At 41.7% G+C, this 72,089-nt stretch overlaps 4 protein-coding genes across 4 annotated transcripts in view; 2 read left to right on the forward strand and 2 right to left on the reverse strand.

Annotated features, from left to right (window-relative positions):
• The window catches only part of NR2C2AP (nuclear receptor 2C2 associated protein), an 11,587-nt gene extending 4,117 nt beyond the window's left edge, over positions 1 to 7,470 (forward strand). The window contains exons 4-5 of the mRNA XM_063457294.1: positions 2,999 to 3,066; positions 6,797 to 7,470. Coding sequence (XP_063313364.1) covers positions 2,999 to 3,066; positions 6,797 to 6,910 — 182 coding nt within the window. The 3' untranslated portion in view covers positions 6,911 to 7,470. The remainder of the gene's footprint in view (positions 1 to 2,998; positions 3,067 to 6,796) is intronic.
• A 9,928-nt stretch (positions 7,471 to 17,398) lies between these two features.
• Positions 17,399 to 32,590, reverse strand: RFXANK (regulatory factor X associated ankyrin containing protein). Its single transcript, XM_063455373.1, has 9 exons — positions 32,366 to 32,590; positions 27,217 to 27,354; positions 26,611 to 26,691; positions 25,563 to 25,628; positions 24,293 to 24,393; positions 23,067 to 23,192; positions 21,967 to 22,033; positions 20,403 to 20,483; positions 17,399 to 17,657 (listed from the first exon to the last, which is right to left on the reverse strand). Exons 2-9 carry the CDS (start codon positions 27,350 to 27,352, stop codon positions 17,605 to 17,607), a joined length of 711 nt encoding a protein of 236 aa, XP_063311443.1. The 5' UTR covers positions 27,353 to 27,354; positions 32,366 to 32,590; the 3' UTR covers positions 17,399 to 17,604.
• An 837-nt stretch (positions 32,591 to 33,427) lies between these two features.
• Positions 33,428 to 38,649, forward strand: BORCS8 (BLOC-1 related complex subunit 8). The gene is made up of 4 exons (XM_063455374.1): positions 33,428 to 33,585; positions 35,293 to 35,405; positions 35,723 to 35,787; positions 38,395 to 38,649. Exons 1-4 carry the CDS (start codon positions 33,513 to 33,515, stop codon positions 38,504 to 38,506), a joined length of 363 nt encoding a protein of 120 aa, XP_063311444.1. The 5' UTR covers positions 33,428 to 33,512; the 3' UTR covers positions 38,507 to 38,649.
• A 1,934-nt stretch (positions 38,650 to 40,583) lies between these two features.
• TMEM221 (transmembrane protein 221) lies at positions 40,584 to 47,800 on the reverse strand. The gene is made up of 3 exons (XM_063457295.1): positions 47,237 to 47,800; positions 43,974 to 44,059; positions 40,584 to 41,852 (listed from the first exon to the last, which is right to left on the reverse strand). Exons 1-3 carry the CDS (start codon positions 47,521 to 47,523, stop codon positions 41,230 to 41,232), a joined length of 996 nt encoding a protein of 331 aa, XP_063313365.1. The 5' UTR covers positions 47,524 to 47,800; the 3' UTR covers positions 40,584 to 41,229.
• Between the last annotated feature and the right edge of the window lie 24,289 nt (positions 47,801 to 72,089).

The raw sequence follows: 72,089 nt of genomic DNA on the forward strand, positions 1-72,089 counted from the left end.
AAGATCTCCCTCACCGGCCCACAGGCACTGACATGCGGCCGCCGGCTGGGGAGGGGAGAGGACCGGCGGAGCTCTAGCCAGCAACTCCGCCGGGTCCTCTCGCGGGGTTACTGCGGCAACGCTCAGATCTCGCGAGAGTGAACTCTAGCCTAACTCTCACCACTGGACCACCAGGGAAGGATGGCAGCACGGCCCACCCCTCCCAGGCTAAAGGTAAGAAGGGAGGGGGGGATATAACTTTTTTAAAATTATTAATAAAAAATATATTTAAATTTAAATAAATAAATTCGCACACACGCAGCACTCCCAGACACACACAGCACCCAGACACACACACACACACAGTGCACCCCCAGACACACAAAGCACCCTCACACAGCGCACACACAGAGACACACACACACACACAGCACACCCCCAGACACACACAGCACCCTCAGACAGACAGCACACTCCCACACATATACAGCACACATATATAAAATAACTCTCAGTGAGTTAACAGACAAAGAAAATTAGAAACCTAGAATGTGACGGCAGATAAAAACACCCTCACACACAGCACCCCTCTTACATACACACACACTGCGCCCCTCACACATACAATACGTCCAAATATATATATATATATATATATATACACATATATACACACACACACTACAGCACCCCTCACACTAAACACATTACTCTCCAGACACACGCTAGATCCCTTACCCGATATGCACACAATCTCCTATACACACTCTGGGTCCCTTTACACACTAGATCTCCTACACACACACACACTGCACCACCTACACACACACTACATTCCTTGTCAGCAAACACATACAACATTCTCTAAACACACCCTCTCTACAACCACCACACGCACTACGTCACCTATATACACACACACACACACACACACACTAAAGGCCGTATGCACACACTCGCTACATCCCCTATAACACTATGCCCCTATACACACACTCTCTACAGCCCCTAGCCACACATATTACACCACAAACACAAATTAAATTAACCTATTTACACAATACCACACCACACTCTACACACACGCAATCCCACAAGCAGGCATGCACCATACACTTTCCTGGCCCTTTTGTCCTCTGGTATCCCACTTGTGGAGACACCAGAGACAATTTAAAAGCAAACACAGCACAAGCGTGTTATTTAATTTGCTTGCGCTGCGCAGAACAAATTCAGGGCCTTTTTCTAATGCCAGAGCTCTTCAGCGGGGCTCTGCGCATTGAACCAACATGCTCACTTTGAGAGGGGGCGTGCTTGTCATTAGTGATGACAAAACACACCCTCTCTGGCCCCGCCCCCTTCTTAGGGGGCCGCTCTGATTGTAAAATGCTGGGGCTTAATTGTTTTTCCCAGTCCAGCCCTGGTTACTGTGCAGCTGTTCATCATTCCAAGATCTCTATGCGATGCAATACACCATATGTGACATGCAGTAACATGAACACAGTATAATTATCAGCAAAATCACAATGCATTAAAGCTCTGGATGATGACATAAACTAAACACTGTTCTGTGTATTTTGCACATGCCTCTGGTTTGTTTCTTGTAAATATAAGAATGGGAAATTGAAAAGTGGAGTGACCATTAGACAGAGGCTTCCCTGCACTTTTTTATCGACATCACTTTTTCCACCCACCCATCTATTTCTGTTATTTATTTTATATTGAACGTTCAGCTCATGGGTATAGCTGAGAGTGGGGTATGGAGTGGAAGTTGGCTGTAGATGCAGAGTTGGTAATATATCTGTGTCCGCAGTTACAAATATTCTACATTGGCGTTCAATTATGTTATTCCCATGCAATGAATATGACCGGATTTGTAGTGTTAGTACCTTAGTAGCCTTTCCGGAGTTTTGTGAAATAGTACACAGAAGTGGAAAGTCTAATTTCAGAGAGTGACTGGAAAGGTAAAATAATTTGGTCAGGCATTTTTTTAGCCTAGCATGGCTCTAGATGCAGCTCCACCTCCAGAAGTGTAAAATAGAGAACATCTCATTCACAACGGCTTCATGCCTATGCATTGCCATTAACTGTGAATGTATGTACCAACTGTCCACAGTCCCGGAAGCCAGAATGAAAAGATGACCGGTAGATATGTATAGCTGCAATGGGTCAAAATACCATCTCATTTAAATGCAATTCCATACGATTGTGGAAAAATGCAAGTACTATATATATATATATATATATATATATATATATATATATATATATATACACACCAAAGTAAAGAGCACCCTGCCCATAAGCTGAGATCTAGCAATTAAAGCTCTTTTATTAAAATGACTGTAAAAATTAAAATCCAGCGCACTCACTTATCTACTAAACAGTTATTGTGGCAGGCTTATGCAATGTATGATCATATAATGTAACTAAATCCCCATTATTTTTTGCCTAGGTTAGGTGTTTTTAATAAAACTAACAAAATTGCCCCCAGCAACAACCCATTTAAGTATGTTTAGGTGAGTGCAGCCAAACCCTTGTTTTCTACTTTATTAAAATGACTGAGCTAGATAGCCTGTGAACTTTCTAAAAGTTAATATGGGGATTTAAGACAAGAGGTAGTAGGAGAAATTGGAAGGTGATGGTCAAAGAGAACGGTTATTTGCAGCCACTTGAGATGTCAAGTGAAAGATAAGGAACTGAGAGGCTTGTTCTAAAGTAGGTTTGTGCACAAATGCATTTCAGGAATTTTATTTGTTCGACCCACCTGAAACGCATTTATGCACAAAATAAGGCTGAAAACATGGAGTGGAATAGTGCTTAGTGAAATGTAAGTTTTGCTTTTGGTTGTTTTCTTTTTCCTGTTGGGTGGTTTAGTGACTGGAAGGCCTCTGAATGTTTTCTGGATGAGGTGAAATGAGGTTTCTTTTTTTCTGTTGGGTAGAAGGCCTTTGAACAGAAATAAGTATTATATAGCAAGGATTGGGTTGTTTTGCTAAATCTTGTCTTACTTTTTATGCAGGGTGCCAGAAAGATGAAGAATTGGTGAAAATAGCTGATTTCTACCCAGAGGACACCAATGCCTTGCAGATATCCTTTTGTACACTTTGAAATGTTAATCACATTTAAATATTTTTCTATTTATTCATTTTTTTTAACCAAAGAACTAGTTTGAAGTAGTGTTGAAAAATTGTAGTGTACCTATAATCTTAATTTTAGTAATGACAAGAGGTGAATATTTGCATAACTCTCTTTACTGAAAATCTCCAGCAGCACAGAACATAAACAAATCAGAAGAAAGGAGGATGTTACACAAAAGGCCCTGTGAGCCCCACGCCCTTCCTCTTTCTTTCCAGTAACAATAAACAGGTAACAAATACATAAACCATGAACAACAAACATTTAGCAAAGTACTAAATAATCAATGCTGAATTCCATAGATCCAGAAGGGGAAATAGTCGAAGAAGCTTGAATTGCATCCTTGACTCCAGAAGAGAACCAATTACACTGAAAGAAAAAGAAAAAAGGCATCTGAAATGGCTGAGTGTCTGCATATATTTAACAACTACATTATGCGAAGTCTTATGGACACATCAACAACATAAATTTGAGTACACATCTGATTACCATAGAACCTTGACCCCCCCCATAAATTATCATAGTACAGCACAGAAACCCTAGTACATTCCATACAGAAAAAAGGGAGGAAAGAGAAATACGGGAGGGAAATATTCGCCTCTTGTAATTATTAAAATTAAGATTATAGGTACACTATGTTGGCATAATCTACAATTTTACCACATGACAGGAGGCTTCACATTTTTAAAGCTGATTATTAAGAAGAGCAAAAGAAGCATGAGTAACTTGGCAAAAGTAGAATGCTCTAAAGGTACTCTCACGTGTCCAATCCGCGCAACGCTTGATGTCTTCAAGGGACGCTCCCGCCGAGAGCCTGAGATGCGACCGCCCCTCTGACCAAGTGGGCCCCGAAACAGGATTCAATGCTAGCTAGAGATAAGAGCCAGCGGATCCATCTGGACAATGTCGTAGTCTACACCGGACCATGTGGCTTGACATACAAGATTAAAAGTTGACCCGACACCAAAACCCGGAGGGGAGTGGTGAGGTCTGTATAACACATCAAAGCTCTTAGCATGCACAACCGCAGTTCCGTGAGGAAAAACGGATAAAAAAAAAATCGAGGAGGAATCCGACTTAGTACAACAGGAATCAGCAAAGGTAACTCCTTCAGGAGAGAAAGAGAAACCGTCAACATTGAAGGCCCTAACGTCTGCGACGAAAAGAGATGAGGCACAATAACAGGGTAAGTTTCGGAAAACCGGAAACACAGTACCACTTCTACGTCCCAGAGATGAAAATATTTAGGAGCTGGTGGCCTGGATTGCTTAGCTCCTCGCAACATACCAGAGGGTCTTGGCCCACTGGGGTGCCTTGTATGGGAACCTATGCTGCAGAAATGGCTGAACGTACTACATTATCGCCCTTGGGGAAAAAAGCTGTGATAAATAGTTCAAGATGATTGAGATAGGTGCAGTAAAGGGATCGGAATCCCTTTCCAGACACCAACGACTCCAAGAGTACCATGCCGAGATGTAGCATTTCCAGGGGCCCATGAATCCTATAAGAGGTCCTTAGCCGTTTGTGATAGGCCCAGGATCCCAAGAAATCGTTCAAGCCATTAGGTCTAGCTTCTGTTCCATGATGAGGGGATGAGGTTCTCCCCTCGGTTCTGTCAGAAGTAGAGGGAAGGATGGCAGAAGAAGTGGGTGATCTCTTGACATCTCCAATGAAAGGAGCCAAAGATCGCTTTGTTATTCCAGGCTCTTATGTGCAGCAGCCACCCCCAGAGCTCTGTCCTCACGTCTGCTGAAAGTGGTATCCAGTGGTCGTAGGACTGTCGAACGTAGGCAATTCGCTTTCAGGCACTGCATCGCCCTGTAGTGAAGCGGTCCCGGAACGATCGCCTGAATTGATGACGACAGAAGGCCCACTATGTGGGTAAGCATCTGGAGGGGAATTGTGTCCATACGAAGAACCCTCCTAATCTCTTTCCAGATGGATGTGATCTTTGAGGCTGGAAGTCGTAGTACACAGTTCAGATATTGCTCTCCAGTTCTGTAAGAAAAGAGACAGGTTGCCAGCGGTACAGTTGGGAACAGGTAGGCCAGAAGTATGACTCACCTGTAGGGAAGCGTCCACGACCTCTGCCTTTAGTTCCTCTGACTCTGTCTGAGCCTCTGTAGGATGAGGACTTCTGTGTATTGTTTGGGTAGAAGTTGGATGAAGGATCGGATCTGGCGCCTGTAGACCAGAAGCAACTGGTGCCTCGGCTCCGTTGCTGACCAGCCCTCAAAAAAACACACTTATTCGGTGGGGTGCGGAAAACCTGTTTGAGAGATGTTTGCGTACTATTTAAGGTAGTTAACAGTCCTTAGTAGTACTGAAATGCACAGTTCTGTACAAAGTGCGGCGTTGGCATTGCCTAGCAGGCAGATTGAACGTTGGGCCCATTACCTGATCGTGTTAGGGTCTAGCTGTGTACCTTGGGTGAGAGCCAGATCAGCAAAGTAAAGAATTTTTGCTATAAGGCCGAGGAGATCCAGCAATTTGTCTTTCGTGGTTTTAAGAACCTTTTCATTGCCTTTCCGTGAATCCCGGCCAGATCGAGACATAAAGACCACGACAGTGGTATCAAATTCTGGTGTAATGGCCACTTTGTCAGGCAAGAGTGGTCTCGGGCATTCGGCTCTGAGGCACGCCTGCACCTTTCTCCATTGACTTACGAAGCCAGTAGTAAACGAAGTAAGCCAGATTATTAGGGAGGCTCTATTCCGATGACCTCGGGTGTCAGATGGTGCGAGGATCGAACAGTGGGATCCCTTGCTCATCCAGGAAGAGTCCGTCTTCCGGCCCTGTGGGTTGCCGGGCGGCTCTGGGTGTCCTTGTGGTGTCCCTCTTCCTTCAATACTGTTTCTCTGACATACTTGGACGTGTGAGGCAAATCCTGCCAGTCGTCTTCCTCCGATGCTGAACCCTAGTCCCGCCATTCGTTGAGTACATTTAATGCGTGGGAGGGATAACGATCATCCTCGTCTGAGGAAGGCAGTGGAGGTGGGCTAGGGTAACGGCGTTCAATTTTTGCTTGGCTTTAGATAAGGGCGGTTGGAAACTCGCCGAAACTAAGAGGTATAGTAAGACTAACACTGTAAACTCCCTGCACACCCTAAACACAGTGTCCCCTGATAGAAGGATGAGCACGAACGTGGCGAAAACGGCCGCAATGCGCAAAGATCCCTGAGGCTAGTAAAGCAGAGGATAGGTAGTGACAGTCTGAAGAAATATTGATAGAGGGCAGAGGTAGGAGGAAAAGTCCAAATAATATACTAAACACCAATAAAACCCTAATAGTCATGAAGTTATAGATGAGGGGTGAAGGTAGAAAAAAGTCTGAATAATCAATTTTAAACCGTGAAATCCAAAAGAATAAGAGGACAAAATACTCTGACCTGTGCACTAGCTGGAGCAGCAAAGAAAGAGGAAGGGGGGGGGGGCTGTCATGGAGGAGTTTGTTTTCTAAACTATCTACTCCATTAAACCCCAGTGAGCAGGATCCTGTTAAAATAACAGTGGGAGTAGCAGGATGGTCTGAAAAATCTTTGGATCTTCCTGGCACACACAGAAGCTTCAGATTTCCATCACTTGAGGCTTCTTTGTAGCCATATACATGTTGAGGTTTGTCCGTTGAATAACATGCAGATGTATGTATGCATTTTAATGTTTCCTTAACCCCTTCCTTTACAAATTCAGTTTTGCTGAACAGTCTGTACACAAGATAAGGATCACATTCACAAATGGCACTGATTTCTTTGGAAGAATTATTGTTTACCACCTGGATGTCTTAGGCCAGAAGTAATACGATTTCTACCCAGAAGGTATCTCATTAAATGCGGTTTAACTGCACTATCCATGCTGCAGAGGAACAAAAACAAAGCAAACCAAACAAAAACTGGTTTTGGCGACAAAATAGGTGAACAATCAACTGAAACGTAAAATCATTGGTTCAGTATTTTGTTAAAAACATTAAGTGCTAAGATGCAAGGTGATTTTAAACAACTTGTTGCTGCATATATCTACCTCAAAGCTTCAATAAAGGATTGAAGGTACACCATACCACCATAGCACAAGGGTTGAGGAGCACTACATGCTGATATAAACAGGTGGGGCAACAGTGGCAGCTGGTTGATGGCAGGGACACTGCTCTATTCCTAGAATATGACTGCCCATACAACCCTATGTACTCAACATAACATTTTTTTTTTATTAATTTGATCAGGTATACTTTTATAGTCTTGCTGCCATGGATTAATCAGGAGTAATGACCATATGCTTATTCATAATTTGTCTTGCATAATATAGCAAAATAAACACTTGTACCTTTTTGGATCCAGAAAAAATGTAAATAAGCCAGTTATCACTGTCAAATGGGTATAGATTCAATCTATTTATTGTGCTTGAGAGATCTCTAGCAAATGTCCCTGAGCCATATTGGTGGATCACTAAATGCAATTGTCACAACAATACTATAAATATTTGATATTTATTATGATAATGATCTTTTTCATGGTACACTGTTACTGTCAGGCCCGGACTGGCCATCGGGCATGCCCGGTGGGCAGCGATGGCCGTGGGCTGTGGCCGGCAGGGGAGATCACAGGATCTCCCCAGCCAGCCCCTGCAGGGCCAGCACTATCCGAGCACCGGCCCTGCTGTGTGCCTCCATGGGCCGGTGGGGAGATCAAAGATCTCCCTCACCGGCCCACAGGCACTGACATGCGGCCGCCGGCTGGGGAGGGGAGAGGACCGGCGGAGCTCTAGCCAGCAACTCCGCCGGGTCCTCTCGCGGGGTTACTGCGGCAACGCTCAGATCTCGCGAGAGTGAACTCTAGCCTAACTCTCACCACTGGACCACCAGGGAAGGATGGCAGCACGGCCCACCCCTCCCAGGCTAAAGGTAAGAAGGGAGGGGGGGATATAACTTTTTTAAAATTATTAATAAAAAATATATTTAAATTTAAATAAATAAATTCGCACACACGCAGCACTCCCAGACACACACAGCACCCAGACACACACACACACACAGTGCACCCCCAGACACACAAAGCACCCTCACACAGCGCACACACAGAGACACACACACACACACAGCACACCCCCAGACACACACAGCACCCTCAGACAGACAGCACACTCCCACACATATACAGCACACATATATAAAATAACTCTCAGTGAGTTAACAGACAAAGAAAATTAGAAACCTAGAATGTGACGGCAGATAAAAACACCCTCACACACAGCACCCCTCTTACATACACACACACTGCGCCCCTCACACATACAATACGTCCAAATATATATATATATATATATATATATATACACATATATACACACACACACTACAGCACCCCTCACACTAAACACATTACTCTCCAGACACACGCTAGATCCCTTACCCGATATGCACACAATCTCCTATACACACTCTGGGTCCCTTTACACACTAGATCTCCTACACACACACACACTGCACCACCTACACACACACTACATTCCTTGTCAGCAAACACATACAACATTCTCTAAACACACCCTCTCTACAACCACCACACGCACTACGTCACCTATATACACACACACACACACACACACACTAAAGGCCGTATGCACACACTCGCTACATCCCCTATAACACTATGCCCCTATACACACACTCTCTACAGCCCCTAGCCACACATATTACACCACAAACACAAATTAAATTAACCTATTTACACAATACCACACCACACTCTACACACACGCAATCCCACAAGCAGGCATGCACCATACACTTTCCTGGCCCTTTTGTCCTCTGGTATCCCACTTGTGGAGACACCAGAGACAATTTAAAAGCAAACACAGCACAAGCGTGTTATTTAATTTGCTTGCGCTGCGCAGAACAAATTCAGGGCCTTTTTCTAATGCCAGAGCTCTTCAGCGGGGCTCTGCGCATTGAACCAACATGCTCACTTTGAGAGGGGGCGTGCTTGTCATTAGTGATGACAAAACACACCCTCTCTGGCCCCGCCCCCTTCTTAGGGGGCCGCTCTGATTGTAAAATGCTGGGGCTTAATTGTTTTTCCCAGTCCAGCCCTGGTTACTGTGCAGCTGTTCATCATTCCAAGATCTCTATGCGATGCAATACACCATATGTGACATGCAGTAACATGAACACAGTATAATTATCAGCAAAATCACAATGCATTAAAGCTCTGGATGATGACATAAACTAAACACTGTTCTGTGTATTTTGCACATGCCTCTGGTTTGTTTCTTGTAAATATAAGAATGGGAAATTGAAAAGTGGAGTGACCATTAGACAGAGGCTTCCCTGCACTTTTTTATCGACATCACTTTTTCCACCCACCCATCTATTTCTGTTATTTATTTTATATTGAACGTTCAGCTCATGGGTATAGCTGAGAGTGGGGTATGGAGTGGAAGTTGGCTGTAGATGCAGAGTTGCTAATATATCTGTGTCCGCAGTTACAAATATTCTACATTGGCGTTCAATTATGTTATTCCCATGCAATGAATATGACCGGATTTGTAGTGTTAGTACCTTAGTAGCCTTTCCGGAGTTTTGTGAAATAGTACACAGAAGTGGAAAGTCTAATTTCAGAGAGTGACTGGAAAGGTAAAATAATTTGGTCAGGCATTTTTTTAGCCTAGCATGGCTCTAGATGCAGCTCCACCTCCAGAAGTGTAAAATAGAGAACATCTCATTCACAACGGCTTCATGCCTATGCATTGCCATTAACTGTGAATGTATGTACCAACTGTCCACAGTCCCGGAAGCCAGAATGAAAAGATGACCGGTAGATATGTATAGCTGCAATGGGTCAAAATACCATCTCATTTAAAGGAATACGCCAAATACATAAAGCACTTTATCTTTCTAAGATAAATGAAGTGGTAAAGGTGCAGTGGGCTTGTAATTTTTCGCCCTGCAATGTAAAACATTTTGTCGTTTTGTAGATAAAAATTCTATCGTTGTAGAGATAACACACCTCTAGTGGCTTTCTTCCCAACAGCTACTAGAGGGTGCTTATGCGCAATAAAGTTTGATTCTGTCATGTGATGTTGAACGTCAAAAAATGGTCATAGAGAAGCATTGGATTCAAAGCTCCAATATGAGAAGCATTTGATTCGACAAGCACAGGGATTTTCGCTCATGTGCTTCTCAGCCCAAATGCTTCTCTATGAGAAGGGAGAACCTAACCTTTTTTTTTTTTCTCTCTCATGTGCCGTTTTAGTTTTCCTGAATCATTTAGTCCAAAATATTGCATGGAGGAACTAAAACAAATAAAATGTTACCAAAATTTGTAACAAGCTATTTTAAACTGTAAGAAAGTGACTGTATGATTCAAGAATACATTATAGAGCAGATATTTTTTTCGATCACAGAGAACCTTGCTTGGTCTATTGTAAATGTGCCAAACTGCACTCCTAATGTATACCCTATAGCATTTTAAGCATACTCTTAATTCATCATTAGTGACAAAAACGGATTGTGAGACTTCTGCAAAACACAGTACAGGGTTATTCACTACACTGCAAAGTTTTGCAAATGAATTCCAAAAATCAAATGTAACTAAGCAGACTACAGCAGAATTGGAGAATTGTTTAAGATCAGCTATTTCAACCAGGGTTTTTGCCATTCTGAATTAATTTGTAAAAATTTGGAGTTTTGGCAAACCCTGAACAGTCTTGGCAATTGATTTGGCAAAACTAGTCTAAAGCAGATTATTAAAGTCACTCAAAAAAGGTAGCATATAGACCTTAAAAAGCCAACTTGTAATTTCCATGGATCCAATAGTCTTGTTATGGTGCTCAAACAGATTTTATTTTTTTTACCAACCTGATTCAGTTAACACATAGGAGGGATTGGACTATGCCATTTTTATATTGAGAAGAATGTGAGCATGAGGTAGATAAATGTCTATTGGGTTACAGAGAACATATAAAAACATTAAAAAAAAAAAAAAAAAAGTTTAACCTTGTGAGTGCCGAAGGTGTGTGAACATTGCTATACATAATGTTGGACACACGTCTGGCAGTTGGGTTAAAGGGAAGTCATAGCAATCAGGGTTATAACATAACGGCTTTTAAAGCCTAAAAGGTGTGTGTGTGCATATTATTTACTTTAATAATATTAATGGGCATGGTTAAAATTAGTAAAGCAGATTAAGAGGAGAGCAATGCTTTGGTTTTAACCAAACGTCACGCACAAGCATTCCAAAACACTGACCTTTATACATGATTATTTGTTAAATGTTAATTTATACTACAATAAACTACCTTTTAAATACAGTCAGTGTGTTTTAGTGTATTCTTTATTACGCATTCACTTGCCAGTGCTACCATCATAAATTAGCCAGATAATGCCCATATTACTTAAAGGTATACTCCAAGCTTTTAAAGTACAAGAATAAATCTGATACAACATACAAAAACTTTGCAGGTAATTAAAATCCGTATGTGCCTCAAACTGTTATCGTCATAAGAATAGCTCACATGTCCAATAAAGTCTCAATCACTGCAGTGTGCCTCGTAAAGTTCTATTAAGCATATATACAATCCCCCCCCCCCCCCTTCACATAGTTACAAAGGAATACAGGCTGAAATGATTCAAGTTCATCCTGTCACACATCTGTATTTCTACTGTTGATGATATTTGAGATTACTGAACTTGTATTTATGGGATTCCATACAGGCACCTATACCCAGTAATCCATTAAAGGCGTAAGTTACAGAAGGGGCCAGGTTTGGCTAATAAATCTCTTCCACTCTGGCTGAAGAAAGCATCACTGGAGAAACGTTAAGAGTCTCGGGACAATTTGTTTTTTATTCAATAAACTCCTAGCTGTCAAAACAGCCAAGTTTTCCTGTCAGCTAATTTTCCAGGTCAGCTAATTTTAGTCTAAATTTAGCAAATTTAATTTAAATTCACTACAGTTCTGTGTTTAGTGAATACATCAATACAGGGTCATTCAGTAAACTCCTAACTGAAATCTAAACTTGAGTACAAATCATTTTCACCTGCAACAAATGAATCAAATTCCTGTCAATCTATACCCGAACAAATAGATCTGTTACGTAAATCCCAGACATGGTGGCTTGTTTGGGTATAGATTAACATGAATTGGATTCATTCATCAAAGGTGAAAAAGATTTGTGCACAAGTCTGCAGATACCTAAAGTGGAATCTTAAAAGGGATACTATAGGCACCAAATCAACCTTAGCCTAATGAAGCATAGACCATGTCCACTGCAGTCTCACTGCTCAATTCTATACCATTTAGGAGTTAAATCACTTTGTTTATGCAGACCTAGTCACACCTCCCTGCATGTGACTTGCACAGCCTTCCATAAACACTTCCTGTAAAGAGAGATCTTCTTGGTGGCAGCAAAGCTGACAAAGACTGCAGGTGCACTAATGAAGGGTTTAAAATATCCAGTGTCTGGTTCCTGGGTTTATGGTGGAGCTGTAATCTTTATTTATATGTGTGATGGTAGTCGCCATCACTGGGGATGGAATACAGACACTATGTGTGGGTCCCCAGATTCCATTTTATGTTTTGGTCACCCTGTGCCCAGTATTGGTGCAGGGTATGTCAGTGGCGGATCCAGAAGCTAATCTCGGGAGGGGCACTGGCAGATCATTTTAAGAAACAATCCAGGCACAATAACCACTACAGCTCTCTGTAGTGGTTTTGGTGCCAGGATTTGCTGTGGTGCCCTACCAGAGTAAGTAGTCAAACCATTTAAAAAAAGTTTGATAACTTACCCAGGGTCTGCTGGGATAGTGGCTGTAGTGTGTGTATGTGAGGGTCGCAGTATGTGTTCTCTCGCACTCCCCTGCCGGCCGCCCAGCAATGTGCCTGTGGGCTGGGGAGGGAGATCACTGATCTCCCCTCCGGTCCGTGAAGGCAATCAGCAGGGCTGGTGCTTGGATAGCACCAGCCCTGCATGGGCCGGCAGGGGAGAGCCTCGGGCAGCAATATTTTCTCGGGGGGGAACCGCCAATGGGGTATGTTAAATGTATTGCTTGTATGTGCCTTTCCCCCTACCCTTTTTTATGTCCTATTTTCCCAGCACGGCGTTGTCCCAGGGACACTGCAAGACCAGTTTAAACTAGCTGTTCCTCCTCAATCTTCCATCAGCCCTTGCTATTGTCTGACCCCACCCTTTCTTGTACTATAGTGCTTTATACACCATTGTATGTAAATGAGGCTGGTGGGGGATTAACTATGTGTGCAATGTCTATTAAAGTTAGTTGTTTTAACCTTCACCAAGTGTCGTCTGGTGTTTGGTCCAGGTGGAAAAGGTTTTTCTACACCTTAAAGGGACACTCCAGGCACCTAGACCACTTCTGCTCATTGGAGTGGTCTGGAGTAGTCTGAGTGGTCTGGGTGCCAACTTCCACTACCCTTAACCCTGCAAGACAGCCACTAGAGGACACTTCCGTGTTCATCGAACACTAAAAGTGTATTATAACGACGCTGGACGTCCTCACGCTATGTGAGGACCTCCATCGTCGCCGAAATCCACATAGGAAAGCATTATTCAATGCTTTCCTATGGGGAGGTCTAATGCGTGTGCTTGGCATTGCCGCGTGGGTGGACCCTGACCCAGCGACGAGGGACATCGGCACTGGATACAGGTAAGTCACTGAAAGGGTTTTAAACCCTTCAGCAACTTGGAATGGGGGATAGGAGGGAGAGGGGACCTGCAGTGCCAGGAAAACGGTTTGTTTTCCGGGCACTGGAGAGTCCCTTTAAGTATAGGCTGGGAAAAGACACTACTTTGACCGCGCGCGCATTCAGCCAGTCTCATAGGAAAGCATTCTCAATGCTCAATCTCTCTTTAGGAGCCAACCTTCATCCAGCTGCAGCCCTTCCCTCCCAGTTTTATTTGGGATACTATATTGGCCAAAGTGGCCTTGGTTTCCTCTACTACTGAGTCTGTTCTTTGTCTGGGACATTTTCTCTGATTAGTTTATGCAGCACAACATTTCTTCAGTATATGTTTCATCTAGAGATCTCCTCAGTTTTCTCAAAGATGGGTTCAACAAGGGCGAATCCAAATGTCCAGTCTCTCAGGTTTTCGTTGGCTTTGGAAGCGGACGTCGCTAAGCTCCAGCCAGCAGTTTTACAGATCCATTCAGCTTTGAAATCTATCAGCTTCACATTGTAATCTATTAAAGTCTAGAAAATATTCCCATTATGACCCTTGCTTTAAAACCCGTTTTTAATGGGATAGTTACTTCTAAGATAAGAGTATTGGAACTGGGGGCCTCATCAGTGTAAATACTCTTCATATTTTTTCATCAGGATGAAGTTTTTCTAAGGACTGTACCAACGTTCAGGCCCAAAGTGATATCCAACTTCCACTTAAACCAAGAGATACATTTACCAGCATCCTTTCCATCTCCATCAGAGAAAGAAAGTATTCTGCATTCCCTATGATATTTTCAGGTGTCTACCAACCAAAGAATTGGTGGCTGAAAGAAATACTTAAAAGGAAACTCCATTGCCAGGAAAACAATCAGTTTTCCTGGCACTGCAGGTCCTCAATCCCCGGTTGCTGAAGGGGTGAAAACCCCTTCAGTTACTTACCTGAGGCAGCGACAATGTCCCTCGCCGCTGCCTCCTCCTTTGCGCCGCTCCTCTTACTGACTCCGTCGGCCGGTGGGCGAGACTGATCCTGCCCACCGGCCGGGGAGACCTAATGCGCGCTTTAGCACTCCCCATAGGAAAGCATTGAAAAAGACTTTCAATGCTTTCCTATGGGGAATTGAGAGACGCTGGAGGTCCTCACACAGCGCGAGGACATCCAGCGACGCTCTAGCAAAGAAAATCTTTGCTATAAATCAGGAAGTTCCCTCTAGTGGCTGTCTAGTAGACCGCCACTAGAGGTGGAGTTAACCCTGCAAGGTAATTATTGCAGTTTATAAAAAACTGCAATAATTACACTTGCAGGATTAAGAGTAGTGGGAGTTGGCACCCAGACCACTCCAATGGGTAGAAGTGGTCTGGGTGCCTGGAGTGTCCCTTTAAGATTTGTGTTATTAATTCAAGACAAAACTAAGGCAAAGGGGTTTCCATCATAATCTCCTGCTGGCTCGTTTCATCTATCACAGGGGCATGCAAAGTGAAAGGGATTTCTAACGTTTCGAGAGCACATTTGACTATTGTCTGCATCCTAGGCAGCTGTGGCACACATCCAGTCAGACCAGACTTCCTGGGCAGCTACAATGTCAGTGGAGAACATGTTTATCAGAGATTATCGCCAAGGCCCTAGATGTTAGATCTTTGGCAGAGACTAGCTTTGGAAGAGTGGTCCTTCTAGCCCCTTCACCCTAAGACAGTTTTTGGTTTCATGCCTTTGCATATTAATACATTCTTCAGCAGTTCTTTCTTGTGGTGGGTTTTATGCTCCCATACTTAATTTTAGCTTGAACATAACCCTATCCTAATACTGCCATGATGAATAATTAATTCAGCACTGTCATCTCCGCCTTTGAGTGCGCTTTTTATAAGAAATTGGATCATATCAGGCTAGGGTGGTAATTAGCAATTTTAATTAGTGTCCAAGGGAGTGATGGGAGAAAACTTTACGTTATTGTAAAGCTGCCATACCCCATTACTGAAAAGGAAATCTATATCTATTGGGCTGTCACATATGGAGCTGTAATCAGTTTGGGTTATATTAGTCAGTCACAGAGCAACAGTAAGTGTGGCACTAGTTTCACAAATAACTCTGCATGAGAGACAAAAGTACAAAGCTTAGGGAATGACCAATAGTCGCAAAAGCAGAAGAAAAATGGTCAGGTGCATTATTTTTAAAAAAAAGTATATATAATCTGTAAAAATGGCTAAAAAATTAAATACATTTAAATAAAAATCCAAACAAACACAACCACCAAATACATTTCCATAAGTGGCCGTTAAAGATGAGGCATGGACAGTAACTGGCTACCTTTTTGAATTAACAGGAACTATATAAAACGGTCGACGAGAAGAATTACTTTTGATACTGGCAATCAATACTTCCACAAAATAAAAGCAAAAGTCACAGCCCACCCCCATCTCTCAAAAAAAAAAGGAAATTACGAATGACCAAGAAACCGTGCACTTTGCTGGAAGAAAAAGATAAGACGATGTGGAGTTCCAGAAAAGCAGTAAAATATCTTACAGAGCCTAAGAGCAGAACCCACAAATAATACATGGAATATTAAGGAGGAATCTGGGTTATTCTACTTTGTACTGCACTCCAGTGTACATGTGTACTACATTCCCCTTTCTTCTTTATTGTATTGCTCTTGTTCTATTTAAGTACAATTGGTCTGCATTTCTTTACTAACAGGACTTTAATACACAAGTTGCTAAAGTACCCTTAATAGTAATATTGTAGAGCTCCCGATTTTTATGTGCAGCTTGCTGCTCACGCTCCGGTCTCCTAAGCAAGTGCAAGGTGGTTAAATCAGTTTGATAGAATGCACTCCTCGAGGTGGTGTATCCAAAGGGAGGTGGGAGGAGCACCAGAACAAATGCTCCCTCCACAAAGTCTGAGAACTTATGCCTGGTAGGCAGTAGGTGCTGAGGGAGGTCACCTGAACCGTTTCCAAATGCTTGCATTCACTTCATTTTTCCTTTTTTTTTGCCTCTCAAGACAGTTTTACCCTGCACAGCTGGGTCCACCAGATTTCATGATTATCCAGAATTATGGTACCGTTCTGTCACACTGTGATGTCTTACTCACCAGTATTATCCTATCAAAGAAAATGTTCTAAAATTGTTTTATTCTATCTACAAATGGCACTACTGGAAATGATCCTGGCATTTTCTTTCAAGGTCCTCCAAATGCAGATAGGAAATTTGTCTCCAGTTCCTTTTCATTTTAGCATGTGAGATTTTTACCTCTAAATCCAAAATTAACCCCCTCCTCCCCAGGTTTACAGCCATATTTAAAAATGTTACAGTATATGCCGAGCCTGGTGGTATTTATTTCCAAAAGTATCCAGACTATTTTTTGTGTGTTTGTGTGTCTGTATTTACATTTAAACAGCATGATAAAAAATATTACTAAAATCATAAGGAAGAAAGGTGGTGTAGGGAAAAAATATATATAAATAGGTGTCAATTACCCTTCATATGAAACAATATAATCTATCAATCTAGTTAAGAATGTTCAGATTTCAGTAAGGCTTTTCACAGCAGTCTAAGTCAACGGTCCCCCATCCATGGAATAGTTTAGACATAAAAAGTCAGTGCAATGGCGTATTAACTCCTGCGATTGGAATATTTGTGTTTTAAGAAAATATAAATTTACACTACTTTTCCAGCAGAACTCATTCACTACCATAGAAAGGAACAGCAACATGATTGGCTCTGCTGTTTTATAATACTGTGCAATTACAGCAAGTCTGTCCGCAGCTCCCTGTGACAACTTTCATCTGAAATAGTCCTAGTCATTGCCTGATTTCTGGTTCATCCATCATGCTTTGCTCTTGAAAAGTTTCAGAATATGATTTTCGATGACCTGTTGAACTGGAGAAAAATTGACAATAATTACACACAGAGATAGAATATATTAAAAAAAAAAAAAAAAAAAACCCTGCTAGTGTGCCCCAATTCATTGTTCAATTACTTTGTTTCTTCCCACAGTTGAACAGTTGATATCCTTCCCCATTTCATTCCCCACACTGCGGTGTCATTTTATTAATCTCTCTTCAACAGCACCACAACTGATAATATAATGTTATGGACATATACAAATATTTAGTATAAAAAAAAAAAGTTGTATTTCTTAAACTGCGTACTTTGTCTTTAAGAGATTTTGCAAACTGACAAGTTGTTAGAAAATTGAACATTTCATACAATGTTTCTTTAATAAAGGACCGCTTACCCATATTCCATGAATATGTTGTTCAGACTTTAGGACACCATTTTGTCCTAGGTTAATGTAACAAGTCAGGGAACTTCCTATATCATGCGTACCCTTAGCCAATAGACTGATTAAGTTGTTGCCAGTGGCGTACATACCGCAGTTGCAGCTGCGACTGGGCCCGTCCACCCTGTGGCCCCTTGCAACTGGGTACCTGCCGCGCGGGAATACCACCGGGGCCACCGTCCAAGGTTCCCATCGGGTGGCCTATGCAGTTAGGGCCACCTGATGGAGATGGATTGTCAGGGGGCCTGGTCATCGCTTTAACCCCTTAAGGACACATGACGTGTGTGACATGTCATGATTCCCTTTTATTCCAGAAGTTTGGTCCTTAAGGGGTTAAAGGACCACTCTAGTGCCAGGAAAGCATACTCGTTTTCCTGGCACTAGAAAGTCAGAGGAGGAACTCCGACTCCCATCAACCTGAGCCACCACTGGACCCCAGGGAATGTCACGCTGCTGCACCTAAAAGGTAGGAAACAGGAAGGTGACTTAAACAGTGTGTGTATCTGTCCGGGGGAGCGGGGAGGGCCCACGGATCAGTTTTGCACCGTGGCCCCATGGATTGTGTGTACGCCGCTGGTTGTTCCCATGTGAAATGACCAAGTTATGGTCTTGTATCTTTGCCTAGTTAAGGTAGGTCCCAACATGACCCAATTGAAAATCTTAGGTGTACTTAATATTAGAAGAACAGAGAAGAGAATTTTGTATGTAGAGACACTGCTCCATTTTATCATTACAGAGGTTTACTTGTTCAAGAGGGTACCGTATATACTCGAGTATAAGCCGAGTTTTTCAGCACATTTTTTGTGCTGAAAAACCCCAACTCTGCTTATACTCGAGTCAATAGTCTGTATTATGGCAATTTGCATTGCCATAATACAGACCAGGGCTGTGGGGGCTGGCAGAGCTGTAACTTACCTCTCCTGCAGCTCCTGTCAGCTCTCTCCTCATCCGTTCAGCACCTCGGTCAGCTCCTAGTGTAAGCTGACAGAAGAGCTGACCGGACGGCGCGGAGGAGGAGAGAGCTGACAGGAGCTGCAGGACAGGTAAGTTACAGCTCTGCCAGCCCCCCTCTCCCCCCCACTGAACTGCCAATGCTAGACCACCAGGGAAGGAGAGCCCCCCCTCCCTGCCATGTATCAAGCAGGGAGGGGGGGACGAAAAAAAAAAAAGATAGTAATAATAATAAAAAATAATAATTAAATTAAATAATAAATAATAATAAAAAAAATAATAATTAAATTAAATTAAATTAAATAATAAAAAAAACTAAAATAAAAAAAAAAATGAAAAAAAAAAGATTGCCCACCCCCCCCACCAGGGCTCTGCAACACACACACACACACACACACACAGCATTCATTATACACACACTGTAAATAAATATTCAATCAATATATTTTTTTTAGGATCTAATTTTATTTAGAAATTTACCAGTAGCTGCTGCATTTCCCACCCTAGTCTTATACTCAAGTCAATAAGTTTTCCCAGTTTTTTGGGGTAAAATTAGGGGCCTCGGCCTATACTCTAGTATATACGGTATGTTATTCGATTTTATTGATATTTCAAACCTATACTTAATCTTATAAACCCTGTTATAGAGTGTAATAGATTATGACATTTTTATAGGTCTATATTTAGGTTTAATATTTTAAGACCATCCCTATTTTTATTGTACCCTCAAGTCTTCATATATTCTAAATAGCAAAACTCTTACTAACTATAATATTATAGCTAAGATATGTATGTTTACCCCAGCTAAATTATTTGCTTTAAGATGTTATAGAGATAAATAGGGAAACCAGTAGCCGATATATTTCATTTGACATCACCAATACAATTCTTCAAATTCACTTTCACATTTTCAGATTCACCCAAATTATTTCTGCCAAGCCATATTTCTCGAAATCTAAAACCAGCCAATCCATTAGCCCCATGATCCCAAACCATAGCTATAATCACCTCATCACTGGTGCCAAGATGTTGCTACTGTGCAACTACAACTCCCCTGGTGGCAATAAGGCTGGTAAAGGATCATAAGAGTTGAAATTCTACAATTGCTGGGTCTGTATTTTGTGGACTTATGGTGTTGACAGTAAGGCATTTCCTATGTCCCACATGTCCTATGTTCTCTTACAGAACATGTGTATAAAAATTAACTAGAGGAGTATGGCATGGTGCTGCTCCTAAATCAAACTGTGCCAAGATGTGTACCACATCTAGATGCTGCCAAGACCAAGGATCCCATCGGGACTCCTTATGGATCATCTTTGCTTATGTTAGATTATCACAGTATTCCATGACACCACTAACATTTCCAGGGAGACATGTATTTGATGATGTACCTTTTTTATGACCTAGAGCCACAGCGAGATCCATGGGTGTATATCCTGAATCTGCTTCCATAGTTATATCAGCCCCGTGTTCTGTTTGTATACAAAACCCAGTTAATGCATTTTCAGATATATTACAGACAATATAGTGTAATAGATGTAGACTACTTTAAATATCAATTCACTTCCTGTAAAAAAAAATAAAAAATTATATATATAAAATTATTATATTATAAATAAAAGACACATATACCTCAACATTTCCTATTCTGAAAGGATGTACCAGTACGTGGTTATCTGTGCCTGCCCTGATGTCAGAAATAACAAAGGTTTGTCCAACATATTAAATATTGATAAGCGGTCTATTAAACCAATAATTATAGGAAATAGCAAATATTGGGTCTAAGTAGCCAAGCTGGCAGAATAATGGAGATGAGCAGTTTAACCAGAACTGCTATTTTAGCCTAAATATATCCAATTCCTTGGTCAATGCCTGTTTTAGTGACTAACTGGATGTAGTTATAAGAAGCGCTAGTAGTCAGCTGATGGCTGATTGGGACTTCATATATATTTATGGAACAAGACGTTGCTTTAATATTCCCAGTTACTACAGACAGGGAAGCAATGAATGCTATACGTGCATTTTGGTAGTTAGTTATTCCATTTGATGTTACTACATTTTATCCTTTGCCACACTGTGAATTTTGTTTCTTGGTTTTAGTTTATTAGAAGATACTTGGGAAGGCTACAATATTTATGTGTGAAACACTTAATGAATGGAGCATTATATGCCCTGTATCCTGTGTGTGCACTAGCCATTTTGGGGGAAAAGAACCAGATTTACGAATGTGTCAGGTATCGAGTAATAGTTAGCATTTATTAATACACATTCCTATTCCACCTGCTTTGTGTGTCTATTGCAAAATTATATTATAATTTATTATATTATAGTGCAATAATGGTTCTTGATAGGACCACCTGTACCCCAGACTATCACCTACAGATCTACTCCACCTTAATACCCTCCTGCATAAAGCTGTATTATTTGGGCATAAATGTAACATTACACATTGAAAGGAAAAAGTGTAAGTTGTGGGCTCCCCCCCCTCCCCCTTCTTTAAACTAGGCGGCCTAAAATAATTTGGGGAAAAAAACAAAAATGCATGGCCTAGGAGTAGAGTGTCTCTTTAACAACAGAAGCATGCATCAGATGCTCAGGGTTGATTTGTTGGTTTTACTTAAAACGGCCCCTCACACTGAGATATTGCCAACACTCTACTAATCATATTACACAGACCGATTAAAAACATCCTGAATACAAATCTGTCAAAATAAAAAAAAAAAAAAGAAAAAAAGAAACCTTTACATAGTTGCTTCTTAACAGTTATCAGTGCAGGACAGGTGTTAAGAAATTTCTATTTGAAGCTATAACTTTCTAAAATACCCCATATACTTGTATGCAGAGAACAAATACCTGTATAGCATTTCAATTGGTCACAAGATTAGAATACTGATCAAAAAAAAAATCTCAAGATTAATCATAGATCACAATTAAAAAAAAAAAATGTGTATGTACCTAGCAAAACTTCCACACATTTCACATGATTTCCCCGCACAGCATACAGTAAAGGCGTTCCTCCATTCTGAAAGAGATAAGGACTTGGTTAAGTCACATTATGGATAAAAAGATTGACACCCTATGAAGGGGACAGTCATCAAGGAAGCAACGACTCCAGGATGACATCATGGGAGACAGAACAAGTAGTGACACAGTGGAATTCTTGTCACAGGGAAAATGTAAACAATTTTTTTTTTTTTTTTTTTAAGGGTTAACAGGGGGGTGGGGGTCAAAAATGTCTATTTACACAACACTTTATTAATTATCTAAAGATTGAACACTCTAAAACCAATCCCATAACAGTCAAGATTAGAAAAAGTAGTTTATATGAATAATAGATCACAAGCAGGTGAGATTATTGTACTGTATTATTGCACAATTGGAACCTTTTTTCAGGTCATCTTTTTTGCTTTTGATAATTTTTCCTCATGCAAAATACAGTTCAGTGTTAAACACATTTATAGTAGTGTACTTATCACATTTTGGAGATAATCCAAATTGCAGGATTAAATATGTAACCCCTACATAAATGTTGTCCTAATTCAGTAGAAGAATGAGATGCACTTAGGTCTTTTTTTCCCCTATGGCAATTTTACAATCTGAACTTTTGGTTATGATCCCAGTTACACTTGATAATGTATATGATTATGACTGCCACTTAATACATACATGTGTTTATCTTTAATATGCCTAGTTAAATCTGACAATTCCAATTTATTTGGAACAAAGGTTTCTGGTGAGTGGGGACACAAGCGAGGTATAAAATCTCCAATGTACTAATTGACCCCATAGGTTTTATTTAATTTATTTTTAAATGACTAACAGGGTTTGCTGTCCAGGTTTTGGTATTCTAACCAGTATTTAAGTCAGTCTATACAAACGGTCTCAGAATGTCTAACTAGGTACTGTTAGATTGACATCTGGCCAATGACTGGTGACTTTTACAAAGTTGCTGCTTATGGGACGTTCATACAGACTGGTACATGAACCTTCTGATTGTAACAGTATAATCTTTATATGGGTTGTATTTGTTAGTAATGTGGCTTAGAGTTTCCTACCCAATCATATATATTGATGTCCACCTCCTTTTTAAGCAGCAACGTCACAATATCAGAATACCCTCCGGTACTCGCAAGGGACAAGGCACTTTCTCTTTCCTTTGCCAAAATGTGAGGATCAGCCCCCTAATGGAAAAGGCATCAGTAATTATTAAAAAAAAAAAAAAAAAAAAAAAAAAATTACACATAAAAAGCAACAGCAAGATCACACACACCACTGGTTAGATAATTTAATACATTATATTACAATCTCATTTCAAAAGGTACAGAATAGTCCTTCAGTAGAATGGAGAATTCTCCAACATATCTGGAGCATAAATGAGGGTACACTAGTTAAATAAAGAGAGGATAAAACCTTAAATCTTTGGCCAGTGGGGGCGATGAAGAGCTATCAGTGCAGGCCCAAATTAGTCAGGTCTCTGGCTCTAAGGTGTGGGGTGAGGCTTGTGAAATACATTTCTTTTCTGATTTAGAAACTTTAAAATCAGAGATCACAGTTCAGGTAAGTGGTCATAAATCAGAATTTAATAAATTATGCTGTAGCCTTGCAATCGCAAAAAGACCTTATGTTCTACCCTGCTAAATCCCTTTTTGACTGATGAGCAAACTGGTTGAAAAAGCAGGATTTAACGGTGAACTGTGCCGCACTGTAAGAATTCAGTTTAAGTTTCTGAAGGAATCTGCACAGGAAGTTTGCAGATAAGATCAAAATATCCTACATTAAGTTGATAGTTATTCTAATATCTGAGAATATGAACCACAACGTTAGATTTAACAGTGCAGCAATAAGCCAATATGTGGACACAGGTGATTTTTCTTTTTATGCTAAAAACATTAGTATTATTTCAAATGCTAGCTACCGGTACATACAAACTAGGGACAGTAAGAAGAATTCAGATATGCACTAATGTGTGTCTTAAAAGCTCTGAGACAGCCATTCTGCACATCAGTAAGCACAACCAAGGATTTAATTATGAAATTGTCCAACTAAGATTTTATCTTAAAAACCTTCATTCAATTACCCACCAGTCCCAGATAATCTCACCCACTAATGCTTCTCAAGAGTTTTCTTCCATCTTTAGTAAAAATTTAGCTACAACTCAAATGTTGAATACTTCCTTAGTAACCACCAAATTAGACAACAAAAGGTCCTCCTCAAATTGCAAAATAGTATTCTATGACGTCACTAGGCCATAGTGCCATCGCTGGACACTAATTGATTTTACCATATCCAGTAAGTGTTGGATAGTCTCTATTTCTCCAAAAGCAGCAGCCCACATCAGTGGTGTAAAACCTCGCTCATCTTGTCGATTTAACAAGGTCTCATCTGAAAATAAATTAGTTATAGCAGAATTTGTGCAAAAGTACATTGTTGGCTCAAATTATTTGCACTTTTATATTTAAAAATACAAAATGTATTTAAACCGTATATTTTATTGCTAAATTACTTTGAGCATCCAGGATTCCAGATTCTGATGGGAACAAACAGCTTGGTCACAACACACACACACACACACACACACACACACTTAGGGGAAGCACCCTGACGTGCTTGCAAAGGTCTGCTTCTTGTGGGTGCAATTCCTCTTGTGGGCATGTATTTACTAAATGGTGTTACACTATTGTATTTTTTCCTCCGTTTTCCCATTTGTTTTGGTGTATTTACAAGGTATAGCAGAATAAGACAGAAGATTATAAATCACTGAAACCCACCCTGCATTCATCTCACAATAATGCCATATAATATGGAGGCAGCCTTTCAGATTTTTATTTAATCAAGTATTTTTTCTTTTTTTTTTTTATGGATTTAATTTTGCACCTGGTGGCTCTAGCTTGGAGCCATGTATGTAGACAATAGGAAAGGGCAGTGTGTCTCAGTGTCCAGGTTTTGGGGTAAAGAGCTGGATCTTCACAGTACGGTTTCACACACCAGGGTCAGAGCCTGATTAAGAGCCCATTTGGCCTGGTGCTACCAATTACAATGGGTCTAATTACAGAATCTTATGAACAGAAAATACTAAAGCAGTCATACCTCCCAAATATATGTGGTGCTGGAGAAAACACGCAGGATGCATTTATATCCCCTATGCTAATCTCTCACCCAAACCCATATCCCCAACATTGGTGTCCTGTGAAGCAAGGAGTCAGTGGGCAGGGTATCAGAAGGTGAGCCAGTCACGCAAATGGTTGGACCCTCCCAGAAAGAGTCTGCCAAAATAATTGGGAGGTTCATACAGGCAGGCCAACTAAGGGCCGACTATGCAGTCAGCGGTGTTTCAGCACCATCAGTTTTTCACAAACGCATCAAATGTCTGAGGACATTTGTACTACTGCTGCTAGAAGAATGTTGAGAGACATGAATTTAATCTTACCAATTGAAACTGATAAATGTATTGAGAAGACACTTTCAGATATCACAATACTCTCCTGTACTGTATGGTAACCATGAAAAGAACAGAGAGGGACTATACTGAAAATATGCTCTGGGTACCATACCTTTCTGTAGATAGTCTTTCAACTGGGACAGTTCTCCTTGTGCTGCCAGCTGATGTACAGACAGTGCTAAGAACAAAAATATGGTGCAAAATTTTAGCGCATATATCACTGTATTATAAAGTCTCCATTCACTACATATCTCTAATATGAAACACTTGTCACAATACAACAGCTACTTGAAAGAGAAGAGTTAACTACAACCCCCACTATTATCATTATTTATAAAGCCCAACAGATTCCATTGTGCTGTACAATAGGATGGCGCACAAGGACAGAGGGTGTTGTGGGCCATGCTCAAAAGAACTTACATTTTAGAGGGAGTGGAGTAAAGTGGCACAAGAGGTAAGGGTGATTGCTAGAACAGTAAAAGGATGACACGGTTACAGGAGAGTAAGCAGGGTGGGTTACCAAGGTGCAGGGAGAGAAAGCTATTAATTTAATTGATATTTATTTATTTTTTTTTAAAAGAAGTACGTTTTTAATGATCTTTTGAAGGAATGGAGACTGGGTGATAGTATAACGGAGCAGGGAAGGAAGTCCCGCAGGAACGATGCAGCCCTAGAGAAATCTTGGAGGTGAGCATCAGAGGTGGGAGTACAAACAGGTGATAGACGCAGATCTTCAGCAGAGCGTAGGGCCCTGGAAGGGACATACTTGTGTATTAGGAAGGATAGGTAGCTAGGAGAAGTGCTATGTAGAGATTTGTAAGCAACCACTAGAATTTTTACTTGAGCCCCATATATTACTGGAAGCAAGTGTAAGGATTGACAGGGGTGGAGGCATGAGAGGTGCGGGCAGACAGGAAGATGAGCCTCGCAGCCACATTCATTATAGATTGTAATGGGGCTAGCTGGAAATGTAAAAGACCACTGAGAAGTGGATAGCAATAGTCAAGGTGAGAGGATAGCGGCACGGACCAGCACCGTGGCCACATCCACTACAATCCAAAACAATATTCTAAAAGAGGTGCATTTCACCTACCTGAATGGGGGTTAAAAAGGCAAATATAGAGAGAAGGCAGAAAAAGGTATGGAAACCATGTACTTACAATCCAACGTTGCTGGCAGTACTGATACCATGTTCCCACGCTGCCGATTAGTCAGTGTTGTGGAGTATTTTAACGGACCAACTGTATTAAAAATAGAAAGAGTACCTTAGAATAATGGAGTCATGTTTGGATGTGTTAACTCCTTTATGCCCAAGTGCTAGTATGTAAAAGTATTTATTTTGCTGAAGATGAAACATTGATATATAGATACCAGGTCTTTTGACTCAGTCTACCTACAACTTACACCAAATAGTGGAACATTATCCATATCGCTTTTTATAAATAACGTCTTATACCTACAGAAAAAATAAATAAATAAACTCCCACTATGTGTATGAAATGTTAATAAACAAAAGAGCATGATCAACATAACATGCTAGGCCTTCATCCCTGGGAACTTAATAAGGATACAAAGCTTTGCTTTTAATTCATTCTGCAAGAAGATTGCCTTGGACTCTGAGAGTTCAAGTTAACGGTGACTTGCAGCCATACCCCCTTTCTAGCAGACACATTTCCCCCCTTTGCAATATAGAAGGGTATTTAATGGGAAAAGCGAGAGAAACATTCAACACCCAGAATTACGCTTCATAAACATAAAATGCTCACCGTTTAGTGGAGTCACCTCTTCTTCTGTATCGGATTCACTTTGTGGTACTGGATAAAGGTGCATGATTACGGTCATCTCTCCCTCAGGTATTATACCCTCCATGGGTATTCCATCCTCCGTGCTTTGATCTGCCATAACTGAAATGGATAGATGTTTAATGCAGTTAGTGTAAATGTTTTTCATTTAGATTACACCTTTTACATTCAACGTTATTAACTAAACATCATATTTTTTTTAAGACCTCAATTTAATATTTTTGGAAACCTTTAAAATGATTTAATACGTTAAAATATTTTAATATGATATTTTTTCGATATTGAAATTGTAATAGTAATAGAAATTGTAATTGTAATAAAAAAAAAAATTCAAATTGTAACCAAAAATATTAAATCATTTAAATATAAATGTAAACTTAAAGACAAAAATTACTGATTTGGAGAAATTTCCCAAGGCAAATACACTGATCAGTCGCAATATCAAAGCTACCTAATATCATGTAGGCTCACCCCGTAATGTGTCAAGGCATGGACACCATGCTTGACCTCTGAATGTGTCCTGAAGTATCTGGCACAAATACATTAGCAGCAGATCCTTCAAGTACTTCAAGTTGCAATCTGTGGCCTCCATGGATCAGATTTGTTGTTGCATACCATCCCACAAATGCTCAATCGAATTGAGATCTGGGGAATATAGAGGCCAAGGCAACACCTTGAACTCTTCATCATGTTCCTCAAGCCATTCCTGAACATTTTCTGCAGTGTGTCAGAGTGCATTATTCTAATGAAAAAAAGCCACTGCCAACATAAACACCATCACCATTGAAGGAGGGTACATGGTCTGCAACAACCTCTAGGTAGGTGGTACATGTCAAAGAAACATCCAGATAACTGTCAGGATCCATAGTTTTCCAGCAGAACCTTGCCAGGAGCAGAGCTCTGCCCTTTTGCTGGCCTGCCTTCTTCCCATAATGCATCCTTCTGCCATCTCTTCCCCAGGTATACAGACACAGCATGCTATGCATCCGATCTAAAAGAAAATGTGATTTGAATAGTGTAACGGCACCCCCCAGGCATAACAGGGGGTTAAAAAGCAGTTTAGGAGATATTCCCTTCCAGATATACAGGCAGCTACTGTAGACACCAATTCGTCGAACCGGAGAAGCATATGAATGCCGTAAACAGCTTAACATGAACCATACGAATGCTGTAAACAGCCGAATAGGAAAAACCATACGAATAGGTTTACACTCCTAGCAGTCAAACTGGAACAGCATACAGTAAATCTCCCCAAGAACGAGACAAAGCTCCGCGTTGAGGGTCAAGCAGTGAACAGCCAGAGCTGTGGGTTTATTGTTCTTATATACACATTAGTAACACCCACAGGGTTTTGGAAAACAACCAATAAAACACGTACAATACACTCAGACACTCCCACACAAAATCCTCCCCTCTGCCTGTGATACAATTACCTTACACCAGTGGTAGTCAACCTTTTTCTAACTACCGCCCACTAATGCATCTTTTTGGTTGAAAAAATTTCCTTACCGCCCACCAGTTTTCGCGCAAGTGCGGAATATTTTTTTTCGAAAGGAGGGTGTTTTAAAAAAAATAAATGTACGTACATTTATCTTTTTATTTGCAATTAATGCATGTTTATAATGTTTTTAACTTTATAAAAAATTTAATGAGAAAACAATAAAGTAAATTGAAATTACCTTTACTAGTGATTAATGAGATCCTTGAGGTTGTAAGGAACAAACGAAGGTCTCCTCTTTCGGTGATATTCAGACGACTTCTCTGTTTGCGCATAATATGATTTCTCATCTGTGCGTCAGCTCCCCTCTTCTCCCTCCTCAATTCCCCTCCCCACCTTTTTTCCCCCTTTTTTTAACCTTCCTTATAGCAATGCCCAGTAGGAAGGCTGAGCTAGGTATCCCACTATAACAGACTGGCACACATACATACAGACATACAGACACGCACACACACACACACACAAAGACATACATACAAAGACACATACACATACAGACAGACACACACACACACACACGACACATACATACACACATATATACAGACAGACACACACACACACGACACATATATACAGACAGACACACACACGACACATATATACAGACAGACACACACACACGACACATACATACACACACACACACACACGACACATACAAAGACATACATACAAAGACACACACACACACAAAACATACATACAAAGACACACACAAGACACATACATAAGACACACATACAGACACACACAAGACATACATACAAACACAAGACACATGTATACAGACATACACACAAGACACATACATAAGACACACATACAGACACACACACAAGACATACATACAAACACAAGACACATGTATACAGACATACACACAAGACACATACATAAGACACACACAAGACATACATAAGACACACACAAGACATACATAAGACACACACAAGACATACATAAGACACACACAAGACATACATAAGACACACACAAGACATACAAAGACAAGACACATGTATACATACAGACACACACAAGACACTTACATAAGACACACACAAGACATACATACAGACACACACAAGACATACATACAGACACACAAGACATACATACAAAGACACATACACAAACAAACACATATTATATTTAAGTCACCCTCCTGTTTCCTACCTTTAAGGTGCAGGAGGGTGACTTTCCCTGGGGTCCAGTGGTGGCTCAGGTGCATGGGAGTCAGAGTTCCCACTCTGACTCCCTCCTCCTCCTTCCTCCCGCGCGGCTCTCTGTATGCTGGGAGGAGTGACCGGGGAATCACTTCCTCCCAGCAGATTTGATGTCATCACAGGGGGCCCGGTCGCGCTGTTAAAGCGCCCAGCGCTGACCGGGCCCCCTCACAATCCACATCCATCGGGTGGCCCTGACAGCATGGGCCACCCGATGGACCCCTCCATATGCGGCCCCGGCGGTTTGCCGCCGGGGCCGCAAGTGGTGATGGCGGTACCCAGTCACAGTGGTACCGCCGGCTCGCGCCCGCCCGCCTGCCCAATTTATAAAAAAAAAAATTGAAAATCCCTACCGCCCACCTGGAATCCTGAAACGCCCACTAGTGGGCGGTAGGGACCAGGTTGACGACCCATGCCTTACACAATGGGTAATGTAATTATCACAGACAGAGAAATACAGTTTTTCCACATTATTCATAACTTTAAAAGTATGCATCACATTCACATAAAACTTACATTTTCAGAATCAGCATACTCCAAATACAATCATACAAATTGGTCCAGTGGTTCAAAAGATAGATCGTAGTCCTTTGTGACCAAATGAAGCATGGCTTTTCTGCCCAAAACCCGTTCCACAGAGTCTTCTATCCTGGAGATAATTGGGAAGTAATCCAATTATCTCCAAGGACAGAGGCAAAACTCCATTAAGCACATGGCAGTAAAAAGACAGTAAAATACAATAAAATACACAAGGTTACATTACATAAAATACAGACATGCAACATATCCCCAGATAGCTTAGGTCTGAGCACACATTATTACTGAATGGCGCTCAGACCACACACATACAGTTCAATTGCCATGGAGCCAAAGTCTTTCATTATACGAATGGGCTCCATGGCATAGCTATCTGGGGTATCACCGCTCAAACAGGGCAAGCACCGAATGACCTGGCTTTCATGTCTTTGCAGGGGAAAATTAAGTGTTTCAACATGGGGCCATAGTCTAAAGGCAGCAGGCGGGCAAACAGGCTCCTCCAATGCACATTGGCGAGATTGGTCTCGTCACAAATAGCAACCTTCAATTTCATCATGGTCCAGTTCTAATGTTGATGTTCCCATTGAAAGCCCATTCGGCAGGGGACACTGACTGGTCTGTGACTATGTGCAGCCCCATACACAGACAATTGTAATGCATTGTGTGTTCTGACACCTTTCTATTATGGCCAGCATTACATTTTTCAGCCACTTGAGCTGCAGTGGGCTAGCCTTCACTCCTCACATGCATCAATAAGCTTTGGGTGCCTTGCACCACATTTGGTAGGTACTAACCACTGCATACCAGGAACATCCCACAAGACTCTGCATTTTGAAGATGTGCTGACCCAGTCACCTGCTTCCAACACATGAAATTCATGAGCTGACTATTCACTTACTCTCCAATATATAACACCACTGGACAGCTGCCCATGTAATGATACAATCAAGGTTAATCACCAGTCAGTGGTTTTAATGTTGTGGCTGGTCAGTGTATATAGTAACAGCTTGCTTTTTTTTTTTTAAGTCTATATTTTGTCATTCATGTTTACATCACTAACAGAGGTATTCACGACATGAGAATTCAAAGTGAATTTCAAATTTAAGGTCAAAATAGCAAAAAAAGTTTTTTTCTAAATCAGCATTTTTTCCAGTTTGACTGTTGTTGCTTTAAATGTGAATTTCGCTGTAGTATATAGCCCTGCTAAATTCACTGTTTAGTGAATAACCCTGGTAAATAGTGATATTCAGAATTTCATTGGTACAGTTTTAGATCTCGAATTTACCAAGCTGCAATTTTGCAGTGAGTATTGTTTTTTTAATGCATTTTTTTGAAAGAGGAGCTGTCTGTATTGCAGTTTTAAAGAAATATACCATTATAATTAAAATATCCACTTAAAAAAGGAAATATATCTAGAACCTGTCATAGCCTAGTTTTACCTATATATGTTTGAAAAAAGTATTTAAACAGAAACTTACACATACAGTATAATGTCAGTTCATTGTGAGAAATGTCCTTGCCAGATAATGTCAAGTGTGGCCACTACCAGTTTAACGTTATTAAATAGTTTAAGGTTATTACTCAATACTACAACGTCAAGCTAGGGAATCTAGGATACTTGTCCTCTTCACAAAGAATGCATTTGAATAAAAGCATCTTAACTTTAACGTGTCCATTACTCCAGGTTTACATAACTGACATAAATGTAAAATGAATGTAGGTCTGCAAATTGCTGCTACGTAGTTCTATTTAATTTCTCAATAGACCCTGCAAATACAAACTCCCGATCTAGAAGTCGTTACAGTAACTATGTACACACAATACTTAGAATACCGATACAAAGTATTACCTTCCTTTCTGATCAATCACGCCTTTCCAGTAATTGCAGATTGTCTCACACACTGTGTTCTAGAACCCGCCGAGCCCCAGCAGGACAAACTTCCTGCACCCGTAACATTAATCAACTTCTAATTGCTAATTAACATGGTATCTTAAAGCTACAGCTTCCCATTTAAAGGGACCATGCTACTTAGAAGGACGACTAGCAACACTTCCTGGTGTACACACTGTTATCTGTTCCTCGGTTGGTTTGGGAGTCTGTAGCCTCCTGATTGGTGAGATAGTACAGCTTCTGTAATTGGTCAAACTAGGGTTCAGTCATTCTGCAATGACAAGAATATAAAAATAATGTGTACTGTGTAAAAAGGTTAAATTAAATCAAGTTATTGTTTTTTCAGTGCATTATTTAATAGTGATCATATAGTTCGTATTTATAAATACAATAATAAAACAGTTTAATTATATATATGCTATTTATCCTCTATGTATTTATAATCTGTCTATCTATTTATTTATATTCTACCTGTCTGTTCTCTATTTATAATATAGCTATCTGTCTATAATTTGTCTGTCTACAATCTGTGGTCTATCTATCTTTTTATAATCTATATTGTATCTATTTGTAATCTGTCTGTCTATATATAATCTGTCTATCTATTTATATTATATCTATCTATTATCTATTTATAATATAGCGATCTGTCTATAATTTTTCTGTCTACAATCTGTGGTCTATCTATCTATCTTTTTTTTTATAATCTGTCTATCCATCTATTTATAATCTATATTGTATCTATTTGTAATCTGTCTGTCTATCTATGTATAATCTGTCTATTTATATTATATATGGCTGTGTGTTTTCTATTTATAATACAGCTATATGTCTATTTATAATCTGTGGTCTATCTATAATCTGTCTATAATTCTTTTCTATCTATGTATAATCTATCTGTCCATTTATTCACGTCTTTCTATTTATAATCTGTCTATGTATAATCTATTTAGAATCTATCTGTCTGCATGTCTATTTATCTATTTATAATCTATCTGTCAATCTATCTTTCCTCTGAAGCAGTGTATGTAAAGTTCACAGAGAAGGTCTGTTTTTGCCATGAGAGCTAAGCACTCCGGAACCTTTCTCTCCGTGTTGCCCCGGGATGTATTTGGGTGTGACACTTTACGGAACACTTACCATGGAGGAGCAGGAGATGCAGATAAAAGTGAAGAAAGGTAGTCATTAATTCTCTGACTCCGGATCGTGTGTGATTTTTATACACTTGTATTCTTTCTTCTTTAGAAGGTTGATTCATTGACTTTATAGTTAAACCAAAACATGATGAGCTGCACGGAAACCCCTCACAGCACTCTGTATGTATTTATGTTAATTAATATACTTGCTGTAGGTTCGAATGTAACGTTCTATGGTATTTTTTTTTACTTATATCGTATTTTCTTTAAACCTCTTTAACCCCTTAAGGACACATGACATGTGTGACATCGCATGATTCCCTTTTATTGCCGAAGTTTTGTCCTTAAGGGGTTAAAGATTTCTTCACAATCTCACTGCACTAGATTATCTGTGGAAGATCCCGCTTGATCACACACACACACACTCACACTCACACTCACACTCTCTCTCTCGCTGTGATTTTCACAGTGAGAATCACGCAAGCGCCTCTAGCGGCTGTCAATGAGACAGCCACTAGAGGACATAGGGGGAAGGCTTAACCCATTCATAAACATAGCAGTTTCTCTGAAACTGCTATGTTTATGAAAAAATGGGTTAACCCTAGAAGGACCTGGCACCCAGACCACCTCATTAAGCTGAAGTGGTCTGGGTGCCTAGAGTGGTCCTTTAATGTTCTATATAGTAACCCTTAGTATATCCTATATGCTGTGCTTTATGGTTACTGTAGAAAGCTTACAACTGTACTACACCTCACGGAAACCTAAATCGTATTGTCCACAAAAGTAGATGGGAGCAAAATAGAAGCACTGCAGGTTTGGTGGTGGCATAAAGATATTAAAGGGACACTATAATCACCAGAACAACTACAGCTTATTGAATTTGTTCTAGTGAGTAGAATCACTCACTACCTTCAGTCTTTTTGCTGCAAACATGCAAACGCTGTCTTTTCAGAGAAAATGCAGTGTTTACATTACAGCCTAGTGATAACGTCACTGGCCACTCCTCAGATAGCTGTTAGAGATCCTTCCTGGATCATGGCTGCCTAAGATGCATCCAAACATTCAGTGTCTCCTACCTCTGCATGCAGACACTGAACTTTCCTCATAGAGATTCATTGATTAAATTCATCTCTATGAGGAGATGCTGATTGGCCAGGGCTGTGTTTGAATCATGCTTGCTCTGCCCCTGATCTGCCTCTTTGTCAGTCTCAACCAATCCTATGGGGAAGCACTGTGATTGGATCAGGCTACCACTTCTGTTGATGTCAGCAGGTCTAAAGGAAATAGGGACAAAGCATGCAGCTCCAGACTTGAATAGAAGTAAGATTTTACTATATTTAGGGAGGCGAGGGGGGCTAGATGGTGGTTTTAACCCTATAGGGTCAGGAATACATGTTTGTGTTCCTGACCCTATAGTGCTCCTTTTAAGTAAAACTATTGATTTAGTTGGTTCCAATATCTCAAATAAAAGTAATTAAAACACCCAGCCTAACTATATTTAAGATAACATTGTATCAAATATATGAGGAATCCTGGAGTAAATAGGCCTTACATGTTCAAGCTGGTAAGCATTATCCTAGTTAGTCACTGTCAAGCTTACTACGATGAAGTGTTGATTGGCATCCATACTGGGAACCAGATTTGATTTAGTCCCATTTCCCTTTCACTGTAACAGACGACTGGCATGTCCTGAGACACTACTAACCTGTAATGGGTTTTGCTTGTTTTTTTTTTTTTTTTTTTTTTTAGTTACAGATAAGTTTACGGAGAGTATGTATGTTCTTGCCAATGAGCCATCTGTGGCTCTATACCGACTACAGGAGCATGTTCGCAGGTCTCTTCCTGAGCTAGCTCAGCACAAGGTAAGTGAGTAGTGATGTCCCGAACAGTTCGCCAGGAACCGTTCGCCGGCGAACCTATTCCTCATGGAGGTGGGAGGGTCTGGGAGGGAGGGTCTGCTGCTGATTGGCTGGAATGTGTCTGCTGACTGTGAGGTACAGGGTCAAAGTTTACTCAATGACGACGAATAGGGGGCGGACTGAACATTGCGCATGTTCGCCGGCTAACGGTTCCCGGCGAACTGTTCGGGACATCACTATAAGTGAGCAGTAGTATCAGAAATTCTCTCTGAATATAAAAAGATTGCTATAACTGACATGTTTTTATCTCCATCCCACAGGCTGACATGCAGAACTGGGAGGAACAAAGTCAAGGATCCATATATACCGTAGAGTATGCATGCAGGTGTCTGTTTCTGTTTTTATTTTGTATACTTGAGATATATTTATGCTCTACAATGTGCAAGGTTCTTGGAAGAATATAGTTTAGGGTTTTTTTATTATTCAGAGTATAACTACAGTAACATTGGAAGTTATCACTCACTGTTTGTGAGTAGTCCTACATAAAATGCTGTGGTGTTGCATAAAGGATGATTATAAATTTAATCTAAAACAATGGAATGGACAATAGTAATCAAGATCTTGACCAGTCCAGATCACTACGGGAACTGATAAGTGGGACCTGGTACAGAGAATTTGTATCCATGTCAGTCAGGCGAGAACTTTTGGCCTACTTTCATCTCTCCCCCCCCCCCCCCCATGGTTCTCAATAGAGCAGGAAGTCATTTGTATGCTTTATGCTTTCCTATGCAGGATCTGGATATAATTATATTACATCTTCTAATGTAATAAAACATGTTAACCATAAATACAATTAGAAATACTTGATGTTTTACTTGTTATATAATTAATTGTTATTATGTTGATCTTGAAAAAAAATTTGATTGTTAGTTGTAATTGTCTTAATTACTAGTTAAAGGGACACTATATAGTCACCCAGACCACTTCATCTCATTGTAGTGCAGTGTCCCAGTCCCACTTAGTCCTGCAGTTTTTTTAGAAACTGCAATAATTACGTTGCAGGACTTTGACTGTCCACATACAGCCACTAGAGGCACTTTCTGGTGGCTAACGGACTCTGCATTACTCTGTATGAGGACATCCAGCATCCCTTAAGTCTGCATAGGGAAGCATTAAAGCAATGCTTTCCTATGGGGAGGGCCTAATGAGCTTGGGGCACTTGCCGCGCATGCGCCTTTAGCTCACCTGGCAGGGCAGCGACCTAGCACTGGGACATCGGCATTGGACTTGGGTTAGTGACTAAAAGTTTATTTTTTTATGAACCGTGGGGGGCAAAGGGGGATGTGCGAAGGAGGGGTGGACCAGAGGGCTCAATATTTTTAGGAATGTAGATTTGTATTTTTATTTTAAAAAGACACTTATTGGAAGACCTGTAAGTTCATATCTTTTTCATATAAAATATTTCACACTGACTGCGCCCTGGCAAGCGACCGATTGTATTGTTCAGTAAATTAGAAATGTATGCACTCGCAAAGAACAGTGACATTTTCTCCCTCAGCATGCTTATGTAATGCAGGAAAAAAAAATTCCTGCCTCCTTCTGCAACAAGCATGTGTGAATTTTTTTTTTTTTTTTATATATTTGAGTGCTCTTCATTTAATACATTTACAGTAAATGTTTAATTGTCAGTTACATGAGCTCTGGTTCTGAAATGGCACTCTGCAAACACGCCATGGTAGTGATAGAACGTCTACATATTCTATCAAGTAAAGAGTTCAGGCTCTATTTTATTTTAGGTGAATATTATAGATAATACCTGTGAGCCATCAGCACAGTTATATACTGTGAGTACAACACTGTTAGTTTGTATGAATGCACTATATATGCTCACATAACACTTTAAATTAAAAAAAATAGACCTATTCATTGGATACTTTAAGCACCAAAACAATACATCTTAGTGCAGTGGTTTTGGTGCATAGATCATCTTTTCAGTATGACTAGTGTGTGCATTGCCTTTTGTGAGAAATGGCAATGTTTAATGTTCAATCAAACAGCCACTAGAGACATTTCCTTGTGGATACTTTTAGTAATTGGAATCCTTCATGTTCAGCATTGCAATGCTTCTTATTGGATCTCGGATTTAATGCTTCTCCATGAGATGCATCGAATTTTCCATGAAAAGCATTTGATTGGACTAAGATCATCTGGACATTTAAAGGGACACTCCAGGCACCCAGACCACTTCTGCCCATTGGAGTGGTCTGGGTGCCAACTCCCACTACCCTTAACCCTGCAACTGTAATTATTGCAGTTTTCAAAAACTGCAATAATTACCTTGCAGGGTTAACTCCTCCTCTAGTGACTGTCTACTAGACAGCCACTAGAGGGCACTTCCTGGTTTCTAGCACAGGTTTTCTGTGCTAGAGCGTCGCTGGACGTCCTCACGCTGTGTGAGGACCTCCAGCGTCGCTCAATTCCCCATAGGAAAGCATTGAAAAGCATGCGCATTAGGTCTCCTCAGCCGGCGGGCGGGATCAGTCTCCCCCGCCGGCTGACGTAATGAAGGGTTGGAGCAGCGGCGACCCGAAACCACCGCCGATGGACATCGGCGGGGGTCTCAGGTAAGTCACTGAAGGGGTTTTAACCCTTTCAGCAACCAGGGATGGCTGGTGGGAGAGCAAGGGGACCTGCAGTGCCAGGAAAACAGATTGTTTTCCTGGCACTGGAGAGTCCCTTTAATATCATTGAGTAAAGAGCAACTACAGCAGGAAAACTGGATTACTGTTAAGTTTTTTTGTTTTTTTTTACCCCTTAAGGACCAAACTTCTGGAATAAAAGGGAATCATGACATGTCACACATGTCATGTGTCGTTAAGGGTGGGCATGTATCCTCAGTAAGGATTACCAACATCAATAATAAATATTTGTATTGTTATAGCTTGTTCCTTTTTAACTTTTTTTTTTTAATACTGGTGTGTTTTCCCCACAGTGCCCTCAGGAGTATGAACTTTAGCAGTGTCCACTTCAAGAGCATCGATGGCCTTCTAAAACAAGCTGCCACCCTTAAACATCAGCTGAATACTTTGCAAGGCCGGAGATAGCACCGCAAAATAACTCATCCTGTTCATGTCACAGTCCTACAATGTAATATGGATTAGTTTAATAAAACTACGAGCGGGCTCATTCTATATGAATAGAGCAATACAATCTATCACTAGGAATGGGTAATAGCTGTACATCTGTATTTAAATGTTTTGTTTACATTTTGTGTGCCATGGATCTGTTTGATCAGTAGATGGACAAAACAATGACATTTACTTTTAAGAGACAACTGTGTCTTTATGCAAGGGCTATAGTGAGGTGGAATCACTGTAAAATGTGACTAATACAAATATAGAGCAATCACCATAGTAACCAGTGGATTCACTTGAACAGTATTGCAACTCTCACCCATTTTATGGAACAAGTATAGCAAGAGTTTATATTTGGAGATTTCAAAGGGAGATATGATTTGGTTGGGTAGGTTACATTGAAGTTAAACATAGATATTTACTAAACTCTGAATTTTAGCAAATTAGATCTCAAGTATAAAATGAAGGCTAAATTGCCAAAATGTGACTTTAGCAGAGTTGCAGACTTTTTCCTAATCCAGTATTTTAGTCTAAATTATGGCATTCTGATTTAGATTTTCTAAATTAAAAGTTTAGTGAATAGCTCTAAAGTGTGGTAAATAAAAATCTTTTAACATTACTGGGACGTGTGTGTATATGTATGTGCATGCACTATAGGTTCACAGTACTTCTACATGAAAAGCATTGGATTGGACCAGACAGCATCATTAAAAACCTTGGGTGAAAAGGGCTGCATAGAGTTGCAATGCTGTTCAGTGTTACGCTGTATTCGAATGGCTGGATGAAAGTCCCTGGTCGCCTGCAGTTCAGCCCTTTCCCTGTTTCTTTGGTTAATGTTTCTGCATTATGCAATGCAGTAATAAACTGAGCGTATCAGGAGAGTGTTCTCATCCTATCATTGCCACCTATTGCTGTTATGAGTTGGTATAGCTAAAGCAGAATTACACTCCTTAGCCAAAGGCTGGAGGCAGAGTCACTGGCATCCAGAGGCTCTCATACAGTGTTAAACCTTTTTAAAATGGTTTAAAACTGGACTGTGGAACTGCGCCAGGGAACTCCAGGCGCCATAACCACTTCTATAAGATGAAGTGGCTATGGTGCCTAGAGTGTTCTCTTAATAGCCTTCTAACCCTTTGTTTCACTAAGGAAAGCAAACATTTAAAAAGTATGTAAAGTGATGCACAGACCAAAGTATAAGCCTAAGAGAAAAGTTATTGTAAACTTGCCCCTGTGTAGCTGTATTTATTTTCACATTTTTGAAATCCTCATATTGTAACGTGTTTAAGGGTCATTTGGAATATTTTTAATTAAAAAAAAATAAAGTGAGTTTTTTTTTTTTCTGTTTTTTTTGCAAGGGGAATACTGTGGTTATGATTTAACATTCTTAATGATTTTCCATTTTGCATCACACAGGATGTTTATACTGCTTATTTAGGGGACGCAAGTGTGTATTGTAGATATTACATACTTCATCTATAGGGTTTGCTTATATAGTTTCCAATTATATACCACCACACAACTCAAATGTCTCCAACGTTATACATCTAAAAAGGTATGTTGATGTAAAGTTATCATGTTTTATAAGATACATGAGTATACAAAATCCATGTTTGATTGAATTGATAGTGATAATACGGAATAACATACCCCTTCACTATCAAGTCATCTGAAAAGGGAGCAGTCTCTAGGTGTAGGGATGAGCCCACTTCTTCTTCTAACTTCTTCAAAATAGTTTGTCGAAAAAAACAAGAACAAGGAGGTCAACCAGAGACTCTCCTGGCAACATAATCATTACACTGAGCTGTAGTGGCTATGTTGTTTAGAGCATCCCTTTGACACTGCCATTAGAGCACAGTAATATGGTATACTCAAAACACACAGGACAGCTATTTCTATACAGTCTTGTAAATGCAATCTCTATAGAAACATCAGTGCATAGGAATCTTTTTTTGTTATTGATTTTCCAGACTAAACAAACTTATTGCAGTCAAATTGTGGATTATGAGACATAGATGGCTGGCATATGACATGGTCCAATTCTCAATAGTTTTTTTCCCCCCATCATGTCTCTTTATTTTCTCAGTGAAGATAACTATATTTTGTCTAAGCTCCTGACTCCTATCTACTTTCCAAAAGAGTATTGGTTTACATTTTGAAGATTTTACAAAGTGTGTCAATTGTCCACCGTTGCTCCTCTCCTGTAGCACACATAAATTATGTTTAGTTCCCAGTGCTATGTGGCACTTCCCAGTAGAATGCTGTGATTGGCTCCTTGTAAGCTGTGTGGCTCATTTTCTCTTCCAGTTCATGTGCCCTAGTTATGTTCGTCGGTTCTTTGGAATCCAGTAATATCCTGGATCTTGCACACAGTGAGATGCGGCCACAACAAGAGTTTATGCTAGCAGATTGGTGTGACTGGACATAGAATAAAGAATTTGAACCCGACATTCCTTGTTGCAGAGAGAACCTTTCCCCCTTTTGAAAAGAACTCATAGGGGAGATTAATCAAGGTGTTCTGTTCTAAAAAGTGGTGCAAAAATGTAAAAGGGGAGAATTCACCAATGGTTTCCATAATGATTGCCCCACTTTTTAGAACAGAACACCTTAATCAATCTTCCTCGGTATGTTCGGGTTCTAACTGTTGAAGCTTTGGCATGTTCTATTTTTGTGATGTTGTTGTTTTGGTAACCTTTTCATACTAATGTGGAATCCTTTCCCACTACTCCTGGTTTTCTTGGGATCATTGTTCTGAGTTCCTGGTTTACTCCATTCCATGGCTTGGAATTTGGCTGCATGAGCCCTGATTCTGCAGAAAGTGTCCTTTGTATCCTGGGTATGTTAAAACGCTCCTCTCCGTTTCTATGGCCTGTGATATCACTCTGGTTCAACACGCAGGAAATGTGGGGTAGTGGTGGGGAAAAAGGCTGGAGTTTCTGATGCTGCTGTTGGTGTAGTTGTTGTTGCTGTAGTTGATGTAGCTGTTGTTGCTGTTGTTGCTGTTGTTTCTGCTGCTGCTGGATGTATGGAGGATAGGAAAACTCACGATGGATTTCGGGACGAGGACGCACAGGAGACACCTCTTTGCCGTTGTTTAAATCATTGGAAGGCACCGAGTCATTAAGATCTCCACTAGGAGCGGAGTCATTTTCAAAGAGAGTACTAGGCAGCTCTTCGTGGCTGTGATGTGTAACCTGGGTTGCCTTGTGTAATGTATGGCCCACCGTGATGATCATAAAAATGGAACCCAAAGTCAGGATGCACGAGCTGGCAATTCCAGTTTCGATCTCAAACAGGATTAGCATATATAAAGACAAAGCTGTAGAGACAGAGGAGATAATGTTATTTTGTAGGGACTGATAACTTCTTATGGAACAGAGGACATATCTAATCAGGAAAATATTTGCTAGCTTGTATCGGCTGGGGTGATTTTATATATGACAATGAGTCCCAACAAATTCAGCTAGAGGGTCACCCGTTATGTACCCAGGATAATGTTAATGAATTCCAAAGAGGTATATCTCTGTTTATTGTCATGTATGTGTACTGAAAGAACCTTGTGTAAGGAACTTATTTGCTAGTAAAACCTACTCACATTGAAACCCTAACTTCTCATGGGAACTTTAAATCAGTCACGGGAATTTAAACTTATTTAAAGCCCCCATCCCTTGCAGTCTGAGCCAGTTGAAACTGTGAACACAGCACATGGTTATATATTAGGACCAGGCAAAGATTGGAGGGAAACTTAGTGTTATACAGTAGTTGATTTTAAATATGTAGACTTTAGAAAAAGTAGTAGATATGGATTAAAATAAAGTACTTCTTTAAAGGGTCATTTTAGGCACCATCACAACTATACAACATAGGAAATATCAATGGAATAAATGTGTTGAGGAAAAATAGAAGATAATTCCAGGCACTCTCAGGATACAAAAAGGCAAATTTATTGAACCCACTGCAACGTTTTGACCTACACGGTCTTTGTCAAGCAGGTCGAAATGTTGCAGTGGGTTCAATAAATGTGCCTGGACTCTTCTATTTTTCCTCATCAAATACTTGGTTCCTGGTACTGGTCTGGTGCACCCGGATTCATTTCAAATGGGTTTGAGTGCAGTTCCACATTCCTGCTACATTATATTCAACTTGGCACTCCACAAACTGTGGTATTCTACTGGCACTGGCTGCTCACTGTATACTAGACACGCCCCTACTCGCGGTATAGCGAGTAGGGGCTGAATTTACTAATACTAAGTAATCCCCCCCCTTATTGTTATTTATGGCCCCCACACGCCGCGCAGGGGTGGGGGCCGGACATTAGGTCCCCCCCTTATTGTTATTTAGGGCCCACAGCCGCCGCGCAGGGGTGGGGGCCGGGGGGAGGACAGTAGCCCCCCCCCCTCCACATTCTTATTTATGGCCCCCACCCACCACTCAGGGCTAGGGGCCGGGGTGGATGACAGTAGGTCCCCACCCCCCCTTATTGTTATTTAAGGCCCCCATCCGCCGCTCAGGGGTGGGGGCCGGAGGGGAGGACAGTAGGTCCCCCTCCACATTCTTATTTAGGGCCCCCACCTGTCGCACAGGGGTGGGGGCAATAGGTTTTTTTGTTTTTTTTTACAGTAAGCAGCCACTGGCTGCTCACTGTTTTCTAGACACGCCCCTACTCGCGGTATAGCGAGTAGGGGCTGAATTTACTAATACTAAGTAATCTTTACCAATTTAGGTCTTTCAGCCTTTTGGTAGATAGCTTCCTAATACCATGTGAATTAGGGAGTTATCTACTAAGCGCCTGCTTATTTTATGTTATTTTAAGTGATTTCCATATCCACATTTGTTTGCAGGGCACTTGTCCTACCCTTACCCCCATTTTACTTCCTTTTGCAGCCCTCTAGCCTTTTCCAGGACTTTTTTAGAGGCATTTTAGTGCCCAAAAGTTCGGGTCCCCATTGACTTCAATGGGGTTCGGGTTCGGGGTCAAATTCAAGCCCGAACCCGGACTTTTTTTTCAAAGTTCGGCCGAACCCGCCGGGCCCGAACATCCAGGTGTCCGCTCAGCTCTAGTGTTAACAGTCATGCTAGGATGGTTTTAGCTTTCAAAGCAGTTCTATTCATGCTATAGGATTATTGATAATAAACTACATATTCAATAAATCCCTGTTGGGACCACTTTGACCAGAAAGGGATGCTCCTGGTTGGAGGTTTATTTCTGCTGTGGGATCCATCTGTCTGCTCCAGCACACAGACCCATTAAACAGAAAAATAGCAATTTATTTAATTTTGAACGTGTTCTCTGTGTTATGTATTGAAAAGCGGGTCGTTTTTCCCCATACTTGACCTTTTAATTATATTTATAGATAATTGAGGCTCATTACTTTGAGAGTTATATAAATAATAATATTTATTTGCGAAAAATGTCCATTCACCAGCAATGTAAACTCACCGGCTAAATATAGGGAGACCCCAAGGCAGAACAGGCAGACAGCAGATTGACGAATACTCCGGTTATCCAGCAGGAACCAGTCCCCCCTAGATAGGGCACATAATTAGAATATGACTTTTGCACTGGGGAGAGGCGACAGACTTATAAAAAAAATTAAAGAATATCTTCACATTGGAGATTAACATGTACTTCAATTAGTCGATTTAACTATTACCTCATAAACCTTCATCTCTTACAATATTGTCCAAATGCCTCAAAAAACACATCTTCACAAAAGCCTTCCTTGACCTTCCAAAGTTCAGTCCCCTACCACTTCAACTCATCTGACCTCACAACCTGCTCACACTCCCTGCTGCAATTTAAAGGAACAATCCAGGCACTATAACAACTTCATCTAATTGAAGTTGTTATGGTGTCAGGAGCTTCCTGCCGCCAGCTTACCATTAGTAGTTAAAACATCAACAGACAGTTTAACCCAAAAGTGTTGTCCAGTACCTCTCCTTACGATTGGACAGGGTTGCCACTGACTGACTGAGGGCATCTGATGACACTCTAAGCCAATCAGTAGTTCCCCATTCACAAAACGGCTTGAGAAACATACATATTTTTCTGAAACTGTTTTGTGAAAGGAAAACTATGTCCAAGGCTTCCGGATTCAAGACTTGGACAATAGAGGAAGGAGAAGACTAGATTCAAAACTTTGGGGTTAATTAATTTCTTTAACAGTTTAAGGTAAGCAGGTGCAAGGGACCTCTTGGCCCCATAAGTTGTTATAGTGCCTGGAGGATCCCTTTATATGGTGATATGGGCTGACATTAAAAAGCCATGTATCATTATAGGGCTGTTTTATTGGTCTCCTCATAATGCCAGAATCACTGCTGTACGGGGCTATAGATTTAGGTGGTTACGGGAATAGTTAGGTTTGGAAGCTTAAGTTTTAGGAATTTTTTGCCTTCAGGATGCGCTTACCCTGATACCTTAATCATAGGAGTTACATTTTATAGCATATATTACCCCCAAAATCCTAAGCCTCCTCGAACCAGCCAAGGAAGCATCTACAAATATGTAAAACGCATTCAACTACATATAGTCTTTTTCACTCCGGACTACCTGATATACCGTTTTGTCTATATAGTAGACAGTGGGCTGTCTATATAGCAGCTGCGATTTTTATAAATCATTGCTGTGATAAGCTAATTTTAATGTATAATGTATTGTGAGTGGGCTCAGCAAATTGTAAGTATCATGCACTTTGGAAAATGCAATGTGCTTCTGGTGCTTGGCCTGTTCCCTTTAAATTGTCTCGGCTTCATTAATGGCATTACCAAGGAATTCTTACTTTCACTTAATAATGACTTTGGAAGCACAGCCACAAATGTATCCCTGCAGGCATAACAGCTAATTAACAATTCCTTTTTTAAGGGGTATTTATGCATGTAGAATTCTGTCTGAGTTGGAGTACATTGTCCTGAGTTGTACATATGGCTGTATGGCGTTTTTAGACACCTGGCTACCATCTGCCACATGTCCGAGGTAAAACAATGAACTATTTTTCTAATTTTACCCATTTCTTTTGTTTATGTACAGACTTACAGTTCTGCCATCTGTAAACCAAAATGATGTTTCACTCTGACATTTGCTCCAGTCCTCCCTGGACCCCTCAGGGGTCTACTCACTAAACAGAGATTGAATATCATCTCATTGTTTAGTGAAATTAAATATCTCAGGGAGATTAAATATCAGGAATTGGGGAAAATTTTATCTTTTTTTTATTTATATATATTTGTTTCTAGTGTGAATTTTACAGAAATTTTTCATAGAGCATAATGTAAAAAACAAAAAGGGAATTCAACTGGAAAATGTGTCAGACATCTGTCAGAATTACATTTTTTTAATAATTTTTTTTTAAATGTGAATTTGTGCTACTGATCTCGGTAGCAGGGAGTAAACTTTGGCTTGAGAGTGCTTGAAAAGTGGAGCAGAAGCTAGTAGAAAAATAGACCTAATAAGACATTATTTAATGTAAAACTCATTGTCCGCAAGAATTGATCCCTTTAACTTAATGCCAATGAGTGAGCTGAGTTTCTATTCCAGACTGATTTTTAAACCAATTAACAGGAACGGTACATTATACTGTACTAATAACGTATCACTGTCGTGAGTTCACGTGATGCAAGGTGCAACTGACCCTTAAACATGTCCCTGCACCCTTTGTTCTCATGGTGCACTGACCTCTAACGTCTTTAGTTAGTGCCACTGCCAACAAAGAGTTAATGTCCATGAGAATGCTAATGACCTGCAAAGCGCTTCACGCTGGCTCATTGTTATTAGGAATTGGCCAGAACAAAAGGGCGAGCATTTGAAATCTGGGGCAGACATTCATTGAGGCAAAGGCACAGCTCTTAAAAAAGCTAGACAAGAACAAAGTATACATTGAAAATAAAAGGGGTGGAAGGACCCTTATGTATAATTCTGTGAAGCGATCTTCTTAGCATTGGGTGTAATTCAGGGTGTAATTCAGTAGACTATTGATCATCCCTTGCCAGGAATTTTTCTTTCTGCTATAAAAGAGGCACAGTCACTGTCCCTGAATCCAGCTACAGTGCAGACATGAAAAGGCCAGATTTGGCGCTTAAGGCACAAAATCTGTTTCATTCTTTGGCTCCTCCAGTCGATGACTTAGAACAGTAAAACAAGAATTAAGTTTAGCACTGGAGAGATTTGTGAGCCACACTGTCTCTAATTCTCTGCATGCTGTAAGCGGTTACTTGAGCATCATGGGAAATACAGTTCTCAACAACTTGCGTGGTGGAGATGATGCATCCCTCAGGGTTACTGGCTAAAGTATAAATTGACAAGAATTCAATAAATTAATTTAAAATTTTAGCCGGAAAAATTCTCCAAGTCAGATTTGTTTTTTAAGTTCTGACATTTTGACCTAAACATGTTAAATTCACATTGAATTCCAGACAAAAATTACATTTAGTCGTGATGCTTTCTGTGTTGTTCAGCATTATGTCTGATAAAGTAACAGAGTCTGTATACAAAGGACAAAATAAAACACATATCTATTCACATCACATCAATGGAACCTTTCTAACGCGAAATACTTCGCCAGATAATGATGGCTGTTTTTGAACTTGTAATATACTTTTTGCCCAGTATTACAATAAAAACACAATGCACCATGGGTAGGTCATTTATATTTCACATGATTTTGCATACGCAGAACACCAAATTCCTGTCATCCCTTGTGTACTCACCTTCTAGACTCAGGGTCCTCTCGGATCGCTTCCGAAGTAAAGTACGAGTGTAGCAAGCAAAGCAGAAAGCAGCTTGTATTAAGAGCAAGACACAGAGCAGCCAGAACTACAGAGGCTGGCAGAAGAATCTTGCCAGCAGCTGGGCCCAATCCTGCCGTGTGGTCCCCCTGTTTCACAGTGGTTTGAACCTGGAAGATTAAAATGACCGAAAGAGACGCCATGATGGCAGCCAGGACGCCAAAAAGAGCTAGGACGGTTAGGGACTGCTGACTGTAATGGGATGGCATGGTGTAGATCTGCAGTAAACTATGGTTTTTAAGTTGACTTTAAAACTGAAGCAAATCACAGATTGTAGATGGTCCAAATGTGTTCTACTCAATCCAAAATAGAATCTATCTTTTGTAACAAATAAACTAAATCCCTCCGCCACAAAGCTCCTGTTCTCTAAGTCTCAGCAGATTCACAGAATGGGTCATTTTCTACAGTCTTCAATTAACTTAAAAATACAAGAATGTTCTATAAACCGAGATTTATCATCTTTGACTTCCTTAATAATTCCTAGATTAATCTACTCTAGATTACACTAAAAGGTACAATTGCCGCAATATAAATTCTATTCAAATTCTATTCAAAATCAAAACGTCTATTAAACAAACTAACCAGTCATAACCAGGTTTCCAAATACAGCTTTTACTAGTCGAAGTTAATAAAAAACAACTTTTAAAAAAAAGTACTACAAATGCACTATTCTGTTTTAAAGAAAAAAAATTCTCTTAATTTTACTTTTAGTTTTTTTCTCAAATGTATAAGAGTACAATCCACTCTAAAAGATCAAAAAAGCTCACACTGACTGCAATTTAAATTGTTTGCTGAAAATTTAAAGTCAAATTTCAGAAAAAATATCCATCAAATTCTAGATCCATCAGAATTTTTGGTGCGAAGCAAATCTACGTGGTTTATAACAAAAAGCATCAAAAGGTTGTCTGCAGGCAAAACTGTTGTACAAAGATAATAATTCATATGGCAGTAAAACACCAGACAATAATCTCAAATTCTGTTCCACCACAAGAAAACATGCTAACGTATTCTACCCTTTCATCAATACAACACTTCCATCTCTTTGCATCTCCCTTGTGAAGACACAGACATATAGCTTCTGCACTCAAGATAAACTTAAGTTTCTTACCCCCCTGATAGTTATATCCTGTGAAACCAACTGCCCTTTTTAACCTTCGCAATGCCTCCTGAAATATTGGCTCTTGGAATATTTTTGAAATAAAGGTTATTGGTAGTAAATGTGGGGTCCTCCTAAATAGATCGCAGCAGTCCCCAGTTTCTTGGAAACAGTGCAGTGTCCAACAGGATAAAAGAAAGAATCTTTGAATTGTTTTGTTCAGGAGAAGGAGGGGGAAGGGGCGGGAGTTTCAACCGTTTTTTAACCTCCTTTGCTGCCTGGGTTCTCTTTTGTAGCAAATTGATTTGTATCATTCAAATTTCCAATTAGTCTTTAGGATGTTGCCTGTCATTTGGGTGAGAGATGTAATATTTCAGTTTCCTCACATTTTGTTTTGTGTTATGTGAAATTATTACTATGTGATTAGTTGACAGCTTTGATTTAAATTTTTTAAGAGGAAGAGTCACAAAGTTCTTATTTATGATAAGAAAAAACAGAATGATTTGGCGGAAAATAAATTATCAGGTGCATAGCTCCTGCCTGGTAAATGTAGTTGGAAAATTCACTCATGTTAATGCCGCTTTAACTGTTCCCAGATGAGAAAGTGGAGTACTCTGGTGGCACATCTGACTGTAGAAAAATAAAAATAAAATTCCAAAGGAAATCATGCCTTGATAACATTTTTGATGAAGGTCCCTTTGAACTGAAACGTTGACCTTCTCTACTCCCAAATGGAATGAAGAATCTTTAGGTTCTGCTTTGCTCTTTAGTGATATCTGGCTTCTCCTGCTGAAGAAGACTGGATGCAGTGGAAGCAGCACAGGTGTCCAGAAGTAAGTTATCAAACCATGCTAATACATCTTACAGTAGAATGGCATCAGTGCGCTCCTGACACCAACTGTTATAGAGGGCTGGAGTGCCCTTTTATCTGGATACACACAATTACATTTTTTATTAAGAATACAGTGTCATATTTGGATTTTCGTTGAGAATTATCACAGCTTGGATGAACATTGGAATAAGCCAATCAACAGCCACTTATTGGAGAATATGTCAAATACAGTATGTTCTCCGATTGAGTGACCGCTGCAAAATTATATTGTCATTGAAGGGACATTATAGGCACCCAGACCTCTTCAGCTCTTTGAAGTGGTCTGGGTGCAGTGTCCCAGGTCCTATAACCCTGCAATGATAATTATTGCAGTTTCTGATAAAATGCAATAATGACCTGCCAGGGTTAACTTCACCTCTAGTGGCTGTCTACCACATCTTGCAGCCATTTAGTAGGTAGCCCTGTAAATCCAAAAAATAATAATAATACCCCAGAAACACACAACACCAGTGGTAATAAAGGGAAAGAAACAATAATATGACAGTAAGTACTGAGAAGATTCCTCTGGATCTTCAAAAAAATGCAAATATAGATAAAAACACAGCCTACAAAACAGGGGAATGGGGGGGAGCACTAGGAGACAAGTAAGGGGGGGCAGTAAGAGACAGGTAAGGGGTGGGGAGGAGGGGAGTTCCTACCGCACATATTTACACACAAACACACTGCATCCACTACACACACACACACTGCATCCACTACTCACACTGTATCCACTACCAACACTGCATCCACTACACAAACACACACTGCATTTACTAATCAAATACTCTCACTGCATCCACTACACACTCATATAAATATTCTTGAAAACTTAAAAAAAAATCTGACTGGCATGTATATTTTGTGCATTTACCACTTAATAAAAAAAATTGCATAAAAAAAATCAAATACGGTAAATGTACAGAATATCAGTAAGCTATTGGCTATCGGCCTGAAAGATCACAGATTATCAGTATCGGCTCTCAAAAATCAATATCAGTCGATCCCTACAATTTAGCACAATATTTAAGCAATTGCAAAACACTAATTAGTCTCTTCAGGTAACGTGATTCTTTACCAGACAAAGGCAGAACTTAAAAAAGGAATATTTATTATGAGCAAAAAATAGTCACAGAGCATACAAAAATAGATGATAAACAAATTATTTACACCAATAACAGATAAAAGCAAAAGGGATAAAATAACAGAAGTCCTAATCACTTACTCAGATTTTCAAAGTAAAACTTCTGCCCAGGGGGTCTCTGGCAAGGAAGATGGTGACTCACTCAAATTAGATTCTGTCCCCAAGCAAGTACAAACACATTTCAGAATCATTAGATATATACTGTGTGGATTACCAAGTCTGGCCTAGAGGTGGAGATAAGGCAGACCTATGGAGACAATAAGTGACCACCCCCTTGTGTTCCAGACCAACATCAATCCAAATAGAAACTTTTTATTCTATCTCCTTTTTGCACTTGCCACAGAAATAATAATTGCATATATGGATGTGTTACCATTGTTCATTCCATATATATGTCACACTCCTTATTTGTGACCCTGTGACGGACCGCCTGGCACCCCGACTGGGTGCCTCCGCCAATCAGTGCTTACTACCTGACGCTGAGGACCATAAGCACCGCACCAGACACCGTAAGCACCGTAGCCCCTTAGCCGCCGCAGCTTGACTGGGGTCTCGCCATCCCTTCCCACCCTGGACCAACCTCTTGGATCCAGCTCCCAGTGGGAAAGCCTCTCCTCCATGAGAGTATAGCCGTGAAGCTCTTACAAGAGCTAGTGGTTAAAGCAATCCAAAATCCCAGGAGCAGGGACTATAGCTGGTATAGCTGTTCCCTACAATCACGAGACGAGGCTGCGTGTTGAGTGAACTGACTTTAATGGTGCCACACTTGGCCTTTTATGACAATCCCCATACAAGGAGTACTCCCACATGGACCTTGTGGGGAACTACAATATAAACTCACAGACCGATTACAACAGTGTTTAAACAGGGCCGGTGCAAGGATTTTTACCGCCCTAGGCAAAAGAAAGATTTGCCGCCCCGCCCCCCCCCCCTCCTAGCCACCCCCCAGTGACATCGCAATGCCTCACCCATATGATCTGCCATATGAACTAGTGCCAGTGCTGCACACAGTGTGTGTTTACATTTAAAAGCCTGCAGGAACAAACTATAGACACCAGAACCACTTTATTAAGCTGCAGTGGTTCTGGGGACTATAGTGTCCCTTTAATGTGCGATAAATTAGAGATTAGTGTCACTAATAATATACTAGATTGCCTACTTACAATCAGATGAGGATGGTGATGGGCTCTGGCTGCAGTCTGACTCCACTGGTCTGGTGTAGAACAGGATCTCTGGAGGCTGTTTGTAACTGTGGTCACAAAATTCAATTTTCTGGAAGAACGGGAAGCAGCTCCATTTTTTTGGGCCCCTTACACAGCTTAAGGTGTGGGCCATAAGTCCACCTACATGTTCCACCCATGAGTTCGCTCACAGGGAGTGGAGTGTGTAGGGGATGTGTTATGTGTTACTGTAGAGGATCTAATGTGACTGCTTATGAAATGTAGTGTATAGGAATACCAGTTTGTGCAGGTGATGCAGTGTGTTTGTTTGTAGTGGAAGCAGTGTGTTTTTGTGTAAGGGATAGAAAGCAGTGTGTGTTTGTGTGTAAGGGATGCATTGTGTGAATCTGTGTTTGTATGCATAATGGATGCAAAGTGTCATACTGTGTATGTAAGGGATGCATTGTGTGTTTCTGTGTGTGTAAGGGAAGCATGCTGTGTTTCTGTGTGTATAGGGATACATTTTGTGTGTGTGTGTGTGTGTGCGTAGTGTGAAAGAGCTCCCTGTCCTGTCCCCTGTCCTATAGAGCTCTCCCTTCCATCTCTTAGAGATCTCCCCTGCCCTTTAGTGGTCTCTCCTCTCCCACCCACCTCCCTTAATGGTCTCCTTTTCTCCCCGACTTTCCATTAGTGGTCTCTCGTCTCCCCCTTTGTGGTTTCTGCTCTCCTCTGCCCCCCCCCCCTTCCATTAGTGGTCTCTGCTCTCCTCTGCCCACTCTTTCCATTAGTGGTCTCTCCTCTCCCCCCCTCTCTTAGCGGTCTCTCCTCACCCCCCTCCCCTAGTGGTCTCTCCACCACCCCCTCCCTCCTTTAGTGGTCTCTCCCTCCCCACGTTCTCCTCAACCCCCCCTCCTGTGTTCTTATCTCCCCCCATGTTCTCCTCTACTTCTCCCGCGTGTTCTCCTCTTCTTCTCCCCCCGTGTTCTCTACCTCTTCCCCCCTCCCTGTGTTCTCCTCTTCTTTTCCCCCATCCCTGTGATCTCTTCTTCTCCCCCTGTAATCTTCTCTTCTTCTCCCCCCTCCCTGTTATCTTCTCCCCTCCCCCCCTGTAATTTTCTCTTCTTCTCCTCCCTTCCCTCCATGTAATCTTCTCTTCTCCCCCCCATCCCGGTAATCTTCTCTTCTTCTCCCACCCCCTGTAATCTTCTCCACTCCCCCCTCCCTCCCTCCCTGTAATCTTCTCCCCCCTCCCTCCAACCTTCTCCACTCCCCCCCTCCCTCCCTGTTATCTACCCCCCCCTTCCTCCCGGTAATCTTCCCCCCCCCCCCCTCCCTGTAATCTTCTCTCCCCCTCCTTCACTGTAATCTTCTCCCCCCCCCTCCAATCTTCTCTCCCCTTCCCTCCCTGTAATCTTCTTCCCCCTCCCTCACTGTAATCTTCTCCCCCTCCATGTAATCTTCTCACCCCTCCCTGTAATCTTCTCTCCCCCCTCCCTCACTGTAACCATCTCCCCCCTTCCTCCCTGTAATCTTCTATCCCCCCTCCCTCCCTGTAATCTTCTCTGCCCCCTCCCTCACTGTAATCTTCTCTTCTCCCCCCCTCCCAGTAATCTTCTCTCCCCCCTCCCTCACTGTAATCTTCTCCACTCCCCCTCCCTCAAACCCTGTAATCTTCTCTTCTTCTCCCCCTCCCTCCAATCTTCTCCACTCCCCCCTCCCATCCTGTAATCTTCTCTCCCCCTCCCTCCCTCCCTGTAATCTTCTGCCCCCACCCTCCCTGTAATCTGCTCTCCCCCACCCTCCCTGTAATCTGCTCTCCCCCCTCCCTCCCTGTAATCATCTCCCCCCCTCCCCCTCCAATCTTCTCCTCAGCTCCTCTTCCCTGTAGCGTGGGCGAGCTCCTCTCCGGTCCGTGACACGGCCGGACTGACAGGAAGTGCACACTCACTGTAACCTTCTCTCCCCCTCCCTCCCTGTAATCTTCTCCCCCCCTCCCTCCCTGTAATCTTCTCTCCCCTCCCTCACTGTAATCTTCTCTCCCTCCCTCACTGTAATCTTCTCTCCCCCCTCCCTCCCTGTAATCTTCTCTCCCCCTCCCTCCCTGTAATCTTCTCTCCCCCCTCCCTCCCTGTAATCTTCTCTCCCCCTCCCTCCCTGTAATCTTCTCTCCCCCCTCCCTCCCTGTAATCTTCTCCCCCCCTCCCTCCCTGTAATCTTCTCTCCCCTCCCTCACTGTAATCTTCTCTCCCCCCTCCCTCCCTGTAATCTTCTCTCCCCCCTCCCTCACTGTAATCTTCTCCCCCCCTCCCCCTCCAATCTTCTCCTCACCTCCTCTTCCCTGTAGCGTGGCCGAGCTCCTCTCCAGTCCGCGACTCGGCCGGACTCACAGGAAGTGCACACTCAGTGTGCACTTCCTGTCAGTCTGGCCGGGTAGTGGACCGGAGAAGGAGCTGGGCCACGCTACAGGGAAGGGGAGGTGAGGCAGTGCGGCAGCCGCCTGAGCGCTCACTATAGAGCACTCAGGCGGCTGCAGCATTTAAAGGGCCGGTGACGGGGGCGCAGGGTGCCCCCTCCTATGTGGCGCCCTAGGCGGCTGCCTAGTTCGCCTTATAGGAAGCGCCGGCCCTGTGTTTAAAGGCATGACACTCCCATATACAAACATACAATCCCTCCCCTCTGCCTGGGAGTTAATTGAGTCAGATTCTGTATTAACTCAATTATCTCCAGGTAGAAAAACACATATTTTTATAAAACCCCAAAAACCCATAGAAACCATATAAATGTTACGTCCCCATATAGCCCTGATCTGGGTGACCAACATATCCAAAAATCACCCAGATCAGTTCAGGAATTTCCTGGAAGTCACATTTTGACAATATTGACAATATTCTATAGTGCGACAATGAATTATGCACCGTTCTATTAAACTAAACCTAGTGCTCAGCCCCCACCCATAAGTGGTTGCCCTAAAATTGTTTCCTCCCAACATTATTGGCGGGCAGGGGCCATAAGTGATAATGGGGGACCTATTATCCACCCCAGCCCCACCCTTTACCGGCAGGTAGGGGGCCTAAGGGGCTAATTGTAAAAATACAACTACTCTCCCAGTTACTATGGGTCCCCAAGCCCCTAGCCATCCCCCTAATCCAAAATGTCTTGTCAAACTATTAAAATAAAAAAAAATAAAAACAGATTGCAAACCAAAAAAAACACAGAATTAGAAATCCATATGAAAATAATATTCCATCTTTACCCAGCGAGGGCTCCTGCACAGAATGAGCTTTGCAGGGCAGGAAATGATTTTTTTTGGCTTAAGCCAACTAATTAGAGCACTCTGAGTCAAATTGCACGTCGTGAGAAGGCTTTGTAAAATATATAATCTGGGGCGGAGCCTGACCGCTGATCGGATCAGACGTGCTTCGTCTGGGCTCCCGCTTCTGAGCCAGAAAATTAGAGCTAACTGCGAGCCACAAGCAGACACTGACCCAAATCGGTAATCATACGAATCATACCAATCAGCCGACGGTGTACTTGGGGATACCTCACACACTGGGCCAACCTGGGTTGAAGGCCATCAGGGATAAATTCCCGGACCATCGGCCACGGACACAGAGGATCCGACGCCGCAGGCGGCGTCAGTACTTCAGTATCCAACGCCATCCCCGCAAGGGAAGAACTCTGCCTCATATATGAGCAACCAGATTCGCGGTCCAGAGATGCAGGCCTTCACGGCGGTCCGGGGCTATGGGGAGGACTTACTCTGACTCTGCCTCTTGTCACCATGCCACCCCCTAAGCATGCTACAAAGCCGGGGCATCGGCTGATCCGGGACTTTGCACCCCAAACACACGGCTGGTGAAGACGCCCACAAGGTGGACTATCCCCCTGATTCTGGCATGCCAGCCTGCATTTACAATTCTACACCTGGTTCACGTGATTTGGTGACTTTATTATTGCATATGCCCACATGTTGCAACATAACTGCTTGGCTGAAAGCTGGTATAATAGCTGCTTACCAACCCATACTTTCTTTGACAGCCGATCAGATACCACAGGATGAAGATGCACGCACAAGACACACAACTGGCACTGACATACACCAGATCTGACGGACGCATTCACACTCGACGCATCCACCGACACACCCATCTTGGGGTGGCAGGGCCAGACTTATCCCATACGCAAACCTACACGAGGTGGTACCCGTGGTTGCCTAAGCTTGGACCCTAAAAAGATGTTTCTGCAACTACAAAGCACCCACACATATTTAGCCTGCAACACTCGATTCTACAAGCCACCGTAGTATACACATGAATACCCAGCCTGACTTATAGTGTTCTATAACAATTTGTTCAGACATAGCTGACTTGATAAAATGAACATCCATAAACAAATGTTTATAATTTTCTTTCTAATTAATTTGTATAGACCTTCTCACAAAATAGCTAACTGTTATATGCTCACTCAACCTAGACATCCCTGACTAGCATGTTAAAATCTACATTTAACACAAAAAATGTGCAAGAAACCTGACTGTCACGACAATGCCATAATATGTATTTTAATACTTGTGTTTGGCCCACTGTCATGGTGTGGCAAGCCTGTTATGGTTACTATTTGCACAATAAAACAAAGATTGACAAAAAAAATATATATAATCTACGGTGGGGATTTGTTGGGAGAGCAAAATTTGATTTGGGGATGCAACTCTCTCAACAGTCCCAATTCTGGCAGGAGAGTCTCTATTTCAGGATACTATTCTAGTATCCTGTGTCAGTTCCCTGGCAAGACACATTTGGGTACAGTAGTTCTCACTGCATGGTGTGTAAGGAGCTATTTGAAGGCTGTCAGTTAGCCTACATTCACGCCAGGCTGACACAACCCTCAGTGTCACCATAGAAGGGGCATGTCTGCCTGGAATGAATGCATGCTAAACTGACTGACAGCCTCCAGGCAAGCCCCATACACAGAATACCATGCAGAGTGCCCAGAACACTGCTGAAGTTGGCACTGTCTGTGAGTCCTCGGAACCTCAAGGGAGCATTGTGGTCTGCACAACTATCAGGTGCAGATCACTTTAAGAAATTATTTGGCGGCCTAGCGCTTCTCAATGACTCAGAGCACTGCAGTCAGTCCTCTGAGTCAATGACTGAGTGCCAGGACAGCGAGGGAGTTCTTAAAGCAATTTGCACCCGATAGAGGTGCAGACCACAATGTTCTCTCACTGAACCAACAGACATAACAACCACAAAAGTACTCCACTTGACTACTAGGAAAAACCCGCATTGCATTAAGCTAAAAGTATGAGGAGGGTAAGTTGAAAAAAAGATGTGTGAACGCTTCCGCAAACACACTCTACCTCCTTCCCCACAATACACTCAGACTCCCCACCAACACAGAAAATTCAGTCACCACACACAACACTCAACCAGCACACACACACATACTTTCAACTTGTGATTCCTGGGAATTCCATGGACCAGTACACCTCATGCTTGTAACAATCAATGATGCCAGAATAATACCCACTATAGCAGAGGATGCGGGAGCTGGGATAGAGACACCGCATATAAGTTCTGCAGCCATGCAGTGCAAAGGATGCCGGGTCACCTTGGAACCATGAGGATTAGGTGAGCGACTCCCACTTACGGCTACCGTGAAAATAATAATAATAATAATAATAATGGGACCTATAATACTCATTTTGTAGAATCATAGATTTCTCAGGACAGAATTTAAAAAATATATATGCAGAAAAAGAACAATCACACTAATATATAATATAAGCCAATCTAAATCTAAAAATGATTTTTTTATTGTGTAGTTTAAACATCTAAATTACAATACAATAATAATATTGAAATACAGTTTCAAGTAATAAAAGAACAAATTGTCAGGATGCTAGAAACAAATCTAGGCCATCTAACTAGCCTGTTAGAAGGGGGAATGCCAATTTTAAATAATAAAGAAATTTGTCATATGACTGACAATGTAAGTTATATAAATCAAAGAGGAGTCATCTCAAGTAATTAAGTCAGCTGGGAAAAATTAAAAACAAGGAGTCTTTCAAAATAGTCAACTGAAGATGTAAAACTGTGGTATGAAAACCTTTGGTACTTTTGTGAACGATATCTCCCATAATACTCTTACTGCCATACTTATGACAAACCATCAGGGGAGATCTAGTCTACAGCATCTGGTGTACCAAGGGTACCCTTGATTTAAAAGAAAGGTCCATATCATATATAAAACAAAAAGGAGACGGTTTATGTCAGATGAATAGGCTACTATCAAATATGTTGTTACGGTGAGCATATGAAAATAACATCTACTATAAGATATGTTTAAACTTTAGCACAAAATGATTCCGTCCAAAATGATGTCCATTTAAAGGGACCTCTAGAGTCACTGCAAAATACCATGTCATGGCGGATGCAGAGGACAGTGGGAGGTGATCCTGTTGTGAGTGGGTAAAGGGGTTGGGACCTGGAATCCTGCCTGGTTTACATTCCCAGTGCCTTAACCCCTTAAGGACAAAATTTTGGAATAAAAGGGAATCAAGACATGTCACACATGTCATGTGTCCTTAAGGGGTTAAAGAACTACTTGGACAAGACCACAGTAATGCTGTGAGATTCCATGAGCTACAGCAGAGCCGGGTTACCTATAAGATGGCATAAACAACTAGCAAGGGCCCAGATTCAGACAGGAGCCTGAAGTTTTAGCTCTGACTGGCCAACCTTGAGCTGATAGTGATTTTAAAAGGTCTCCCTGCTTGGCCCTGTGAACCCTTACTACCTCAAGTGAGCTTTGTGGTTTGTACCTCTCTCGAGCACAGATAACTTTAAGAGCTTCCTTGTGGGACCATAGTGTTTCTCATTGCCTAAACGCCTGACCATGAGGGAATTATTCAAGTCATCTGCACTCCAGGGGTTAAGTACTGGGGGGGAAGAGTGTGGGAACTCACCCAAGATCCACCTCCCCCCTAAAAAAAATGATATGCTAGTATGCATATATATAGCCGGGTGAAGGGGTGACAGTGTGTGGGGGTTGAAAGTGATTGGGAATCGTGATATTGTATGGAGGGGGTGTCAGTGTGTGTATGGGGATGATAGAATGTATGTGGGAGTGACAGGTTGTGTGAGGGGGCTGTGACAGGGTTTGTGGGGGGGGGGGCTGTGAAGGTGTTTGGGGAGACAGGGTGGGGATGGCTGTGACAAGGTGTGGGTAGGAAGACTGTGAGAAATTAGGGTGGCTGTGAGGTGGGTAGAGGTTCTGTAAGGTGGGTAGGGGGGCTGTATGGTGGGTTGGGGGACTGTGAGTGGTTAGGGGTTTTGTAAGGTGGGTAGGGGGGCTTGAGTGGGTAGGACGGCTTACTGACTCACTAACAGACAGAAACACTGACAGACAAACACACACACACACACACACTCATTCACTGACACACACACACTGACAGCCAGACAGACACACATCACACACACACACACATTTCCCCCCAACACTGACAGATTATTTTTAATTTTAATTTAAATCCACCCAGCCTTCCTACCTTTGGGAGAGCTGGGTGGATTTTTTCAGTGGGGCTGCTGGCCAGGCTCTGCGGGCAGGAAGGCAGGCGGGCGGTTGAACTCCAGGCGCGCGACAGAGTGATTCCGGGAATGATACTCCCTCGCCACCCGCCTGCCCCGAGGATAACATGGCAAATGCCTTGTTTGTCTCGTGGGCAAACAAGTCATGCAGGACCACTAACGGAAACAGCGTTAATGCAGGAGCGCTGTTTCCACGCGTTCCTGCAGGACTCGAGCCCTGCAGCACCCAAAAGAGGTGCAGACCACACCAGACCTCTAAGGATACTGCAACAAATGTCCTCCACTGGACCACCTGGGATAACACCACACTCCTGACAAAAGGTAAACAGGAGTGGGGAAAAAGAAGACTTCCCGTGTATACAGGCACCTTCTTACACAGTTGGTGCATGTATTCTAAGTTGAAACCCTTCTCTTCCCAGATACAATCCCTCCTCTTGCGGGTGTTGGAAAAATAGGCCTTGTCAGATCCCTGGGCCATCTTAACTTCAAAACCCCTTTAACTAGAAATAAACTAGCAGCTGGGAGAGCAATAACAGCTTATAAAGCAGTTGGTGAATTGTGGGCAGAAAGCCACATATTGTTCTTTACCACAGCAATCAGTAAAATCACGGAAGCCCTGGATATGGAAAGATTGACTGCCAAGCTGAATAATCATCTTAAATCCTTCCACAAAGTTTGGAACCCCTGGCTTCCAAGTGGAGTTTAAACCATTTTGGAGATACGCCATGCATATGTCCTTCACACATAGATACCACCATCTTCTGAGGCATCTGTTTTTTCCCCTGCCAGACTCTATTCAGTCCCACTTCCCTGGGGACTCAGGCACGCCATTTCCGCTTCAGCCTTACTTCACTCCTCTCTTTTCTTGCTTCTTACTCTCTTAGTCTTTTCATGCACCTGTACATAGTTCCACCTACTCCATTCCCTATTTCCTTTTACCCTTATCCTTAACCATATCCTTGTACTTTACTTTTTTGCGCTGGGTAGAAGTTGGTTAATATTTTGGGCTATATTCACAACACCCGCCTGTTCGATACCCTTGTTTATGTTTGTCCCTTCCACACAGCTGGGATCTACTTTTCTGTAGCCCTGTCCCTTTCTGTCTGGCATAAATAGTGCGATCCTGTGATTTGTATCACACTAAAAGTATTAACTATAGCTACATAGCACTTGGGATTGTTCCCTGTTTATTTCATTGTACTCATGAAAACAAATTTAGTTTTAATGTATTTATCTTTTTTCTTGATGATGTAAACAATATATGCAAAACCTAAATAAAGAATTAAAAAATAAAAACTTCCCACCCCACACACATCCAACCGCCTTCCCCAATACACTCAGACCATACACAGTCTCACACACACACACACACAAAACACTCAACTCCACACAACATCTAGACTCTTCCAAGCACAACATTAATCCAGCACACCCAACATTAAGACCACTAAGAGGCAGGGAAGGGAGAGGACCACTAAGGGGGGGGGGGGAGGAACACTAAGGGACAGGGGACGGAGGGGAGAGGAACACTAAGGGACATGGAGTGGAGGGGAGAGAAACACTAAGGGACAGGGAAGAGAGGGGAGAGGAACACAAAAGGACATGGAGAGGAGGAAAGAGGACCACTAAGGGGGGGGGGGAGGAACACCAAGGGACAGGGGAGGAAGGGGAGAGGAACACTAAGGGACATGGAGTGGAGGGGAGAGGAACACTAAGGGACAGGGAAGAGAGGGGAGAGCACCACTAATGGACAGGAAGGGGAGAGGACCACTAAGGGACATGCAGGGGAGGGGAGAGGAACACTAACGGACATGGAAGAGGACTGCTAAGGGAGGGGGGAGAGAGGATTTGAACACTAAGGGACAAGGATGGGAGGGGAGAGGAACACTTGAGGAACATGGAGGGGAGGGAAGAGGAACACTAAGGGACAGGGAAGAGAGGGGAGCGGACCACTAATGGACAGGGAGGGAAGAGGACCACTAAGGAAAGGAAGGGGAGGGAAGGGCACCACTAAGGGACAGGAAAGGGGAGAGCACCAGTAAGAGACATGGACGGGGGAGTGGCACACAGGGGGGCCTGAGTGTAGAGAAAGACACACAGAGGGGCATAACGGGGTAGAAAGACACACAGATGAGGCTGGGGATGTGAAAGACACTGTCACGGCACAGGGGGTCTGTCTCGCCGATACTTCAGAGATCAGTAAGTCCCTGATCGGCGCGGCCGCACATGAGCAGGGCCCCGGGTGGTGTGGCGTTCTAAGGGACGCCGGCCACTGCGGTCCCGTTATTAAAGTTAAAGGGTGCACTGCCCACATTAAAGATGGCGCCGGCGAGCATGTGATGGCACATTATCAACGCACACGCACGTTTTGGGGTCAAAGGTTTTAAGGTACTTTAATGTGGTCTGAGTTCTGTGGAGGAGCTGAAGAAACTGAATGACGATGGTCTGAGATCTGTGAGCAGCAATTGGGGAGAAAAACGTCGCTCCTTCTGCTTCCGCTAGTTCAGGAGAGCTAACAGAAGGAGGAAGAAAACCTGTTTGATTTATAGTCAGGGACGCGTTTCTAATTCTAATAATAAAAGAAAAAGGCACTTTTATAAACTGGATTTAAAATACACAAATTCAGCAAGTGGTCCTTTAACCCCTTAAGGACACATGACATGTGTGACATGTCATGATTCCCTTTTATTCCAGACGTTTGGTCCTTAAGGGGTTAAATAAATTTTAAAAAAAAACTACAAATAGTCTGAGCCCTTGGAATTGTGTATTGGATATCCAGCAGTAGGAGGTTGTAAATAATCTGGTGTTTACTGGTTCATTTCACTGCCATTAGACCTTAATTATACAGGGAAATGTGTGAGTAAAAGTTACATATAAACCAGGGTGTCTGCATAGTCATGATTAGAGGTTGTTAGAAGGTTAGCATAAAAGTAACTGATGGCAGTGATATAGTTAACAACTTATCTACAGGCTGCCCATAAGTCCCTACCCTTCCAGCAACAGATACACTGGATACATAAGATATATGGATGGGTAGGGGCTTACAGGCCACCCTGTAGATGCATTTATTGAAAGTGTCAAAAAGGCAGACCCATGTGTTGTAATTAACCTGAAAAAAATAAGAATAACAAAAACAAAGCAATATAACAAGCATAGTATGTAAAACATTAACATTTTTACCAATATCCTACACAGTGATTCCATGGCCTTTGAAAATAGAAATAAATAAGCGTTGTCTAATGCGACGGGGAGACCTAATGTGCAGAGAGCTTTGTGAACACATTAGGCCTTTCCCATAGGAAAGCACTGTTTTAATGTTTTCCTATGGGGATTTCACATACGTGGGATATCCTCATGCATAGCGTGAGCACTTCCAGTGTCATTTAGGAGACCTAGAGTCCGGTAGCATCCAGGACGTGCAAATAGTGGCTATCTGATTGACAGCCATTAGTGGCAGTCTTTGTCCTGCAATGTAATTATTGCAGTTTCTCTAAATCTTCAATGATTTACATTGCAGGGTAAATGGACAGGGACACTACACCCAGACCACTTCAATGAGAGGAAGTGGTCTAGGAGCCTATAGTGTCCCTTTAAGATATGTCATATATATATATATATATATATATATTTCAGTTTTTAGACACAGACCCAGGACCACCAAGGCCCACACAAGACTGATCACAAGGTATTACACCAGGCAGGGCCAGAAGGGGAGAACTTACTGGACCACGAAACAAACCACCATGACCACAGAAATAATCCCTGTCTTCAATCCCTGCCTTCAACTACTCAAGAAGGGACTCTTCTATGTACCTACAAACCCACCGAATACATTTCAGAATTAGGTTGAACTGTATAAATTTGGGCGAACCCTGCGTCTGAAAGAATTCTTTAAAGGAGCACTCACCAAGTTAGAAGCATATTTGATCTACCCATACCACAACCTTCGGTTAAAATGTTCTTAAGGAGTATACAACAGGAATCCACCAATCTTATAGAGACAAAACAACGTTGCCACTTTTAAAGATATAAACCGGTCCTTTGCAAGTGACAAAAATCTGGTCATCAGGTCAGCAGACAAAGGAGGGGGTATTGTCCTCATGAATTATGCTGACTATAGAACACACAACTTGAGAATACAAACACCTATGTAAAACTAAAGTCAGACCCTACAGTACAAATCAGCAGAAAGTAGCCAACAGAATGCAGCGTGTGGGGGGGAGAGGGGGGGGGGCTGACTATATTACCCAGGACCTGTCCAAGTATTTGATACAGAAAACTCCGGTCATATATACTCTGCCAGAAATCCATAAAAACAGCACTCACCCTCCAAGACGACCGATAATGTCAGCAATTGGGGGGGTGATTGAACCCGTTGCAAAATGGTTGGATTTCCTATTTAAAGAGAACACTGAAATGTCTCAAAGATACCCATGATTTATTAAAACTATTGGATCAAGTTTCCCTACCAGAGGCTCCAATCATACTGGCTACGTGTAATGTTAAAAGCCTTTACACCGTGATACTCAGTGGTGTTGAGTGAATCTATGGTCTACAGTGGTCCTCCTATTGAATTTATATTGGAGATTTGGAATTGGTACTGACCCAGAATTATTTCCAATTTGAACACTATTGGTTTCAGCAAATCTCCGGTACATCTATGGGGGCGGTAATGGCACCAAACTATGCTAATGGATATAAGTATGTTTTTGAGAGAGAACACATTTTATGGCCACTTGCACAGAATATCTTGTTTTATTGTGGTTTTATCAACGATTTGTTTATAATCTGGCAGGGGGACTTGGATGCCATCACTGCAATGATCAATAGGATCAACACAGCAAACACACTGGTTAAGTTAACTATGTTTGCAAACCTGGAAGGTGTGGACTTTTTGGATGTACATATATACAGACAGGGTAAAAAAAATTGAAGATTATGCTAGCTTTAGTGTACTAATAATCTTAATTTTAGTAATGACAGGCAGGGCCGGATTAACATAGGGGCTGATGGAGCTGCAGCTCCAGGCCCAGGCCCATGGAATAGGCCCATTTAGAAAGAAAAAAAAAAAAAATTTTTTTTTTTTTTTTTTTTTTTTTTTTTACACACACTACTCTTAGGTTTGCCACCTGACTGGTATTTTACTGGCACAGCCAGTATTTGAGGCTGCCTGGCCATGCCAGTATTGCAGTAATATCGGCAATACAAATGCAGGTATTTTTCTCCGAATAAATGAGATTACTCTGCAATACCAGCACCGGCCAGTAGGGGTCACTGTGTGTCTAGAGAGGCAGGGATAGGAAATTACAGCATATCCCTGCCTCTCTCTACTACTCACTGATCCGTGGGGGAGCAGCAACACAGCACAGAGTCCAGACAGCAGCTCTACAGCTCAGGTAAGTGAGGGATGGGGGGAAAGGCAGGAGGGACACTTGGGGACACTGAGACACTAGGGGACACATGGGGAAACTGAGACACTAGAGGACACATGTGGACACTGAGACACTAGGGGACATATGGGGACACAGACACTAGGGGACACTGAGACACTAGGACACATGGGGACACAGACACTGGGAGACCTGGAAACACTGAGACACTTGGGGACACTGGAAAACATGGGGGCACTGAGACACTAGGGGACACTGGGACACATGGGGATGCTGAGACACATGGGGACGCTGTGAGACATAGGGACATTGGGACACGGAGACACTATGTCCCCATTTCTCCCAGTGTCCCCATGTCCCCCATCCAGTGTCGCTAGTGTCTTGGTGTCCCCATGTCTCTGTGTGCCTAGTGTCCCCATGTGTCTCAGTGTCCCTATATGTCCCAGTGTCCCCATGTCTATGTCCACAACTGTCCTCATGTCTCCCAGTGTCCCCAAGTGTCTGTCTCCCAGCCAGTGTCCCCTAGTCTCCCAGTGTCCCCTAGTCTCCCAGTGTCCCCTAGTCTCCCAGTGTCCCCTAGTCTCCCAGTGTCTGTGTTCCCATGTCTCTGTCCCTAGTGTCTTAGTGTCCCCAAATGTTTCGGTTTCCCCATGTCTCCCAGTGTCTGTGTTCCTAGTGTCTCAATGTGCCTAGTGTCCCCATGTCTCCCAGTGTCCCTATATGTCCCAGTGTCCCCATGTCTATGTCCAATACTGCCCCCATGTCTCCCAGTATCCCCAAGTGTTTGTCTCCCAGTCAGTGTCCCCTAGTCTCCCAGTGTCCCCTAGTCTCCCAGTGTCTGTGTCCCCATGTCTCTGTGTCCCTGGGTCTCTGTGTCCCCATGTCACTCAGTGTCCCTGCGTCTCTCAGTGTCCCCATGTCTCACTGTGTCCCCAGTATCCTAGTGACATGGGGACACACTGAGACATGGGGACACTGGGAGACTGGGTGACATGGGGACACTGACACTGTGATACACTGGGTGACTTGCGAGACTGAGACACTGGGAGCAATCCATCTATACAGCAGAATCAAACTGTGAGTAGTTTGTTGGTGATTTTACACAATTTTCTCTGATGTCACTCCTTGTGATTATACAAATGATTAAGGCTGGTATATTTTTTCAAGAAAGGTGGCAACCCTAACTACTCTTCACATACTCTTGCTTAAATGAGCACTATAGGGTCAGGAACACAATCATGTATTTCTGACCCTATTATGTTAAAACCACCACCCTGGTCCCTTCTTGGCTCCCTAAGTATAGTAAAATATACTGCTGGGTCTGCATCTGAACTGACTGTCTGCTGACATCATCAGAAGTGGTGGTCTGAGCAAATTACAATACTTCCCCATAGGATTGGCTGATACTGTCAACTTGGCAGATGAGGGGCAGAGCCAGCACAAGCTCAACATAGCCCTGGTTAATCAGCATCTCCTCATAAAGATACATTGAATCAATGCATCTCTATGAGGAAAGTTCAGTGTCTGCATGCAGAGGGTGGAGACACTGAATGGCAGTGCTGCACACTAGACAGTACTGCCACAGGAAGCACCTCTAGCAGCCATCTAAGGAGTGGCCAGTGGAGTTATTTTCTCTGAAAAGACAGTGTTTATTGCAAAAGGCCTGAATGGAATGATTCTACTTACCAGAACAAATACAATAAGCTGCAGTTGTTCTGGTGACTATAGTGTCCTTTTAAGTTTGGAAGCTTAAGAGGGATGTATGGGAACAAAACTTGTGTGGACTGGCTGACAATAAAATTAGTTTAGGTAATGCAGACGTTGGTCTCTCTAACACTGTGGCATGTCCCCTTTCTTTTACACTTACTACATACACCTTTTATCTGTCTCAGACTATATACCAGGAACTTCTGCCTGCTAGTAAGAAGGTAAGGAGAGAAGTGGACCAGTGAGTGCTAGGGGACAGACCTTAGAAAGCATGGAGTGAGCGCATCATTAGACGCATTTATGTCAAGCTCAGGGTGCTGCCTGCATAGTATGCCCTTAGTTGGACAGCCTGCAGGATTGGCTGGCAGCCTGACATGCATTCATGCCAGGCTGTCCTTCAAATTCTTTGGACAGACATGCCCCCTTTTTGGGCATGTTCTCCCCTTTTGGCAGGTCTGGTCACGTGATTCGCACCAGTGGCTCACCCTTTTACCCTGCCCATTGACTTCCTGCTTCACTGGACACTGCTGTTAGGGGTTATGGATTTACTTGAAAGATGAAAGCATAAATTAGAGAGAGATTAGCATAGAGTATGTGTTTTCTTATAGCTGCATCCTATGAGTTTCCCTCCAGCACCATCTCCATCAGATACATGACGCTTGGGAGGTATGACTGATTTAGCGTTTTTGGTTGATAAAATTCCGTAATTAGGCCCATCATAATTGTCAGCACCAGGCCCAGTGTGCTCTTAATCCGGCCCTGATGACAGGAGACAAGTATTTGCATAACTCTCTTTGCTGAAAATCTCCAGCAGCACAGAAACAGTAACAACCAATCAGAAACAATTCAGATGGCACATAAAAGGCCCTGACAGTGACATAATTTCCTCTTTCTTTGTAGCGAGGATATAAACAGGTAGAATAAAACATAAGAACACTGTATAAATATTAAAAGGAGAACCAAAAAAAAAGAAGGAAAAGGACTATCAGAACATAGAAACATAGAAACATAGAAACATAGAATGTGACGGCAGATAAGAACCATTCGGCCCATCTAGTCTGCCCAGAAATAGCAATTATTATTATAATATTCAATTATTTAAAGTTTCTAAAGAATACAAATTAAATCCAGATAAAGAAGGGCAAATAAAAATAGCTAATATTAAACAGATTATTAAGAAAAAAATATCAGAAAACATAGAAAAGAAAATAATGAAACTAAAAATTAGATATTATTATCGACAAAATAAAGCAGATAAAATTCTATCAAACCAACTGAAAAAGAAATTAGCAGATAATCGTATAGATAAAATTATACATGAAGGTAAAACATATAGAGCTCCGAATGAAATAGGGGAGACCTTTAATCAATTTTATAAGTCCCTTTACAACTTGCCCAATAGACCTACGGATGAATCGATAGATAATTATATAAAAGATCTTGAAATACCAAAAATATCAACAGAGCAATTAGAATTATTAAACAAGGTCATCACTAAAGAAGAAGTAACAGAAGCAATTAACAAATTAGCCAATTTTAAAACTCCTGGACCAGATGGCTTTAGTAATAAGTTCTTCAAGGTAATGAAAAACATAATTGTGGAACCGTTAACTAGAACTTTCAATGAGGCTGTAAACAGAGGATCATTTCCACAGGAGATGTTGAGGGACAATATTCTGCCAATTTTAAAGACAGGCAAAATACAAACAGATGTAAAAAGTTATAGACCGATCTCTTTGATAAATGCAGATGTCAAGATTTTCGCTTCAATTATTGCAAAGAGATTAAAAACAGTCTTACCTGAGATTATTAAACCAGACCAGGTTGGATTTGTCCCTGGGAGAAACGCAGGAAACAATATCAGAAGGTTAATAGATTCAATTGATTTATCAGATAAGAAAGGGAGTCCCCTACTGATCCTGTCATTAGACGCAGAGAAAGCGTTTGACAGGGTCAGCTGGGGATTCATGTTTAAGGCTTTAAAGGCCTTTAATATCTCGGGATGGGTGTTAGATGCGATAGGCACCCTGTATAAGAAACCGGCAGCTAGGTCCATAGGTCAAAATATATGTTCAAATTGGTTTGGCTTGGAAAACGGTACGAGACAAGGCTGTCCTTTGTCGCCAATTTTGTATATCATTACTGTTGAAATATTTGCTTCGAAAATCAGACAAAACACGCTAATTAAGGGTCTGCCTATTTCTAAAGGAGATTTAAAGATCTCATTATACGCAGATGACACTCTCTTATATGTCGCTGATCCAGAAAATTCTTTGCCATATGTGATAGCAGAAATTGAACAATACAGTAAGGTATCCAACTATAAATTGAATTTATCCAAATCTATTGCAATGTATAAGAATATAGCACCAGGTATAATAGAAAAACTACAAAATAGATTCAACTTTCTCAATCAGAAGAATTTTTTTTTTCTTGCACATTTTTTGTTTTTAGTATACTATGACATGCTAGGTTAGGTATGCATAGAACTTCGAGTAACATGAAAAAGTACATTTATGCTTATAATGTGATTTGCAGTTCTTGTGTTACGCCTAATAGTAATGAATAAGATTGACAAGCTTTTTACACAGGTTATGGACTGAGGCTTAAGACACAATAGTAGTGTGATAAAGTGGCATATGGAGTAAAGAAACTATTTTATACTACTAGATTTGCATCGAAGGGAGTTACTGTAGTCTGGAGCTGCAGTGTGTTAGCCATAGTACAGTGTTATTATTAACTAGACAGTGCTAAAACATTGTTAAAGTAAGGTAGAATATAGTCTAAGCATACTGTTAAGTCCGATTAATGCTGGACCTCAAGGTTGTCCGGCTGCAGTGCTGCAGTGGCTGCATGTTACCGGAGCGTTGGGCGCTTGTGGTAGTGCCCCTGTTAGCCGATGCCCTCTGCTGGGATACTGTCAGTACCCGCTGGAGGTCCTCTGGGTGGCAATTTGATGTGATGGTTCTCTGGGCGTGATGGGAGTTGTTGAGGTGGGTCATTAAGCCGGTATATGGCTGCTCTCAGAATGGAGGGTGTTCTGGGTGTAGCATCTCTTGGTTTTGGCGGAATTCTTTTTTTTGCCGTTCTGTGCTGGTAGGTTGGTAGTTTGGCTCTCTGCTGCCTTCCCGCATTTCTGGGCTGCTTCAGGGCTGTTGGTTCGCTGCTGTGGGTCGGGCGGCGGGGTGTGCAGCTTGAGGCAGGTATCGTTGGTGTCCTCTGTCTCAGCCTGAGCTCCACTCTGAGCCAGAAGTCCGCGGGGATTTGTTCCAGGCTGATCAGGGACCCCATGCCGGGTCGCGTGATCTCCGCCATCTTTGGCGGGTCTCTCTGCCTTCTACTCGATTTCCCCTTTGTTGCTGCTCTGTCTGGGAGGACTCCCATGGGTGGACCGGGATCTCCCCCCACCGGTCCCAGGGGGGGGGGTTGCGGGGAGCCCGCTTGTAGCAGTCGGTCCCCAGGCCGCTCCAGGCTGGGAGCTCGGCCGCCGCTCCCGTCCAGTGCGCTCCAGGCCTCGTGCCCTCGCGAGCATTGCCTGCCGTCTGTCGTCCTCCCACGATCCGCATTACCGGTTCACCGTGGGGGCTGATAGCCAGTAAGTCGTTTGGGGTCATTTGCTGCCGCTTATAGAGGATTGAGGGTGCCTTTAGATCTATTTTTGCACAAATCTGTAGGGAGCTTCAGTCAGGCACGTCTTCCCTCCATGACAGTCAGGCCCCGCCCCCCCAATCAGAAGAATTTGTCTACCTAGGTATTAAAATAAATAAAAAGCTAGAAAGAATAATGGAAACAAACTTTATGCATCTTTTGAAAAATACAAACAAAGACTTAAAAGAATGGCACCATTTAGAAATATCATGGTGGGGTAGAGTTAACACTTTGAGATCTTACGTTCTGCCTAAGTGGATTTATTTGTTTAGGATGGTGCCATTAATTATTCCTATATACCATGGCTAAAAATGATTAAATCTTCTTTTGCCAATTTCGTTTGGAGGGGGAAAAAGCCTAGAATAAAAATGAATACTATGAGCTGCAATATAAATAAAGAGGGACTGGGCTTCCCGAATATTGAAAGATATTATGAAGCTGGGATAATGTATCATATGGCAATGTTGCAAAAAGAGATTTATCCAAAAGAAGTATGGTGGAGGATTGAATCAGATCTATATCAAACTAAAAATCTGTCTAATATCATATGGAATAATAAGGTATGTGATTACTCATTATCATTTGTGTTCAATCAAATAATTCCCATATGGGAAAAAAGTAAAAAAGAAATATCAAGAATAGGATCTTGGGTTTCCAAGATATAGAATGTCTTGAAACTGATATAATGAATATATTCCTCAAAGACTGGAAAGTTGTAAATATTAGAAAGGTTGAAGATTTAATGGTGAATAATGAATTAAAGACCTTTGATATATTAGTTAGGACAATGTCCCTTCCAAATCGAGAGGCTTTTTCATACTTGAGAGTTAAAAACTATCTGAAGAATAAATCAATTTTGAACAATGGAGAATCATATTAAAAAACAATCTTTAACAGGAAAGATTCAAAGAATCTTTTCACGAAATGTACAAAATTACTTGATATTACAAAAACAGAGAACTTTCCAACGGCAATAAAAAGCTGGGAAAAAGCTCTGAACTGCTTCATAGAATTAGAAGAATGGTATAAAGCAATAATTAAAGTAAATAAATATGTGCACAGTCTCTCCTTAATGGAAACATTTTACAAAGTGATCAATAAATGGTATCTGGTACCTTCAAAAATGTCAAGAGTGTTACAAGATAATAACGATCTATGTTGGAGATGAGGAGAAACTAAGGGGGATTATCTCCACATATGGTGGAGCTGCAAAAAGGTAGTACCCTTTTGGCTTATGGCTAAATCATTACTGTGTAGTTTAAATGATATAAAAATAAAAGCTACACCAGAAATTATGTTGTTGCACTTGAGATGGCCTTTCCTTAGTAAAACGAATCAAGTTCTGACAACACATTGCCTGGTAGCGGCAAAGATTATTATTGCCAGGAATTGGAAAAATGCACAGCCGTTTAATGAGTTACAGCTCATTCAACAATTGAAATATCAGATTCAAATGGAAACAGGGTTGAATAAAATTAAAAATCAATATAAGGACTATGATAAATGGGTAAATTGGCTAAAAAAATTGGAACAACTAGAGAGGGAACTATTAATAGTGACTTAATAAGCCCTAGAGAGATAAGAACAGAATAGACATTACTCCTCACAATAAACAATAAAAACGACTGACTTTGTTGGAAGACTGGTGTGAATGAAGGTATGAATGTGTTAATTTTTCTTTCTGTTTTGAAGATTTTTAACGCTATGAATTAACCAAAGTTAAAGAGGCATGCGAAGTCTGCCTAAAGAAGAACGTTCTAAATGTGCTATCGTGTCCAATCAGCACAACGCATAATATCGGCCAGGGGAGCTCCTGCCGACAATGCCTGTGAAGCGGCCGCACGCCTGACTGAGTGAGTCCCAAAACCATGGTTCAACGCCGGCTAACGCTAGAAGCTAGCGAAGCCATCTGGCCATGGTCATAGTAGACACCGGGCCGTGGGGTTTCACACATGAAATCAGAAGCTGACCCGCCGACGATGTTCGGAGGGGAACTGAGACTTCTATATAACGCATTAAATGTCCTAACCACACACAGTCTGGGATCCGATACAAAAAAAGTGTAAAAACCCGACGAGGAGTCAGGATATCTGGAAGGTAACCCCTTCTGGAGTGAAGGTGAAACCGTCAACATCAAACGCCCGTACATCTGATACGCAACGAAACG

This window comes from Pelobates fuscus, chromosome 5 (genome assembly GCF_036172605.1).
Source record: "Pelobates fuscus isolate aPelFus1 chromosome 5, aPelFus1.pri, whole genome shotgun sequence".
Taxonomy (NCBI): Eukaryota; Metazoa; Chordata; class Amphibia; order Anura; family Pelobatidae; genus Pelobates; species Pelobates fuscus.

Bases quoted from the DNA above. Each gene is read 5' to 3' on its own strand.
- BORCS8 (XM_063455374.1), top strand. From the start codon at position 33,513: ATGTATTTGGGTGTGACACTTTACGGAACACTTACCATGGAGGAGCAG. The intron at 33,586-35,292 runs GTAGTCATTAAT...TTTTTTTTTTAG, and splicing joins GCAGATAAAAGTGAAGAAAG to TTACAGATAAGTTTACGGAG. The intron at 35,788-38,394 runs GTGTCTGTTTCT...TTTTCCCCACAG, and splicing joins ACCGTAGAGTATGCATGCAG to TGCCCTCAGGAGTATGAACT.
- RFXANK (XM_063455373.1), bottom strand. From the start codon at position 27,352: ATGGCAGATCAAAGCACGGAGGATGGAATACCCATGGAGGGTATAATA. The intron at 22,034-23,066 runs GTAGGAAACTCT...TATCTCTTTCAG, and splicing joins ACATCAATATATATGATTGG to AATGGAGGAACGCCTTTACT. The intron at 17,658-20,402 runs GTACATCATCAA...ATTTTTCTCCAG, and splicing joins GGCTCTAGGTCATAAAAAAG to TTCAACAGGTCATCGAAAAT.
- TMEM221 (XM_063457295.1), bottom strand. From the start codon at position 47,523: ATGCCATCCCATTACAGTCAGCAGTCCCTAACCGTCCTAGCTCTTTTT. The intron at 44,060-47,236 runs GTGAGTACACAA...TGCCCTATCTAG, and splicing joins GAGGACCCTGAGTCTAGAAG to GGGGGACTGGTTCCTGCTGG. The intron at 41,853-43,973 runs GTGAGTTTACAT...CTGTCTCTACAG, and splicing joins GGTCTCCCTATATTTAGCCG to CTTTGTCTTTATATATGCTA.